Source organism: Lissotriton vulgaris, chromosome 8 (assembly GCF_964263255.1).
Source record: "Lissotriton vulgaris chromosome 8, aLisVul1.2, whole genome shotgun sequence".
Classification (NCBI taxonomy): Eukaryota; Metazoa; Chordata; class Amphibia; order Caudata; family Salamandridae; genus Lissotriton; species Lissotriton vulgaris.
The window spans coordinates 1,526,501,764-1,526,573,852 of record NC_141696.1 but is presented as its reverse complement, the minus strand read 5'-3'; positions in this window follow the sequence as shown (position 1 = coordinate 1,526,573,852).

The following is a 72,089-nucleotide window of genomic DNA, read 5'->3' as shown; positions in this document are numbered from 1 at the left end:
GAGTGAGTCAGTGAGTGAGAGTGAGTTAGTCAGTCAGTGAGTGAGTGAGTGAGTGAGACAGAAAGAGAGTGAGTCAGTGAGTGAGTGAGAGTGAGTGAGTCAGTCAGTGAGTGAGTCAGTCAGTGACTGAGAGAGAGTGGGAGAGTCAGTCAGTGAGTGAGAGACAGTGGGAGAGTCTGTCAGTGAGAGTCTATCAGCGAGAGTCTGTTAGTGAGAGTGAATAAGTCAGTCAGTCGGTGAGAGAGAGAGTGGGAGAGTCAGTCAGTGAGAGTGAGTCAGTGAGAGTGAGTCAGTGAGTCAGTGAGAGAGAGTGGGAGAGTCAGTTAGTCAGTGAGGGTGAGTCTGTCAGTGAGAGGCTGTCAGTGAGAGTCTGTCAGTGAGAGTGAGTGAGTCAGACTAGTGAAATAGAGACGAGGAACCAGCAGGACAGAGCCTTTCTAGGGTGTCACTCAGGCCTGGGAAGAAGACAGATAAGTCTGATCCTAAGCGAGGGAAGGGTAGGTGAAAATATGAGAATGGTAGTTGAGAACCATGAGGCAGGTAAACCGTGGAGTGATTGGTCTTTTAATGATAGCTGGTCAGGCGCCCGATATGGGCACAATTCCGTTGATGACGGTCTCAGTGATGTCGATTAGGGAGGAGAGGTGTCGCATAGCATGAATGTGTTATCTTGGAATGTAAATGGGCTAGGAGGGGAGGCAAAAGTAGAAAGTATAAAAACCCTAGCCCGAGGTGCCGAAATAGTAGGTTTGCAGGAAACCTGGCTATGCACAATGCCCCCTTATTTAAAGGTTTTGTACAACTACATAAGCCAGCAAGAAGGAAAAGGTTTGGTCATCCAGCTGGGGGCATTATGACTCTTGTCTCGACCAAGATAGCAAAAAGGGTTATGATTGTAAATACGACTTGTAAATGGTTACTGGTCAGTGATGTATCCCTGCTGGGCTCGGGAGGGGCATATGATCACATGATAATTATAAATGTTTACATTCAATGGGGATCAAACGAAGAATATGAGATAGAAATGAGACGTTTTGAAAATGACCTAGATACATTGTGTGAAAAGTTTGAACATTATATGACAATTGTAATGGGTGATTTTAACCATAAATTGAACCCCTCGAGATATGACCGTTGGTTTAAAGACCAGTTGAGCTCAAATAATATACCCCCTGCTGTGTTTCCAATTTGTACTACCTCTAAACTAGACGCAAAGTTGGTCAAATCTTTGGGGCTAAAAGGATTGTTTTACTTAAATGGCAGATGGGAAACAGACTGCCCTGTAGAGCAGACCTTTAAGATAGGTTCCCAACTTTGCCCGATTGATTATGTATTCATCCATGCGTGGAACTATGATCTTATCAATGGGTTTCAGATAACTGCTTGCGATGGTAGTGATCACAACATTTTGCAATTTGCATTAGCAAGGGGACTTCAAAGCTCTAGAGAATTGGTTCTCCCTCAACAAGTAGAGTACCCTAAACGGCCGACAACAAGATTAACTGAGCAATAGATTGAAAAGCTAGCTGGATTTCAACAGAAAGTGGGTGTGGAAGATGCTAGGGCTAAGAAAGTGCCTTGGTTCGTGGAAAAGATAAAAGGAATGGTGCAGTGCCTTAAAGTAGATATAAAAAGTAAGGACCCATGCATAACTGCTAAACAATCAATGCAAGGCAAACAGCCGAGCTGGTTTAACGGGGAGTGTCTAAGCAGGAAAAGAGAAATAAGAAGAGAAGAAAGAATCCTGATGAAAATATATGATCCAATAAGGCAGAAAAATTTAAGTAATATGAGGTAGGAGTATAAAATGGTAGTTAGAAATCTGAAGAGGGAATTTAAAGAGAAACTCTGGGTTAACTTGCTGGAAATTATTGAATATAAAAACTTGCGAAAGTTTTGGAATTTGATTAAGGAAGCAGCAGGTCAGGCTAACGGGGCTATGCCCTGTGTAGTAGAGGAAGCAGCATGGGAAGAATATTTAGGTGAGTTATACGGAACATATGCTGAAGAAGCAGGTGGGGAGATCTGTCCCTGGATGGAGGCGGTGGTAGATCTAAAACCCTTATTTACAACAGAAAAGGTAAATAAAATCATAAGAAGTTTAAACCTAACCCGTGCTGCAGGTCCAGATAACCTACCAGCAATTATCATAAAATCCCAGCAAGATTCATGGGCGGAATTTATTTCCTGTATGTTTTTGGCAATATTGGAGTCAGGCAAGATCCCCAAAAAGTGGAGAGGAGCAGTAATCAGACCCATCCACAAGAAGGGTGACAGAAAAGAACCAGAAAACTATAGACTTATTAACTTGCTGGATATTGGGGAAAAGGTATTTTCCAAAATAATCCTGGGCAGTCTGAAAGACTGGGTGGAACAGTGGATGATCGTGCCAGTAGAACAAGGAGGGTTTAAGAAGGGGCATTCCACGATCGATCACTGCTTCGCACTGTGGGTAGTGGCGCGGAAGTCTGTGGAAAAGCAGGGGAAGTTATGCTGCTGCTTCGTAGACTTCCTCCCGGCATTCGACCTAGTAGATAGGAGAGGCCTGTGGGAGGCCTTAAGAAATTCAATGTCCCAGAGGGGCTCCTGAAAATTATCCAGGAGCTACACAAACAAAATTGGGCGCAAGTTATTAAAGACACAGACGGAGCCCTGACACCTAAAATATTGATTAAGAATGGTTTAAGGCAGGGATGTGTATTAGCCCCCTTACTGTTTGCAATATATCTAGCTGATCTCCCAGCCACATTAGAAGTGAATAGAAGCGCCAGCCCTAAAATAAATGGGAAACAATTGTCCTGTTTGCTGTACGCTGACGATTTGGTAATCTTTGACCAAACGGAGATTGGATTGCAAAGGAAGTTATCTGTCTTCAATGAATACTGCTTGGCCAAACACCTGACTGTAAATATGGAGAAAACTAAAATCCTATGTTTTGGGAAGGAAAATCAGAATTTTAACTGGTATCTGGGTTCCAGCAAATTAGAAATCGTGAATGAATACAGATACCTTGGGATCTGGTTAGAAAAGTCTTTAAAATGGGACATCCATTTGGTAGCCCGGAATGCTAAAGCCCATACATCAGGATGTGGGCTAAGGAGATTTAGCCAAATCTATGGGGATATGTCACATAGACCTTTACTGAACGCCTATAAGGCAATGATACCCCCACAAGTGCAGTATGGGGCCGAAGTCTTGTATTTGAGTGGGAAGAACAATTGGGACATTGAGGAAGGGAAATGTCTCAAACCATTGATGTCACTGCCTGGCTCCTCTATGATCCAGGCAATCCGATTGCAGCTAGGAGTGACAGCATGGAACATACAGGAACAAGTGGCTCTTTTAAGATTTTGGAAAAGATTGGGATCGGAAAATGTTACAAAAGTGTCACAATGGTGTAAAGAGGAGATTTTGCACAGCGACTTAAATTGGGCCAAGATGATTAGAATGAAATTGTGCGCAATGTGTAAAAGCCTAAAAGTAAAAATTGACCGGGGGACACTGTCCGTTGAAGCCTCAAATGGGGAGCTTAGAACAGCAGGAAGCAAAGTATGCAGGCAAAATGACATGATATACCTGAGAAAGAAAGTATCAGTCAATTATATGATGAATAGCTGGGAGAATGATATGTGGTACCCCTATTTGGATACACTACCTAATGCTGGATTTGGATACACTATCTAATGCTGGATTAAGAGCTGAAGTGCTCAGATGGAGAATAGGGGTTAACCATTGGGCATCTCATGGAAATAGAAAAACAGAATTGGTACAACCTGTCGGTAAATGTCGCTGTGGATTAGGTACCAAGTGTGACAATTTACACATTTTACTACACTGCCAAAAATTTGTGTCACAGCGGAAATTGTTTTTACGACCATAGGGCCCGATTCACAGAATGAACTTAAGACTCAATCCTAAACTTACTACTATTTTGGTATTCACAAAATGCGCTTACTCCTTTTGGTATTCACAGAAGTTAGGATTTTGTCTTAAGTTTGTCTTAAGACAAACTTAAGACAAACTTAAGACAGACTTAAGACAAACTTAAGACAAAATCCTAACTTTTGTGAATACCAAAAGTTGTAAGTTCATTCTGTGAATGCCAAAAGTAGTAAGTGCATTCTGTGAATACCAAAATAGTAGTAAGTTTAGGATTGAGTCTTAAGTTCATTCTGTGAATCGGGCCCAATGTTTTTAAAATATAGTATATTTGAGTGCCCGCTAGCAATTAATCTACTTACTGACATGCCAAACCTTGACATCTCATTCACCATGGCAAAATATATGAAGGTGATGAAAAGGACTCTGTTGGAACCAAATATGATTGGATAGAAATTGGCATGGAAATATAGTGGGACACGCTCAAAGTAAATTGTGTTTACGTGGAAATACTATCCTTATGTTAGCGTGACTGTTGCTAATTGCAATTTTAGGAGTATTGTTATATGACATTTTTAAGCGGTGGGAGGGAGGTAGGAATTGTCCGTGAAGGTACCACCTTTTTAAAGTATCAGCAAAATTGTTTGGTATATGTTTTATACTATTTATTGTAATATGTAGCATACTGTTTAGAGACCAATGGTCTAATAAACAGACTTTACTGACTTTTACTGACTGAGTGAGTCAGTCAGTGAGAGAGAGTGGGAGAGTCAGTTAGTCAGTGAGGGTGAGTCTGTCAGTGAGAGTGAGTCATTGAGAGTCTATCAGTGCGAGTGAGTCAGTCAGTCAGTCAGTGAGAGAGAGTGGGAGAGTCAGTTAGTGAAAGAGTGGGAGATTCTGTCTGTGAGAGTGAGTGAGTCAGTCTGTCCGTGAGAGTCTGTCAGTGAGAGTCTGTCAGTGAGTCTGTCAGTGAAAGAGAGTGAAAGAGTGGGAGAGTCAGTCAGTGAGAGAGTGAGAGTGGGAGAGTCTGTCAGTGAGAGTGAGAGAGTCTGTGTGAGTGAGAGAGTCAGTGAGTCAGTGAGAGTGAGAGAGCCAGTGTGAGTGAAAGAGTCAGTGTGAATAAGAGTGTGAGTGAGAGTGTGAGTGAGAGTGTCAGTGAGAGTGTGAGAGAGTGAGAGCCTGTGAGAGTGTGAGAGTGAGAGTTTCCGAGAGTGTCAGTGAGAGTGTGATAGTCAGTGACACTGAGTCAGCTATTAATGCAAGGCATTTGCAGTTAGTGTGAGTATTCTAAAGCTCAACGTTCATTGTGACAATGGTTCAAATATAAAACCTGTACATGTTTGCAGAGTTTAACAATTTGTGGCTATTTGTAATGCTCTGAGGATACTACATTATTATATGCAAATAAGTACATGCAGAACAAATAAAATAAACAATTATGGTGAACACTTGAATCCACATGTTCTGAAAACCTGTAATTTCCAATCTTTCAAAAGTGCACAAGTGGTGGGGAAGGAGCGTCGAAGCAAGGTAAAGGCACTCAGATCGGCCATAAAGTGCGTGCAAAGTAAAACGAGGCGCGCGGCCACGAGAGCAGTCTTCACTTTTTCAGGCACTGCACTCATGCTTGTGGCGCGCCGCTGCACGCTCCCGCAAGGTGTACGCTGTCACAAGCATGAGTGCAGTGCTTGAAAAAGTGAAGAGCGACGGCTAAAAGCGCTGCGTAGGCGAGACCTAAAAGCTGGGAATCACAGGAGGCGCCAGGCTTTCCAGAAGCAAAAGCTAATACCGGCCTGATACTCCCATTACGTTTATCTTTAATGGGCTGCACCCTGCACTCCACTCACCCTGCACTCACATGGGCAGAGTCTATTACTTCTGATGTATTTGGAATAGGAGCGAGAACCAAGAAAGAGTCTGCGTCCTCTGGTGTAATGGAACATTGCACAACCAAGAAAGCGTGGGAAGAGGAACATAGAATTTGAGAGGGCAGGGAGGGATGCAGCAGAGACCTAAGATATTCAGGGCAAGTGCCAGAAATGCCTTGTGCACCATGCAAAGTTCCATATAAAAATCCATGTATTCACTGGTAACCTGAGAGAAAGCCCAACTGGGATTTAACTGAAGGAAGCGGAGGTAACTTAAATAACACATGCGGACGCTGCATTTTTCACATTCTGAATGCAGCAGATACAATATTTTGCTAAATCAAGTAAGACTGCAATCCTGTAATCCAGACAGGATGTGCTAGGTGCCTGGATCACCAGGCTCCTCCTTTCAACTCAGAGGCAAGGAAGAAATTTCCGTAAGCTCTTCAAAATGGCGCAGCATGGACCATCAACCTTGTTGACATGCGAACTGAAGATAAAATCAGTGTTGAGAGTTACACAAACATTTTTGGCCATAGTAGCAGCGGTTCGGAGTTGGCCAAGAGCGAGTGACTATCAGACACAGGTTCAGGTCTAAAGATAACTGAACTGAAATCTCTGTCTAATCAACATTATTGGTCATTAACATTTCAACTAAAGGAAGACACTCCTGAGGTTTAAGGAAAAGTCAGAGTTACTACCAATCTATTGAATCAGGAATACAATGTCAACAGCATAGCTAAAAACAAAAGTGAAGTGAAAACAACAAATTAAATAAAGTACAGAATTCCACAAAATGCACAATAATTCTTAATTAGTCAATGTCCAATATTTTAAGTTTTAGATTTAAAAAGTACTTTAATTTACAAACAAATAAATGTGTTATCGCTTTCTATTGTTGTTCAAATATTGTTGGACAGTAATATATATATATTTTATTTTTTTTATTTTTTTATTATCCTCATTTTGCGCATGTATGTGTAAGGAATATGACGGGAGACTGTGACTTCCAAGATTGTGCCTTCACTCCCCCATCTTAGCCGTCCCGGCAGCGGGGAGTTTCCCTTTCTTGGTTGTTTCAGTCTAGGAACTACGGCATCCTTTACCATAATCAATAATTCTTTGTAAAAAGGGGGGGGGGGAGCTGGCCTTCCTGCCCACTCGGCGAGAATGATTCCCGTCTGAATTATTGTCACCGCCTAAATCATTGGATTTGTTTATAGGAGTCTCCGAATTACCTTACGTAGTAGGTACATGGTAATTTTCCCAGATTTCCCAGAAATTTGATTTTTTAATGGGCTTCCCATTCCTGTCCATTTTATGTGTTTTTATTATAGAGTTCAGCCAGTCCCCATGTACTGGTGGTACTGGTTTTACCCAGTTCAAGCATATCTCCCTTCTTGCAAGCAGTATCAATGCAAACAGCAGATTTTCCTGTTTTTTTGTTAACTTACCCTTACTTATATCAATACTGATGTCAATCCCGAAAATAATAAGAGTTGTACTACTTCTAGGTGTTTTCCCAGTACCCGGCTTATCGTCTTACCAACATCCTGCCAAAAGGAGTCAAGGAGGGGGCAGCCTTGGAACATGTGTAGATTGTTCGCCTTTTCCAGCCCGCATTTGGGGCAAGATTTTTTTGACAGCCTTTTGGGGGTCCAGTAGGCCCTGTGTATGGTGAATAAGTGGTTTCTTTTCAAGGAGGCCGGTTTGATGGTCGACCAGCATTTTTCTAATGACCTCTGCCATAAGTTCTGAAGGTCCAGCTCTAGTAAGTCTTTCCTCCAGACTGATTCTGGGATCAGGAAGGCTTCTTCTCCTGCAGCGATTAGAGCCCAATACCATCTTGATATCTCCTTTTTTATGGGGGTGGTCTTCATCATTACATTCTCTAGGTCCTCTCTTCCCTTATTTTTTTCCCTGAGTGTGCTGGCCCAGCTAGTAAGTTGGTAATATTTAAATTTAGACACCGATGAGTTAGTAATTTCTACTAGATGATCCCATGGGAGTATGGAGCTTTCTGTCATGACTGGCCCCATTCGTTTATTCCTACTTTTTTTAGTGGCAATGCCAGGGAGTCTTTTAGGCAATCTGGTGTGCCCGGGGAGTCCCATATGGGGGCCATAGAACTGTAATATGGAATGTTCAGTGTACTTCTGATTTGATACCACAATTTTGCTGCATTAGTTAGGATCTTTAGTTTTATTTTTTTTTAATTTGGGGTGTCCGAATTTAAATAAAAAATTGTCCGTTCTGTTTGTCAGTGTTTGAAGGTATTCGGGGTAAAGTTCGTATTTTTTTAACAGAGGTCTCCCGTTTTTAAACTAGAAAGCCCTATAGTATTAGACGAAATCTGGGCTGGCTATTCCCCCTTTTTCTTTTTTCCTCCTTAGTTTGTTCCAGGCGATTCTTGTGCCTTTAGATGCCCATAGGAAACTCAAGATTTCTCCCTGGATCTTCTTCAAAGTGTCTCTCTTGAATTCCAGGGGAATGACGTTAAAGAGGTAAGTAAATTTGGGTAGTATGGACATTTATATCATGTTGGATCTTCCCAGGAAGCTTAATGGTAGCCCATCCCATACTTTAAGGGGTTTCTTAGTTTCAAGAGCAATCCTATTGAGGTTTATTTGGGGCACTTTCTCTAGGTCCTTGACCAAGGTTATCCCCAAGTATTTTCTTTTATCTTTAGAGTATGGGGTATTCTGCTGTGCATTCCAGCTCATGGCCTCAGTTTTTGCTTGATTTGTCGAGTATCCAGACACCTTGCTAAAGTTGGAGATTGTGTTATCTATTGCTGCAGAGGAGTTTTGGAAGTTATCTGTAAAGATCATTAGGTCATCCGCGTATAAAGCCACCTTTTTGGTCCTTTTGCGGTGTTTAAAAGGGGTTATTGATCCGTGGTTCCTGAGAGAACATGCAAGTGGCTCGATGTAAAGATTGAATAATAACGGTGACAAGGGGCACCCTTGCCTCGTTCCTCTTTGTATATCAATATTATTTGTGAGGCCCCGTTAACTAGCATCTTTGCTCTTGGTTTTTAAGTCTCGGCTACCATATGCCTAAAGCATTGCCCTAGGTTGTACTTGTTAATAACTTTATTTAGGAAAGAGCAGTTGACTCTGTCAAATGCTTTAGCCGCATCGAAAGTAATTATGGTTAGCGGGATCTTTTCGTAGGTCGCTAAATCTATTGCGGCAAAGAGCTCATGGGTTATTTCGTGTATTTGTCTTCCCTTTATAAAACCCTTCTGGTCCGGATGAATCAGCTTTGACATTACACAGGACAGTCTCCTTGCTATGATCTGCATAAAGATTTTATAGTCGCAGTTTAGCAGTGAGATGGGTCTGTAGGATTCACAGATTGCTGGGTTTTTCCCTGGCTTTAGAAGGATGCGTCATTCCACGAGTCTGGGATTTTACCTTGTTCTTTATAAATTGTGTTCAGTAACTTTGTTATCGGTGGAGCCATAGTCTCTCTCAAGGCGGAATATAGCTCATTTGGTAAGGTATCAGGACCGGCAGCTTTTCCTCTTTTCAGACCCTTTAGTATCGTTTTTACTTCTTCAATCGTTATTTCAGCATTCAGATCCTCTTTTTCCTCATCCGGTAGCTTTGGGAGTGATAGGGAATCTAAATAGTCTCTCCTCTGTTGCGTTTGAATCTTCCTTGTATAGGCCAGTGAAGAAATTTTCAATTTCTTGCATGATTACAGAATCCTCAAAGGTTAATCCATTTTGATTTTTCTGCTGTATGATGGCTATTTTATTTCTAGTTTGGTCAGTCTTCGCTTTCCACGCCAGCAGTTTGCCGCAACCCTCACCATACTCATGATTTGATAGATTGCTGGCTTCCCACTTTTTCTTTACTCTGTTCTCAAGGAAGTCCGCCAGTTTTTCTTTTAGTTCCCGTCTTTCCTTTTCCAATATGTCTTTAATGTCTGGGTCGTTCTCCGAAATTATCTGTGAATCGATTAAGTTTATGTTTTTTTCCATGCCACCAATTTCTTGCTTAGCGAGTTTGGATCTATGGGCTCCCATGCTAATTAGTTTCCCCCTGATGACGGCTTTGTATGTGTCCCAAGTGATTTGGACTGACGTGCCTATTCGATTAGCCTCAAAGAAATTGGCTGTGGCAGTCCCTAGTTCTTCCAATAGCTTAGGCTCTAATAGTATAGTGCGATCAACTGTCCACCTAGGTTGTATTTTGTTTATTGTAGTTTGTAGGGTTAGTTGTACTGCTGAATGGTCAGACAAGTGCGCTGTTAGATGATCTATGACTTTAACGTTGCTATGTAAACTTTTGTTTATCAATAAGTAGTCAATTCTAGATCTGTGCCCTAGCTTTTTGTTTTGGAGAGTGAAGGGATTCCTTTTGTTGCCTTTCTCCTTCCACATATCTATCAAGCCTAAGTCTTTTTTGTAGTTACGTAGCCATTCTTTCATTTTGGGTAAATTAGCTTGTCTTCCTGGTGGGGATCTGTCCAATTTAGGATCCAAGATAATGTTATAATCACCCCCCAGTATTATCGGTGCAGTTGTTGATATTAGTTCTGTTTAGAGCCTTTGAAGGGGGTTTGGGTCGCCAGTGTTTGGGCCATAGTAACCTGCTGTGGTAAAAATATTGTCATGTATTCTTACTTTGGCCATAGCCCATCTGCCTTTGCTGTCTACTACCTTGTGTTCAACTTTTGCTTTAAGTGATTTTTTGAAAAGTATTGCAATGCCTTTGATATTGCAATCTTGATTGGTACAGACATAAGCATCAACCCAGGTAAGATTTTTCACTATTTGTTCCCATTCTGTCTTCAGGAGGTGTGTTTCTTGTAGTATAATTACTTCATTATCCACTTCATTTAGGTATTCAAGTATCCTTCTCCTTCTGCCGGCTGTTCTAAGTCCGTTGACGTTCCAAGAGAGAACTTTGAATTCTTTAGAGGTTGTCATCATGCTTTATTATTATTTTTTTTTGTTGGGGCTACTTAAGCTTATTTCGTATTTACCCTCCCCGTGTACTCCTTTTCATTTAAATGCTAAGGACATTTTTCTATTTTTTTCCATATTTTGCTCCCCACCCGTGATGTCTTTTTGGTTAGTATTTGTATTTTTTTTGTGACTTTCATTGTTACCCACTCCGAGGAAGCCTCATTTCTTCTTTTTGGGCGGAATTGTTCGCCCTTTTTGAGCTCCATGTTCGCCTTGTATACATGATTCACCTTTCTTACTTTATTGTGGCAGTCAGCAGCTGCTCCTTAATTTGTTCTAAGAAAGTTTCTACCTCACTGGGCTCCCTAATGTTGTACATTTTGCTTCTACACATAATTCTCAGTACAGCGGGGAATTTCATCTGGACTGTGGCCCCAAAGGACTTCAACTCTTGCATGAATTGCCCTAGTTCACACTGTCTGTCCTGTGTGGCTTTATACATGTCTGAGCGAATCCTGAAGGACCAGTTGTCTTTATTAAGGGAGCCATGTTTTAGACCCTCACTTAAGAGTCTTTCTTTCAGCGTGTATTTTTTGAAGTTTATTAAGATCTTTCTTGGTGTCCTTTTCTCTTTGCTTTTCCCAAGGGGTCACGGTGTACCCTCTGTTTGCCATCATCAGCCAAGTTTGCATCTTTGGCCCACAGGAAGTATTCTTCAAGGATTGAGATAGTGAATTTTTTAATGCCGGACCCTTCTAGGTTCTCTGGTACGTTGAAAACCCTCAAGTTGTTTTTTTCTTGTTTAATTTTCTAGCATTTCAAGTTTTTCCTTCATACTTCTGTCGGAGTCTCTTAGCTTCCTTATCTCCCTCTGGTTGGTGTCCACCTTCTTGCTAAGCATCTCAACCACCGACTCAACTGCTGACACTCTGTCTCCCAGTGCAGCACCCTCTGTACTCTCTCCTCCTTCCCTCCCTTGGTGAGAGTCTGTCAGTGAGAGTGAGTCAGTCAGTGAGAGAGTCAGTCAGTGAGTCTGTGAGAGTGAGTGAGTGAGTCAGTCAGTGTGTGAGTCAGTCAGTGAGTGACAGAGAATGGGAGAGTCTGTCAAAGATAGTCTGTCAGTGAGAGTGAGTGAGTCAGTCAGTCAGTGAGAGAGTGTGGGTCATTCAGTCAGTGAGAGAGAGTGGGAGAGTCAGTGAGAGTCTGTTAGTGAGAGTGAGTCAGTGAGAGAGTCAGTCCGTGAGTGAGAGAGATTCTGTCAGTCAGTGAGAGAGAGTCTGTCAGTTAGTGAGAGTGAGTGAGCTAGTCAGTCAGTGAGAGAGAGTGGGAGAGTCTGTCAGTGAGAGTCTGTCAATGAGAGTGTGTCATTCATTGAGAGTCTGTCAGTGAGAGAGTGGGAGAGTCAGTCAGTGAGAGTCTGTCAGTGAGGGTGAGTCAGTCAGTGAGAGTGAGGCAGTCAGTGAGAGAGTCAGTCAGTGAGAGAGAGAGTGTCAGTGAGAGAGTGTCAGTGAGAATGAGTCAGTGGGAGTGAGTCAGTGAGAGTGAGTCAGTTAGAGACTGTCAGTGAGAGTCTGTCAGTGAGTTAGACTGAGTGAGTCAGTCAGTGAGTGAGAGTGAGTGGGAGAGTCAGTCAGTGAGGGAGAGTGAGTGTGAGAGTCAGTCAGTGAGTGAGAGTGAGTGGGAGAGTCCATCAGTGAGAGTCTGTCAGTGAGAGTGAGTGAGTGAGTCAGTCAGTGAGAGAGAGTGGGAGAGTGAGTCAGAGAGAGAGGGGGGAGTCAGTCAGTGAGAGAGGGGGAGAGTCAGTGAGAGTCTGTCTGTGAGAGTGAGTCAGTCAGCCAGTGAGAGTGAGTGAGTCAGTCAGTGAGTGAGAGTGAGTTAGTCAGTCAGTCAGTGAGAGAGTCAGTCAGTGAGAGAGTCAGTCAGTGAGAGAGTGTCAGTGAGAGAGTGTCAGTGAGAGTGAGTCAGTGAGAGTGAATCTGTGAGAGTGAGTCAGTGAGAGTGAGTCAGTGAAAGTCTGTCAGTGAGTTAGACTGAGTGAGTCAGTCAATGAGTGAGAGTGAGTGGGAGAGTCAGTCAGTGAGGGAGAGTGAGTGTGAGAGTCAGTCAGTGAGTGAGAGTGAGTGGGAGAGTCAGTCAGAGAGAGTGGGAGAGTCAGTCAGAGAGAGAGGGGGAGAATGAGTCAGTGAGAGAGGGGGAGAGTCAGTGAGAGTCTGTCAGTGAGAGTGAGTGAGTCAGTCAGTGAGAGTGAGTGAGTCAGTGAGTGAGAGTGAGTTAGTCAGTGAGTGAGTGAGTGAGTGAGAGAGAGAGAGAGAGAGTGAGTCAGTCAGTGAGTGAGTCAGTGAGTGAGTGAGAGAGAGTGAGTCAGTCAGTGAGTGAGAGAGAGTGGGAGAGTCAGTCAGTGAGTGAGAGACAGTGGGAGAGTCAGTTAGTCAGTGAGGGTGAGTCTGTCAGTGAGAGTCTGTCAGTGAGAGTGAGTGAGTCAGACTAGTGAAATAGAGACGAGGAACCAGCAGGACAGAGCCTTTCTAGCTTGTCACTCAGGCCTGGGAAGAAGACAGATAAGTCTGATCCTAACCGAGGGAAGGGTAGGTGAAAATATGAGAATGGTAGTTGAGAACCGTGAGGCAGGTAAACCTTGGGGTGATTGGTCTTTTAATGATAGCTGGTCAGGCGCCCGATATGGGCACAATTCCTTTCATGACCGTCTCAGTGATGTTGATTAGGGAGGAGGGGTGTCGCATAGCATGAACGTGTTATCTTGGAATGTAAATGGGCTAGGAGGGGAGGCAAAAGTAGAAAGTATAAAAATCCTAGCCCGAGGTGCCGAAATAGTAGGTTTGCAGGAAACCTGGCTATGCGACAATACCCCCGTATTTAAAGGTTTTGTACAACTACATAAGCCAGCAAGAAGGAAAAGGTTTGGTCGTCCAGCTGGGGGCATTATGACTCTTGTCTCGACCAAGATAGCAAAAAGGGTTATGATTGTAAATACTCTTGTAAATGGTTACTGGTCAGTGATGTATCCCTGCTGGGCTCAGAAGGGGCGTATGATCACATGATAATTATAAATGTTTACATTCAATGGGGATCAAATGAAGAATATGAGATAGAAATGAGACGTTTTGAAAATGACCTAGATACATTGTGTGAAAAGTTTGAAAATTATATGACAATTGTAATGGGTGATTTTAACCATAAATTGAATCCCTCGAGACATGACCGTTGGTTTAAAGACCTCTTGAGCTCAAATAATATACCCCCTGCTGTGTTTCCAATTTGTACTATCTCTAAACTAGACGCAAAGTTGGTAAAATATTTGGGGCTAAAAGGATTGTTTTACTTAAATGGCAGATGGGAAACAGACTGCCCTGTAAAGCAGACCTTTAAGATAGGTTCCCAACTTTGCCAGATTGATTATGTATTCATCCATGGGTGGAACTATGATCTTATCAATGGGTTTGGGATAACTGCTTGCGATGGGTGTGATCACAACATTTTGCAATTTGCATTAGCAAGGGGACTTCAACGCTCTAGAGAATTGGTTCTCCCTCAACAAGTAGAGTACCCTAAACGGCTGACAACAAGATTAACTGAGCAATATATTGAAAAGCTAGCCGGATTTCAACAGAAAGTGGGTGTGGAAGATGCTAAGGCTAAGAACATGCCTTGGTTCGAGGAAAAGATAAAAGAAATGGTGCAGTGCCTTAAAGTAGATATAAAAAGTAAGGACCCATGCATAACTGCTAAACAATCATTGCAAGGCAAACAGCCGAGCTGGTTTAACGGGGAGTGTCTAACCAGGAAAAGAGAAATAAGAAGAGAAGAAAGAAGCCTGAGGAAAAAATATGATCCAATAAGGCAGAAAAATTTAAGTAATATGAGGAAGGAGTAGAAATCTGAAGAGGGAATTTAAAGAGAAATGCTGGGTTAACTTTCAGGAAATTATTGAATCTAAAAACTTGCGAAAGTTTTGGAATTTGTTAAAGGAAGCAGCAGGTCAGGCTAACGGGGCTATGCCCTGTGTAGTATAGGAAGCTGCTTGGGAAGAATATCTAGGTGAGTTATATGGAACATATGCTGCAGAAGCAGGTGGGGAGATCTGTCCCTGGATGGAGGCGGTGGTAGATCTAAAACCCTTATTTACAACAGAAAAGGTCAATAAAATCATAAGAAGTTTAAACCTAACCCGTGCTGCAGGTCCAGATAACCTACCAGCGATTATCATAAAATCCTAGCAAGATTGGTGGGGGGAATTTTTTTCCTGTATGTTTTTGGCAATATTGGAGTCAGGCAAGATCCCCAAAAAGTGGAGAGGAGCAGTTATCAGACCCATCCACAAGAAGGGTAACAGAAAAGAACCAGAAAACTATAGACTTATTAACTTGCTGGATATTGGGGAAAAGGTATTTTCCAAAATAATCCTGGGCAGTCTGAAAGACTGGGTGGAACAGTGGATGATCGTGCCAGTAGAACAAGGAGGGTTTAAGAAGGGGCATTCCACGATCGATCACTGCTTCGCACTGTGGGTAGTGGCGCGGAAGTCTGTGGAAAAGCAGGGGAAGTTATGCTGCTGCTTCGTAGACTTCCTCCCGGCATTCGACCTAGTAGATAGGAGAGGCCTGTGGGAGGCCTTAAGAAATTCAATGTCCCAGAGGGGCTCCTGAAAATTATCCAGGAGCTACACAAACAAAATTGGGCGCAAGTTATTAAAGACACAGACGGAGCCCTGACACCTAAAATATTGATTAAGAATGGTTTAAGGCAGGGATGTGTATTAGCCCCCTTACTGTTTGCAATATATCTAGCTGATCTCCCAGCCACATTAGAAGTGAATAGAAGCGCCAGCCCTAAAATAAATGGGAAACAATTGTCCTGTTTGCTGTACGCTGACGATTTGGTAATCTTTGACCAAACGGAGATTGGATTGCAAAGGAAGTTATCTGTCTTCAATGAATACTGCTTGGCCAAACACCTGACTGTAAATATGGAGAAAACTAAAATCCTATGTTTTGGGAAGGAAAATCAGAATTTTAACTGGTATCTGGGTTCCAGCAAATTAGAAATCGTGAATGAATACAGATACCTTGGGATCTGGTTAGAAAAGTCTTTAAAATGGGACATCCATTTGGTAGCCCGGAATGCTAAAGCCCATACATCAGGATGTGGGCTAAGGAGATTTAGCCAAATCTATGGGGATATGTCACATAGACCTTTACTGAACGCCTATAAGGCAATGATACCCCCACAAGTGCAGTATGGGGCCGAAGTCTTGTATTTGAGTGGGAAGAACAATTGGGACATTGAGGAAGGGAAATGTCTCAAACCATTGATGTCACTGCCTGGCTCCTCTATGATCCAGGCAATCCGATTGCAGCTAGTAGTGACAGCATGGAACATACAGGAACAAGTGGCTCTTTTAAGATTTTGGAAAAGATTGGGATCGGAAAATGTTACAAAAGTGTCACAATGGTGTAAAGAGGAGATTTTGCACAGCGACTTAAATTGGGCCAAGATGATTAGAATGAAATTGTGCGCAATGTGTAAAAGCCTAAAAGTAAAAATTGACCGGGGGACACTGTCCGTTGAAGCCTCAAATGGGGAGCTTAGAACAGCAGGAAGCGAAGTATGCAGGCAAAATGACATGATATACCTGAGAAAGAAAGTATCAGTCAATTATATGATGAATAGCTGGGAGAATGATATGTGGTACCCCTATTTGGATACACTACCTAATGCTGGATTTGGATACACTATCTAATGCTGGATTAAGAGCTGAAGTGCTCAGATGGAGAATAGGGGTTAACCATTGGGCATCTCATGGAAATAGAAAAACAGAATTGGTACAACCTGTCGGTAAATGTCGCTGTGGATTAGGTACCAAGTGTGACAATTTACACATTTTACTACACTGCCAAAAATTTGTGTCACAGCGGAAATTGTTTTTACGACCATAGGGCCCGATTCACAGAATGAACTTAAGACTCAATCCTAAACTTACTACTATTTTGGTATTCACAAAATGCGCTTACTCCTTTTGGTATTCACAGAAGTTAGGATTTTGTCTTAAGTTTGTCTTAAGACAAACTTAAGACAAACTTAAGACAGACTTAAGACAAACTTAAGACAAAATCCTAACTTTTGTGAATACCAAAAGTTGTAAGTTCATTCTGTGAATGCCAAAAGTAGTAAGTGCATTCTGTGAATACCAAAATAGTAGTAAGTTTAGGATTGAGTCTTAAGTTCATTCTGTGAATCGGGCCCAATGTTTTTAAAATATAGTATATTTGAGTGCCCGCTAGCAATTAATCTACTTACTGACATGCCAAACCTTGACATCTCATTCACCATGGCAAAATATATGAAGGTGATGAAAAGGACTCTGTTGGAACCAAATATGATTGGATAGAAATTGGCATGGAAATATAGTGGGACACGCTCAAAGTAAATTGTGTTTACGTGGAAATACTATCCTTATGTTAGCGTGACTGTTGCTAATTGCAATTTTAGGAGTATTGTTATATGACATTTTTAAGCGGTGGGAGGGAGGTAGGAATTGTCCGTGAAGGTACCACCTTTTTAAAGTATCAGCGAAATTGTTTGGTATATGTTTTATACTATTTATTGTAATATGTAGCATACTGTTTAGAGACCAATGGTCTAATAAACAGACTTTACTGACTTTTACTGACTGAGTGAGTCAGTCAGTGAGAGAGAGTGGGAGAGTCAGTTAGTCAGTGAGGGTGAGTCTGTCAGTGAGAGTGAGTCATTGAGAGTCTATCAGTGCGAGTGAGTCAGTCAGTCAGTCAGTGAGAGAGAGTGGGAGAGTCAGTTAGTGAAAGAGTGGGAGATTCTGTCTGTGAGAGTGAGTGAGTCAGTCTGTCAGTGAGAGTCTGTCAGTGAGAGTCTGTCAGTGAGTCTGTCAGTGAAAGAGAGTGAAAGAGTGGGAGAGTCAGTCAGTGAGAGAGTGAGAGTGGGAGAGTCTGTCAGTGAGAGTGAGAGAGTCTGTGTGAGTGAGAGAGTCAGTGAGTCAGTGAGAGTGAGAGAGTCAGTGTGAGTGAAAGAGTCAGTGTGAATAAGAGTGTGAGTGAGAGTGTGAGTGAGAGTGTCAGTGAGAGTGTGAGAGAGTGAGAGTCTGTGAGAGTGTGAGAGTGAGAGTTTCCGAGAGTGTCAGTGAGAGTGTGATAGTCAGTGACACTGAGTCAGCTATTAATGCAAGGCATTTGCAGTTAGTGTGAGTATTCTAAAGCTCAACGTTCATTGTGACAATGGTTCAAATATAAAACCTGTACATGTTTGCAGAGTTTAACAATTTGTGGCTATTTGTAATGCTCTGAGGATACTACATTATTATATGCAAATAAGTACATGCAGAACAAATAAAATAAACAATTATGGTGAACACTTGAATCCACATGTTCTGAAAACCTGTAATTTCCAATCTTTCAAAAGTGCACAAGTGGTGGGGAAGGAGCGTTGAAGCAAGGTAAAGGCACTCAGATCGGCCATAAAGTGCGTGCAAAGTAAAACGAGGCGCGCGGCCACGAGAGCAGTCTTCACTTTTTCAGGCACTGCACTCATGCTTGTGGCGCGCCGCTGCACGCTCCCGCAAGGTGTACGCTGTCACAAGCATGAGTGCAGTGCTTGAAAAAGTGAAGAGCGACGGCTAAAAGCGCTGCGTAGGCGAGACCTAAAAGCTGGGAATCACAGGAGGCGCCAGGCTTTCCAGAAGCAAAAGCTAATACCGGCCTGATACTCCCATTACGTTTATCTTTAATGGGCTGCACCCTGCACTCCACTCACCCTGCACTCACATGGGCAGAGTCTATTACTTCTGATGTATTTGGAATAGGAGCGAGAACCAAGAAAGAGTCTGCGTCCTCTGGTGTAATGGAACATTGCACAACCAAGAAAGCGTGGGAAGAGGAACATAGAATTTGAGAGGGCAGGGAGGGATGCAGCAGAGACCTAAGATATTCAGGGCAAGTGCCAGAAATGCCTTGTGCACCATGCAAAGTTCCATATAAAAATCCATGTATTCACTGGTAACCTGAGAGGAAGCCCAACTGGGATTTAACTGAAGGAAGCGGAGGTAACTTAAATAACACATGCGGACGCTGCATTTTTCACATTCTGAATGCAGCAGATACAATATTTTGCTAAATCAAGTAAGACTGCAATCCTGTAAGCCAGACAGGGTAAGCTAGGTGCCTGGATCACCAGGCTCCTCCTTTCAACTCAGAGGCAAGGAAGAAATTTCCGTAAGCTCTTCAAAATGGCGCAGCATGGACCATCAAGCTTGTTGACATGCGAACTGAAGGTAAAATCAGTGTTGAGAGTTACACAAACATTTTTGGCCATAGTAGCAGCGGTTCGGAGTTGGCCAAGAGCCAGTGACTATCAGACACAGGTTCAGGTCTAAAGATAACTGAACTGAAATCTCTGTCTAATCAACATTATTGGTCATTAACATTTCAACTAAAGGAAGACACTCCTGAGGTTTAAGGAAAAGTCAGAGTTACTACCAATCTATTGAATCAGGAATACAATGTCAACAGCATAGCTAAAAACAAAAGTGAAGTGAAAACAACAAATTAAATAAAGTACAGAATTCCACAAAATGCACAATAATTCTTAATTAGTCAATGTCCAATATTTTAAGTTTTAGATTTAAAAAGTACTTTAATTTACAAACAAATAAATGTGTTATCGCTTTCTATTGTTGTTCAAATATTGTTGGACAGTAATATATATATATTTTATTTTTTTTATTTTTTTATTATCCTCATTTTGCGCATGTATGTGTAAGGAATATGACGGGAGACTGTGACTTCCAAGATTGTGCCTTCACTCCCCCATCTTAGCCGTCCCGGCAGCGGGGAGTTTCCCTTTCTTGGTTGTTTCAGTCTAGGAACTACGGCATCCTTTACCATAATCAATAATTCTTTGTAAAAAGGGGGGGGGGAGCTGGCCTTCCTGCCCACTCGGCGAGAATGATTCCCGTCTGAATTATTGTCACCGCCTAAATCATTGGATTTGTTTATAGGAGTCTCCGAATTACCTTACGTAGTAGGTGCATGGTAATTTTCCCAGATTTCCCAGAAATTTGATTTTTTAATGGGCTTCCCATTCCTGTCCATTTTATGTGTTTTTATTATAGAGTTCAGCCAGTCCCCATGTACTGGTGGTACTGGTTTTACCCAGTTCAAGCATATCTCCCTTCTTGCAAGCAGTATCAATGCAAACAGCAGATTTTCCTGTTTTTTTGTTAACTTACCCTTACTTATATCAATACTGATGTCAATCCCGAAAATAATAAGAGTTGTACTACTTCTAGGTGTTTTCCCAGTACCCGGCTTATCGTCTTACCAACATCCTGCCAAAAGGAGTCAAGGAGGGGGCAGCCTTGGAACATGTGTAGATAGTTCGCCTTTTCCAGCCCGCATTTGGGGCAAGATTTTTTTGACAGCCTTTTGGGGGTCCAGTAGGCCCTGTGTATGGTGAATAAGTGGTTTCTTTTCAAGGAGGCCGGTTTGATGGTCGACCAGCATTTTTCTAATGACCTCTGCCATAAGTTCTGAAGGTCCAGCTCTAGTAAGTCTTTCCTCCAGACTGATTCTGGGATCAGGAAGGCTTCTTCTCCTGCAGCGATTAGAGCCCAATACCATCTTGATATCTCCTTTTTTATGGGGGTGGTCTTCATCATTACATTCTCTAGGTCCTCTCTTCCCTTATTTTTTTCCCTGAGTGTGCTGGCCCAGCTAGTAAGTTGGTAATATTTAAATTTAGACACCGATGAGTTAGTCATTTCTACTAGATGATCCCATGGGAGTATGGAGCTTTCTGTCATGACTGGCCCCATTCGTTTATTCCTACTTTTTTTAGTGGCAATGCCAGGGAGTCTTTTAGGCAATCTGGTGTGCCCGGGGAGTCCCATATGGGGGCCATAGAACTGTAATATGGAATGTTCAGTGTACTTCTGATTTGATACCACAATTTTGCTGCATTAGTTAGGATCTTTAGTTTTATTTTTTTTTAATTTGGGGTGTCCGAATTTAAATAAAAAATTGTCCGTTCTGTTTGTCAGTGTTTGAAGGTATTCGGGGTAAAGTTCGTATTTTTTTAACAGAGGTCTCCCGTTTTTAAACTAGAAAGCCCTATAGTATTAGACGAAATCTGGGCTGGCTATTCCCCCTTTTTCTTTTTTCCTCCTTAGTTTGTTCCAGGCGATTCTTGTGCCTTTAGATGCCCATATGAAACTCAAGATTTCTCCCTGGATCTTCTTCAAAGTGTCTCTCTTGAATTCCAGGGGAATGACGTTAAAGAGGTAAGTAAATTTGGGTAGTATGGACATTTATATCATGTTGGATCTTCCCAGGAAGCTTAATGGTAGCCCATCCCATACTTTAAGGGGTTTCTTAGTTTCAAGAGCAATCCTATTGAGGTTTATTTGGGGCACTTTCTCTAGGTCCTTGACCAAGGTTATCCCCAAGTATTTTCTTTTATCTTTAGAGTATGGGGTATTCTGCTGTGCATTCCAGCTCATGGCCTCAGTTTTTGCTTGATTTGTCGAGTATCCAGACACCTTGCTAAAGTTGGAGATTGTGTTATCTATTGCTGCAGAGGAGTTTTGGAAGTTATCTGTAAAGATCATTAGGTCATCCGCGTATAAAGCCACCTTTTTGGTCCTTTTGCGGTGTTTAAAAGGGGTTATTGATCCGTGGTTCCTGAGAGAACATGCAAGTGGCTCGATGTAAAGATTGAATAATAACGGTGACAAGGGGCACCCTTGCCTCGTTCCTCTTTGTATATCAATATTATTTGTGAGGCCCCGTTAACTAGCATCTTTGCTCTTGGTTTTTAAGTCTCGGCTACCATATGCCTAAAGCATTGCCCTAGGTTGTACTTGTTAATAACTTTATTTAGGAAAGAGCAGTTGACTCTGTCAAATGCTTTAGCCGCATCGAAAGTAATTATGGTTAGCGGGATCTTTTCGTAGGTCGCTAAATCTATTGCGGCAAAGAGCTCATGGGTTATTTCGTGTATTTGTCTTCCCTTTATAAAACCCTTCTGGTCCGGATGAATCAGCTTTGACATTACACAGGACAGTCTCCTTGCTATGATCTGCATAAAGATTTTATAGTCGCAGTTTAGCAGTGAGATGGGTCTGTAGGATTCACAGATTGCTGGGTTTTTCCCTGGCTTTAGAAGGATGCGTCATTCCACGAGTCTGGGATTTTACCTTGTTCTTTATAAATTGTGTTCAGTAACTTTGTTATCGGTGGAGCCATAGTCTCTCTCAAGGCGGAATATAGCTCATTTGGTAAGGTATCAGGACCGGCAGCTTTTCCTCTTTTCAGACCCTTTAGTATCGTTTTTACTTCTTCAATCGTTATTTCAGCATTCAGATCCTCTTTTTCCTCATCCGGTAGCTTTGGGAGTGATAGGGAATCTAAATAGTCTCTCCTCTGTTGCGTTTGAATCTTCCTTGTATAGGCCAGTGAAGAAATTTTCAATTTCTTGCATGATTACAGAATCCTCAAAGGTTAATCCATTTTGATTTTTCTGCTGTATGATGGCTATTTTATTTCTAGTTTGGTCAGTCTTCGCTTTCCACGCCAGCAGTTTGCCGCAACCCTCACCATACTCATGATTTGATAGATTGCTGGCTTCCCACTTTTTCTTTACTCTGTTCTCAAGGAAGTCCGCCAGTTTTTCTTTTAGTTCCCGTCTTTCCTTTTCCAATATGTCTTTAATGTCTGGGTCGTTCTGAAATGAAATGAAATGAAATGAAAAATTCCACTTGTATAGCGCATAACCACCCGGAGGCCTCGCAGCGCTTTAGACTGAATTGGTGTGTCGGGCTACTGGGTGAAAATTAGTACGCCTTTGAAAACAAGTAGGTTTTTAGATCTCTCCTAAATGACATTCGGTTGCTATTTTGTCTGAGAGTTAGGGGCAGGGAGTTCCATAATTTCGCCGCTGTATGAGTGAAGGAGCGTCCACCCCAACGGGCTTTCTTGACTTTTGCCATGGCTGCCAAATGCAATGAGGCCGAGCGCAAGGCTCTGGATGGTGAGTAAGGCCGCACTAGAGGGCGCAGGACTGCCGGGCCAGTTTGATGGAAAGATTTGTGCAAAATGCACATGGCCTTAAACTGTGTCCTGGCAGCCACTGGAAGCCAGTGGAGTTCCTTTAAAGCATTCCTCGCTGATTGCCAGCGGGGGATGTTGAACAATAGTCGGGCGGCACAGTTTTGGGTGACTTGAAGTTTTTTCGTCACTGCTACCGGGGCTCCTAGATATAAAACGTTTCCATAATCCAGGCGAGAGAGTATCAGGGCCTGGACCATGACCCTTCTTGCCTGGAGTGGAAGTAGGGGGAGCACTTTACGGAGCATTTTCATTAGCCCCATACAAGTAGAGGCAGTTTTGGTGGCTTGAACTGAAAAATCCAGCGCTCTATCAAGCCAGATTCCCAGGCTCTTTATCTGGTCCTTAGGAGGAGGGGGGACACCGAGGCATAAAGGCCAGCTAGAAGCTAAGGAAGTAGGGGAGGGATTACCTAGCATCATGATCTCGGTCTTCGAAATTATCTGTGAATCGATTAAGTTTATGTTTTTTTCCATGCCACCAATTTCTTGCTTAGCGAGTTTGGATCTATGGGCTCCCATGCTAATTAGTTTCCCCCTGATGACGGCTTTGTATGTGTCCCAAGTGATTTGGACTGACGTGCCTATTCGATTAGCCTCAAAGAAATTGGCTGTGGCAGTCCCTAGTTCTTCCAATAGCTTAGGCTCTAATAGTATAGTGCGATCAACTGTCCACCTAGGTTGTATTTTGTTTATTGTAGTTTGTAGGGTTAGTTGTACTGCTGAATGGTCAGACAAGTGCGCTGTTAGATGATCTATGACTTTAACGTTGCTATGTAAACTTTTGTTTATCAATAAGTAGTCAATTCTAGATCTGTGCCCTAGCTTTTTGTTTTGGAGAGTGAAGGGATTCCTTTTGTTGCCTTTCTCCTTCCACATATCTATCAAGCCTAAGTCTTTTTTGTAGTTACGTAGCCATTCTTTCATTTTGGGTAAATTAGCTTGTCTTCCTGGTGGGGATCTGTCCAATTTAGGATCCAAGATAATGTTATAATCACCCCCCAGTATTATCGGTGCAGTTGTTGATATTAGTTCTGTTTAGAGCCTTTGAAGGGGGTTTGGGTCGCCAGTGTTTGGGCCATAGTAACCTGCTGTGGTAAAAATATTGTCATGTATTCTTACTTTGGCCATAGCCCATCTGCCTTTGCTGTCTACTACCTTGTGTTCAACTTTTGCTTTAAGTGATTTTTTGAAAAGTATTGCAATGCCTTTGATATTGCAATCTTGATTGGTACAGACATAAGCATCAACCCAGGTAAGATTTTTCACTATTTGTTCCCATTCTGTCTTCAGGAGGTGTGTTTCTTGTAGTATAATTACTTCATTATCCACTTCATTTAGGTATTCAAGTATCCTTCTCCTTCTGCCGGCTGTTCTAAGTCCGTTGACGTTCCAAGAGAGAACTTTGAATTCTTTAGAGGTTGTCATCATGCTTTATTATTATTTTTTTTTGTTGGGGCTACTTAAGCTTATTTCGTATTTACCCTCCCCGTGTACTCCTTTTCATTTAAATGCTAAGGACATTTTTCTATTTTTTTCCATATTTTGCTCCCCACCCGTGATGTCTTTTTGGTTAGTATTTGTATTTTTTTTGTGACTTTCATTGTTACCCACTCCGAGGAAGCCTCATTTCTTCTTTTTGGGCGGAATTGTTCGCCCTTTTTGAGCTCCATGTTCGCCTTGTATACATGATTCACCTTTCTTACTTTATTGTGGCAGTCAGCAGCTGCTCCTTAATTTGTTCTAAGAAAGTTTCTACCTCACTGGGCTCCCTAATGTTGTACATTTTGCTTCTACACATAATTCTCAGTACAGCGGGGAATTTCATCTGGACTGTGGCCCCAAAGGACTTCAACTCTTGCATGAATTGCCCTAGTTCACACTGTCTGTCCTGTGTGGCTTTATACATGTCTGAGCGAATCCTGAAGGACCAGTTGTCTTTATTAAGGGAGCCATGTTTTAGACCCTCACTTAAGAGTCTTTCTTTCAGCGTGTATTTTTTGAAGTTTATTAAGATCTTTCTTGGTGTCCTTTTCTCTTTGCTTTTCCCAAGGGGTCACGGTGTACCCTCTGTTTGCCATCATCAGCCAAGTTTGCATCTTTGGCCCACAGGAAGTATTCTTCAAGGATTGAGATAGTGAATTTTTTAATGCCGGACCCTTCTAGGTTCTCTGGTACGTTGAAAACCCTCAAGTTGTTTTTTTCTTGTTTAATTTTCTAGCATTTCAAGTTTTTCCTTCATACTTCTGTCGGAGTCTCTTAGCTTCCTTATCTCCCTCTGGTTGGTGTCCACCTTCTTGCTAAGCATCTCAACCACCGACTCAACTGCTGACACTCTGTCTCCCAGTGCAGCACCCTCTGTACCCTCTCCTCCTTCCCTCCCTTGGTTACTCTCCCTGCACCCCGCAATCAGGTTAAGTGTGCCGGCTCCCTGTTCTCCCTTCTCCCCTTGTACCTTGCTCATGGACTTGTGGGCTGTCCTCCGGTCGTCCGGTCATTGTAACTGCAGCTGGCTCCTGGAGTTCGTGTGGCTCACACCAGTTTCAAGGATCACCCCCTTCTTTAGTTCCCTTCTGCCTCTACCTCTGTTTCCCTGAGAAGGCCCTTCACGGGTTTAGTGGATTTGGCTGCCCAAACTGACCTTGCTGTACTGTCAGGCGTATTGACAGGGTGTTTGGTCGCTCTCCCTGCAACCTCGTCTCTCCGGCTGATGTTGGCTCCGGCTCCGTCAGCGCTGCCTTTCCCGCCCCGGAATCGATCACGCACGTGCTGCTCTGCCTAGTCGGCGCCTCCGCTGTTGATGCTGCCTTTGCCCCGGAAGAGGAAGGAAACTCTCCCGAGGGCTCTCCGGCATCCGAAGCCCACTCCCTGTGGGCTCCGGATGCCGATGACCAGAACCCAGAGGATAGAGTGGGTATGCCGCTGCTGGTTACCTGTGGGTAGATATCCCGCATCACCGGAGGTCTCCACTTAAAAGTCACAAAGCTTTTCGACCCTCGCGGGCCCTTCGTAAAGCCCACGTCAAAATTAGGCTTTCTTTTTCCGTGATTGCCGTTACTTCATAGCGGCCAAGAGCCAGTGACTATCAGACACAGGTTCAGGTCTAAAGATAATTGAACTGAAATCTCTGTTTAATCAACATTAAAAACTTTATTGTTCATTAAACATTCAACTAAAAGAAGACACTCCTGAAGTTTAAGGGAAACTCAGAGTTACTAACCATGTATTGAATCAGGAATACAATGTCAACAGCATAGCTAAAAACAAAAGTGAAGTGAAAACAACAAATTAAATAAAAGTACAGAATTCCACAAAATGCACATTAATTCTTAATTAGTCAATGTCCAATATTTTAAGTTTTAGATTTAAAAAGTACTTTAATTTACAAACAAATAAATGTGTTATCGCTTTCTATTGCTGTTAAAATATTGTTGGACTGTAATATTGTTAAAAAACTATAGTGATGACAAGAATATCTTTGGACATAATATCCCAGCTAAGAATATCCTTTTTTTACTTTGTTAAAAATATCAAAGTATCGAATATCATGGTATATAATTTCTTTTTCTGTATTTTGGTAACGTTTCATTAGTTTGTGTGTTAGAAGTGTTTAAGATTTTTTTGTTATATTTTTGTAATTAACTTTTAGTAGAGTTTATGTTTTTTGGTTTGGTAATATATTTACGGAATTTATTTGACTTAATTGTAAGGTTTTAATTTATTGGTGGGTTGTATTTCTGGGGAGTAGGGTGGGAAGTGTTTTAGATATATATTTTATAATATATATTTTTAATTGTTATTTAATTCATTATTTTAAAGATATTTATTAAATTAATAATTATATAAATTACTTCATTTTTTATAAGTAAATGTTGGTCTATTTTTAATATATTATCTTTTAGTTTTTTACTTAATTTTATCTCCACAAAACTGACTTTCTTAGAACACATTTTAATTTTTTTTCTGTGTCTCGACTCCAAAGCATCTCTGAGACATCTTTGGGTTCAACTGTTCAACTGCTAAACTTTAAACATAGCTAGGTTTGTTGTTTTTCAAAAACGACTTTAGTGATTCTTTGGGAAAACGATGGAAATGCCATTCAACTTAATGGAATTATTCCATGTACAGACATGGAGAACGATGCACCTTTCAACAGGAATTGTGCTGCTTTCTGTCTCCATAAGCTGTGGTCAGTTGATGTGCTACACCAGGCACTGCTCTCCCCTTTTAAAGCTTCTTACATCCAAGTTCTTTTTGGGCAACCTCTATGGTTGAAACAGATCATGCCACATGCTGAAGTTCCTTATATATAAGCTGTTGTGTAATTCTGAATTTTCACTACTTTTCAGCAATGTATAGCTTTTGTGGTTGACATATTGTTTCACATGTCTTTTCTCCACCAACTGCAAGTAGATAGTAACCATGAGTGCAGTGCGCCACACAGCCACAGTATCAACAACATAGAAGAGTGCGGTGCAGCTGCTTTATGTTGTAGGGGTGCTTCAATTTCCTGCAAATTTCTGTTCTACATTGTTGAAAATATGACCAAGTGAGGCAATGCAGCTATTGCGTTGAAACCCAATTAGAAAATTGCAAGATTGTGGAAAACTGGCAAAAATGTAACCGATCTTGCATTGCATATTCTGTATGTCTCTAGTATTCAGCTTATACAAAAGAGGTAAAACAATCCTCCAGGAACCAAACACAAATGAGCTTCACAGGAACCACACCACACCAATACACAAACCTCCACGCAACCAGACACTGCCTGCCAACCACAACCCTGCCACAAAGATTGGGCCAACCAAAAGCCCATCCCACCCCTGCCATAGACAATGCCAGCATGCATGCTGCTCACACACGCCAAGAAACCATCCGGCTATACACACAGTCAACAACCCCGAAGAACCAGAGACTGCCTGACCAATCCACTGCCCTTCTACTACGAAAGCTGGCCCCTAGATCCTGACAGACACTATGTATATAAAAGACAGTAGACAGCACCAGGACAACCTCGGGTAACAGTGCGCTCTAGAAATAAAATTAACATAACATAACAAATGTGGAGTGGGTCCCTGAGGTGCTGAGAGTTCCTTCTCTCCCCCAGTACCAGGCTATACAGCGGGCTCTTGAGACGCCGAAGTTCATCGATTAGCGAGATGAGAGGTCGGGCTCCTAGGAACACATTAGAAAGTTAAATATAGGAAAATAAAATGATTTTAAGCAAAAGAAGACAGTGTCAGGGTTTTCTGCAAATTACGCATGCAACTGTTGCAATTTTGTGATATTGGTCCATCTATCCCCTTAGACCCACAAGTGTATTTTATTGATTTTACACTGCATTTTTATTAAGGGGTGTTAGAAGTGGCTATTTCTGGTTGGCTAAGGCTGATGCCAAAGCCAGGCAGAAACCACCATTCTAGTCAGGGCAAGGGAGTCACACGTCAAGATAACCCCTGCTCACCCCCTGGTAGCTTGGCACGAGCAGTAAGGCTAAACTTGGAGGCAATGTGTAAAGCATTTGCGCCAACACACAACAGCAACAACATCCTAGGCACACCACAAAAGGAACTCCACACAAGGTTATATAAAAATAACTTCTGTATTGTAAAAACACATCAGATAGAAGTCACACATGTACATTGTGCCAACTGGCACGGGCAATATTCACAAGGGATTATTTACAGGACAGGGCCACATGGGCCACTGTCAGAATCAACACTTTTAGAAATAGCACTTCTAGGACTTCGAATAAGTATAGCACAAAATAACAGTTATAGATCACATCCAGTAACTACTGGGAACAGGTAAGTAGCACCTACGCAACCCTAAACACCTTAGGAGAATGTCACGCAGGGAACCAGGACCTCACTAGGACCACCTGTATTAGAAAGAACAATCACCTAAGAATAAAATACATTTAGGGGCATAGGTAAGAACACATTACACATGATGCAAAACCAACATTCAGAGGTGTAGGGAAGGAAAAACACATGATGCATAAAACATACATTCAGCAGTGTCATAACAAGGCACATGATGCATTAAAACCACATTCAGAGGTGCAGGGAAGGAAAAACACATGATGCATAAAAACATTCAGAGGTGTAAAATCAAGGAAGACACATGATGCATAAAAACATTCAGAGGTGCCAGAACATAACTCAATAGCGCAAAAACACCTTAGCAATTACTATTAAAAACATAGAAATCACATTGCGCAGAAATCACAAACCAGCCCCCATCTAATAAAGAGACTAAAGAGCCCTGTGTCCAGAATGTCAGGGAGCGCTGCCAAGCAGCGCCAGTCAGGGGTGCGCCACTGGCGCAAAAATTAAACGTAGCAGGTGCCCACTACTTGCTGGGCACCTGAGGACATCCCAAGATCTAAACGGTGCAGCTGCCCACTAATTGCTGGGCAGCTGGGAATCAAAAACTTCAACAGGGTCCTCACTGACCCTTAGGCGCAAACTGCGCCCACACGTTGGAGCCACACAGGCTCTTAAACTATATATGCACAATGGAGCCCTCAGGCTCTGAAAACCATGGCACCTCGAGCCTCGCTGGGCTCGTGAATCAAAATAGGGGCGGGAGCCTCTCGGGGCTCCAAAGAACAAAGCATGCCCCCAGAGCCTCTCTCAGGCTCTCAATAAATAAAAATGCCCATGAGCCTCTCTCAGGCTCTAAATACACAAACTGGCACTCAAGCCTCTCTGGGCTCGACAACGAAGAGGCTGGGGCCGAGTCTCGCAGGCCCGGAAGGAAAAAGGTAGGCGGAGTCCCTCTCAGGGGACTCGATATCCCTGGGGGCCCCACGGGCCTAGGAGCACAATGAGCAATCCACTGGAGGGGAGGGGCGAGCACCGGCAATGTGCCCCGACGCCCCCTCCCCTTCTCTGCACTCACCGGGTCGGTGCGCCGGTCTTCTCTCTCTCCCCGGGGCTCTCCCTTCACTCAGGAGCCCCGGGACAGACACGGCAGGCGGCTTCCTTCCGGTGGCAGTGCGGGGCTCTCCCAGACTCACGGGAGCCCCGCGCCATCTCCCGTTGTACTTCTTCTCTCTTTCAGCCTCAGGGCCCGGGCTGGCAGTATCTCGGGTCTCCCTCTGCACACGGGAGACCGGAAGGGCAGATCTGGCCAATCAGAGCGCGGCTCTCCAAACGAGCCCCTCGTACCGCGGCAACTTCTTCCCGGGGCCCGCCAATCACAGCGCGGCTCTCCGGGACCAGCCCCCAACAGCGGCCCAATCAGTGTGCGGCCCCTTCGGATTTCAGCAACAAGCGCTCTCAAACGCTATGGGACAAAATAAAGTGCTCTCAAGGCGCTAGGGGGCCTAGGAATCATAAGAGGCCCCAGAAATGACCCCCATAGCAAGGAGGGTCCCAGCAAAATGTCCTTCAGTATCCAGGGCAAAGCAAAGTCCCCCAATCAGCCCGGGCAAGGCAGAGGGGTCCCCCAGAAGTCCTCCAGGCATCCAGGGGCTGGGCAGGGCCCAGGGATTCCCCTGGGCCCAAGCAGCAGCACGCCCCTGGCAGATTCAAGTCAAAAACAAGAACATTTTTAGAGTGTCACAGCACCCTTTTTATACAGTAAAATCCATTGTCTAAAGAGCGCAGGCAGTGTGAGAACCAGCTAGAACTGGTTATAGGGAATTCCTTTCACTGTGAGGGGCAGAGGCGACAGTCGCCCAGCAGGAGGTGGAGCCAGCATTGTGGCAGGCAGGCACAGCCCTCTTCACTCCCAGGTGCTATCTCCTCCCACTTCCCTGGCAGCAGATGTAGCCTTTCATCCACGGGCTGACTCAAATAACCTCCTGGGGCTCCCCAGCCCCTGTCACCGTCAAACCAGACAGTCAATCCACAAGCAGGCCCAGGCACTCCTGGACCAGGCTCACCAGCCAATCACACGCCAGACACAAATTACACAAATATGCCAACTTCTAAAAGTGGCACTTCTACACTAGACACAGTCATGCCGCATATATCATTACGCAGCATTCAATCACACGAGTTCGCACATATCAAACTCGACCCTGCACTCCCCACACATCAGGAACTACCATGGGCATACATATTCCCCATTCATTCCTATAGGAGGGCAGGTTACTCACCACACATACACAGAGAGCTCAAGCACTTTACACTGTACCACAGTGAAAAAGTGCGCAGAGGCCTAAAATCACCAACACCAGGTCACAGAAACAGGAAAAAGCAAAAAGTCTTGGGGTGAACCTGCCAAAAGGGCCGGGTCCAACACAACCCCCTTCCAGCCAAAAAGCAGTGTAGACCAATCACTCCACTGATGGGTTTCCTTGATTTGGGCGACAAAACACAGACACAGACCCGCACTGCAGGGACACTTTCCGGTTTTTCGCCACTCTGAATCCACATGGTTTCCTCCAAACAATAACTCTCTGACACAACTAGGATACCCCACTGGTACTCCCTAGTCATCCATAGCCAAGACCATGCCCTAGGCCATCCAAATATCACAGGTCCTAACCAATCCACAGAGCGGGGGGCAGTAACCCCTGGCACGCAATAGCCATTCTCCACTCTCTCTCTCTCAGTGTAGCTACAACTACCACTGATCCTTCAACCTAGGGACCACACCCTCAGGCTGACCAGAGGTCACGGGCAAGAATACCCCACCCTACCTCTACTTCTGGGTTTCCGCACCCTCACAGGGAAGCACTCACCAGAACACAATTCTCCTACCAGATCAGGACCCCACTCCATCACTGGTCTACCACCTGGAAACTATTTCACTTCTGAGGTACAAAGCACACAGCACAGTTCCTCTTCAAGCATGTGGGGGACACAGCACACAGCAAAGTCCCCTTTCCTCTACCTTAGTGGAAACAACAAACTGCAGGTGAGCCCCAGATCACACAGCAAGGGCAGCCCCCTCAGTCTCTTCAGCTGATCCACTTTGTTAGAGATTCCTCTTGACCCGGAAGCTTCCTAATCTCCCAACCTAGGATCTAAACCCTCAAGTTGCACCGGGGCCAGAAGTACACCGTCCCTCTGCACCCTCTTCCAGAGTTCTGCACCCTCCCTTTAGGAGCGGTACTCCTCAACACCAGGACCGCCGGAGTTCTGGTTACAGAAACTCCCCGTCCTCTAGACACAGGAAGATCCTCCTCAAATGACCTGTATGTACAGCCTAGGCCCCTGACCTGGCGCTCCCTTAGGGAACCCTCCAGGCCCTGAGATAGGGTTTCGGGCCAACGTGGGACACACCGTCCCACACTCACTCCGCCTCCACTGAGACAGGACGTGAGCCCCTACACCCCTACCATCCTACTGGGACCTAGCTGGGCTACACATGAACCTCTTCCCCTACACAGGATCATCAGATACACAAGCCACTACTTTTAGAATCACTTCCTAATGCCTCTGCAAGACATCTAGCACACCGCCTGGAGTTCTGGACTTTTTGGTTCCGTCCAGAGGTGTCAGGGATAACACCCGAAGACCCCGGAGTTCTACCTGTCTCGGTGCACAAATAAACAGAAACACGGGCTTCTCGATGGTGGCGTCAAAGACCAAAGGTTTATTACTGCAGGGACACAGAAGTCACAGAAACTACACATGGGCAGTATCTAGGAGCCTGTTCGATTTGTACAAGAAAGGTTGCTCCTTATATACAAAATATTGGCCTTCAGGCGAATTCTTCACATGTTGGTACATTCCCACACCTTTGTGTCCTAAACAATAAATATTTGGCGTTGCACACAAGAATCGTCGATAATAACTGATGTCAAACATTACGAAGAGGGGTTCCCACTGTTCCATCACAATCCCATGTCAACATTTCATTCAAGAGCCGGACCGCCTCATCGTAAATTTCGTTACCTCCCCCTAATAAAGATTCAGAAAGAAAGGAACGGAGCCAGGTGCGGAAGATAGAAAAGCAGGATAAGAGATGTTTGTGGGTCGTAAATGGGCAAGGCTACCAACTTCGGCCGCCTAATCATGATCAGGCCAACGAACACGAGAACCAGTATAGCAGGACTGGCCTCGGGCAGAGGAGGCAGCCTTTGTCGAGTCATGCAGCCACAGCGTGTTCTGTTCTAAGGTGCACGTGTCACTAGAGAGGTGAATCTCCGGCTAAGTCTACGTGTCCTTTATCGAAATGAAGTAATCAGAGGTCATTGCGTATGTGAGGGCAAGAAACACAAAATGGCTGCCATGATCTAAGATGGATGCCATGGGTAGATCGGAAATGTGTTTGTAACAGGAGTACTCTTGCTCGTAGCACAGCGAAAACACCAGGATATGCTAAATGGATCATTTGCGGTTCACTGATACCAAAATTATGTATTTACGACAATGTTGAAAACACGGGTTCAAATCGTCATGGAACCTCAGACCCTCCTTTTGCCCTTACATAGGCAATTACTCAGTCTATGTCAGAATCTAGTTCTATGCTCATCAGGTCAATGACATGCTGTTGTATCATCATCCTTTCTCGCGCCTTTTCACCAAACGCATGTGGTTTTCTAAAGCAGGTTGCAGCACAAAGACTACACAGAGCGGGACCACACTGGATAATCAGGCAACACAAGAACAGGAATACTAGGATGACACCAATGACCATCAAAACCTTCCATCCCCACGCTGATATCAGAGTCCAAAACCACTCCATGAAAGACCAGTTTCCCTTGTCTACATGAATAGAGTCGGAAATCTTGTGTAGCTTAGAGATCGCCTCATAGACTGTTGGAGCGTTATTGGGAATAAAGACACAGCAGCTCGATTGGATCATTCTGCATACCCCACCTCGATCTGCAAGTATTACGTTTAGAACCATACGGTTCTGCAACGTCATGAGTCTATCCGCCTGAAGCTCAGCTGTCAGGTTGCTAAGGGCACCAGCAGTTTCGGTAATAGTAGATTCAACTACCCGTGTTAGTTGACGTATGTTTCTACTATTGGCCATAGGCCCCCAGAACGGAAGGAAACCTTTGAAGAAGTCTCCAGCTTCCTGACCAGCGGTATCTTCCTTACTGAAAACACCTCTTGCTACTCTGGTCTTGTGATAATCAGACGAAGCAGTGTATGTCGGAGGCAACAATCGAGCAATATAACATGAACCTGAAAAGTCAGCAGGCAACCATGTATACGCTCTGTCTTGACAGATGAAGTAGGTACCCCTAGCAGTAAGAAAAGCAGGGGAAGAGTTAGACGGAAACACGTAAGTCTCAACGCACTCACCCCTCCCTAGCTGAGCTCTCGGATTTCTCCCATTTCCTTGCAAACAGACCTGACCTTGGTGAGGCACGACCCAGATTGGAGTTGAGCTTTTACGCTTGCTTTCTCCCAAACTAAGGCGATACTCTGAAGAGTTCCAACTCAAATATACTCGTAATTCATCTCTAGGGTAAGATGGAGTATTATTGACATCCTTGATCATGTCAATAATTCCCTGGACTAAAGCTTTGTTGACAGAGTTATATTTAGTGGAACGTGGTGGACGTGGAGGATAGGTTTCAAGGGCATAAGCAAAAATGGTCTGAAGGGCCTGAAATGATCCATAATAGCTAAAAGGCAACACCAGATAGGGAATGCCTTTATCCATAGTGTGGGGTATCAAGCCACACACCCAGCAGTCTGTAGTGTTAACTACCAGTTGGTGTTGGTGCAAGAGCTGTACAAAAGTGTTATTAATGAATTATGAGCGTCGAGCTTGCTCATGTTCAGGAAACGAGTGAAAAGAGTGCATAGAAGAAACAGTAGAAGTAGCAGGATCAAGGGGAAGCACTGTAGTTACTGGCATAAAAATCAAATTCACACCAAAGACGATTCCACCCACCAACGTTATCAAAACAATTAAAAATGTAATAGCACATTGCATCAGAAAACATTTGCTGTGGAGAATTCTGTAAAGTCTGTTTCTGTGAACATAAATCACATTTTCTCGTTGCAGCGCAGGAAGCTCCATCTTCTACAATCCGCTCGCGACCACTGATGATGTGTACGTAGATGAAAATGCCTCTATCAGCCCTGGGAGTTCCCAGAACTAACAGAAAGATCGACCTTGTGTCTGACCCCCGCAGATTCGACTAGGCACACAGCCACGACCCTACGGCTACCCAGACGGCAAGGCAATTTTAAAAACAATAGAAACAATAGCAAACTTCCTGGCTGAGGGCAAAAGTGTCAAAATTCAAATATCACAATAGGCAGTTTCCTGCTTTATTTGTCCATATTGCGAGACCGTAAATTGTATCTCAGTTTTGCAGGAGCTGTTTGATCTGGAAACAGCGTATTTTCAGCAGACGTTGCAATGTTCAAGTTCGCAGACGGCAGAGTTTCTTCTGATGCAGAGGACAAATGTTCAGAATTCAAAGGAGTAGTTTCAGGATGAGAGTCAGAGTTCGATGTGTCAGTTATCAGCTCGGCATCGCTGAAAGGGATAAACTTGGGTGTTCGCTCGAACTCAGAGGCACCAATTCCCTTCTTAACCCAGTTGTCATAAGGAAGTGGCAGGGGCACACGTTTGACGTGTGTCGTGTGTATCCAGTGTTTGCGGCCGGCCACACGAATAGCAGTTCTCGTCGCTAGCAGCACTTGATAGGGGCCGACAAATCTGGGCTGAAGGTTCTTCGTCCTGGCAAAGTTCCGTACCACGACGTGGTCGCCAGGTTTCAGCTGATGACCTGGACTCTCCGGTGGCTTTGGCAATGCATCGAAAACCTGTTGGTGAATAAGACTCAATTTAGCAGTCAAGTCGTAAAGGTAATCAATCAACATTGGATATTCCAGAGAACAAAATTCTTTTGGCCTAGGCACTCCCCAAACGTTAGCGGGACGACTGAAAACTATCTCGTAGGGACTAAGCCCAACTCTAGAATGTACAGTCGCTCTCGTTGATAACAAAGCCAAGGGTAGTGCATCTGGCCAGGATAAACCCGTGGATGCCTGTATTTTAGCGAGTTTTAGTTTGAGGGTGCCATTGTAACCCTCAACTAAACCAGCAGACTGGGGATGATTTGCACTGTGGAATTTTTGCTTAATTCCTAAACCGGCACACACACTCTGCATAACTTTCCCTACAAACTCACTTCCGTTATCTGACCATACAATCCGTGGCATTCCGTACCTAGGGAAGTATTCCTTAAGAAGGATTTTGGCAGTTGATAGGGCAGTGTTGTCCTTTAGTGGATATGCTTCGATCCATCTGGAGAAAGCACAGACTACCACCAGGACGTATTTTAGGTTATTGCAACGATCCATGTGAATGAAATCTAACTGAATCACTTCAAAGGGACAAGAGGGAGGAGCGAAGTGACCAGCAGGTGTTGGGACTCCCTTGCCAGGATTATGCATCAGGCATACCATACAATTTTTCACCACTCTCTCTGCACACTTACTAATCCCATCATTCTTCCAGACTGGAGCTAACATCTTGCAAATTCCTTTAGAACTAATGTGTGCTACTCCATGTGCCATTGTTACCACTGCAAGCACGTACGCATCAGGCAACATCCAACGCTGTTGCTCCGACAAATCAATCCAACATCCACTCGAGTCTAGTTTACCCGTACTCTCTTTCCATGCACGCTTTTCCTCCTCAGTCGCTTCTTTCTGAATTTCTTTCACACTTTCCACTGTGTCCTCACACATTCCAGACTCGGAAATCCATCTTGCAGATGTTGCAACATACATCCTACTCATCATATTTCTAGCTGTCTGTTTAGCGGTCTCATCAGCAAAAGCATTCCCACGACCAACATCATCCGTGATTGCTTTATGAGCACTGCATTTTACAATCGCAACTTCAGTCGGCAAGGTTAGAGATTCCAACAAGTCGTTAACTAGCTGACCATGTTGAATCTTAGTCCCATGGGACGTAATGAAACCTCTTTCCTTTCACAAACGGCCAAAACTATGGGCCACGCCGAACGCGTACTGACTATCTGTGAACACATTCACTCTCTTTCCCTTTGCTAAAACACACGCTCTAGTTAGAGCGATTAATTCTGCAGCTTGGGCAGAATTCTGACTCACTCTTGCAGTCTCCACAATCGTACTCAAAGTCGTTACTGCGTAAGCAGCAGTCACATCACCATTCTCCAATTTAAAACATGACCCATCGACATACAACGTGCCATCTGGTTCTGACAACGGAGTGTCTTTTAAATCAATTCGTCCTTTAGTCTCTTCCTCGGTTCTGAAACAACAATCATGGGGTTCAGAATCACTCGACTCTTGATTAGTCGGCAACAATGTTGCTGGATTCAATACATTGCATCTTTTGATTTGAATATGGCTAGCTAGCAATGTCAGCTCATAACCTGATAATCTAGCGCTGGTAAGGTGTTGCGTCTTGGTTCGATTCATGAGTGTATCCACAGCATGAGGAACCATGACCACTAGCATGTTGTTCATCACCAAACCAGCAGATTGTCGAATGGAAGCCGCAGCTGCCGCTGTAGCTCTCAAACAACTAGGTAATGCTCTAGCTACCGGGTCTAACGTTGATGAAAAATACGCGCAGGGGCGTTGTTTATCACCAAATCTCTGTGTCAGAACACTCAACGCGCAACCTTCTCTCTCATGAACATAGAGCGTAAATGGTTTACTGTAATCGGGTGTACCCAATACAGGAGCTGAACATAATGCATTTCGTAACTCAGAAAAACTCTCCTGACATTCAGCAGACCATGGCACCGGACTCGGAACACCTTTCCCAGTCAAAGCTAGCAATGGTTTTGCTAAAAGAGAAAAATTTGGGATCCACTGCCTACAGTACGAGGTAATACCTAAAAAGGCACGTACTTCTCTCTGTGTGCGGGGAACACTCATCTGCGTAATTGCTTTTATTCTTTCTGGGGTCAACTTCCTTCCCTCCTTTGACAAGAGATGACCTAGGTAGGTCACTTCTTGGCAGCAGTATTGCATTTTTGAAGGTGACACATTATGATTCAAATTAGACAAATGATGCAATAACGAAATTGTAGCTGCTTTGCAGGTTTCCTTGTCATCAGCAGCCACCAGAAGATCGTCTACATACTGCACTAGTGCAGAACCAGGAGGAAGTACAAAGGAATCTAACTGACTTTTTAATGCCTGGCTGTAAATGGACGGACTCTCACAAAAGCCTTGTGGAGCACGTTTAAACCTGAAGCTTCGACCTCCTAGAGAGAAGCCGAAAATATCTCTGCTTTCTTCGGCTATCGGAATGCTGAAAAAGGCATTCTTCAAGTCGATAACTGAAAACCATGTGGCTGTAGCAGGAATCAACGTTAACAGTGCAGTAATGTCTGGAACCACAGGAAACTGCGGAACCACAATCTTATTAACCTCTCTGAGATCTATAACAAACCTATACACTGGAGGCTTCGAGGGATCAGTACGTTTCAAAATCGGTAATACAGGACTGTTACAGACATTTACTCTAGTTTCTTCAACCACACCTTTCTTAATCAAGTCTTGCACAATCAACAAAAGTGCACGTTCACCTTCACTAGAAATCTTGTATTGAGGAATTAGTGGAAATTTAACATTAGCTTTCAAAGTGACTACATATGGTGGTATTTCCAAAAGGCCTACATCGTTAGGACCAGTCGCCCAAAGAGTATCAGGGAGTGAACGCAGCTCTGGCGGGAGTGCATCCATTGACAAGTACATCGGAGAGGTGATTCTTTTAGCCAATGTAAGCTGTACTCCTGACAGAGAACAGTACAATGTCGCATATAGGCGTTTTAACAAGTCTAAACCAAGCAGATTTTCATTACAACCTGTCGTCAAAATCAAGGGTGCTTTCAATTGACACGGTCCAACAGAAATAGACAAAGGACCAGATACGGGATTGTAAACAGGGGCGCCTGAAAAACCTACAGAAACATTTGTTAAGCCGGACAAAGGTGCGCCAGGGAGTTTCGCATGAATGATAGAACTTTTTGCGGCACCAGTATCCAACAGAAATGGTTCGACTACACCTGATGTTGCTACTGCGACATAAGGCCCACTCTGATCCACTGGAACTGATACTACTCCCTCTCTCTGTCCATGGCTGTCCTAGTACTCAGTTTGCTGAAATCCCCCATCTACTTCACAATAGTCCTCAACATGATACTGTTGGGATCTATTTTGTTGGGCAGACTGTCCATTTCGTTGATCAAAGTGATTAGAAGGGCGATCATTCGTTTGTGGAGGCATAGCACCTCTTCCTCGACCTCTAGAATTTTGCATAGAACCACCACGACCTCTTTGAGCTGCTGCAGCATTATTTTGCGCTAAGATCGGACAGTCATTTTTGTAGTGACCCTCTTTCTTACAGTACGCACACTGGTTCCACTGATATTGGGGCCTCGGTGAACTATAATCTGTTCTCTGATATGACCCTTGCTGCGTATTAGTCTGATTCATGCGAGGCGGATATGCCTGTTGCAAAAGAACTTTAGTTTTTAAATCTTTCGTTTTCTTATCTGATTTCTCCTTCTCCTCTTTATCCCTATTTTCATAATACTGTGCAGTTGCAAGTATTTGCGCAGTTGTAGAGACAGCCCACGCACTCTCGGAATCTTTCAATTTATTGCAGAGCTCTGGTAGCAGATTGTGTACAAATTTATTGACAAATAATCTCTGTCCTCCTTCCGTGCTCATATCCTGACCACTGTGATCCACAAAAGTCTCTTCGAACCTCGTGAAGAAGTCGGAGACACTTTCGTCTTTCTTCTGCCTGCATGCGGACAACTTGTCCCAATTAACACGCAATGCTGGCATCAGAGTCTTCATTAAGTCAATTATCCTACCTGGAAGATTAGCAATTAGAGGTTCGGGTTTGGAACCACCTATTTGCTGACCATCCGCCGCTATGATAGCTGCCCAATCACCACCTAGGGCAACTGGATGATTTTCTTTACGAATTTTAGCCCAAATTGGTTGCGGAACTACATTCCCAAATAACATGTCAATGTCCGCTAAATTCATTACACAAGCCTCAACTGTCTGTGCTAATTCTTTATAGTATCCAGCAGGATTCTTACGCGGATCTGGCAAGGCCTGTTTCACTGCTAACACTTCAGCTCGCTTCCACGGAATGTGTATCCACACTCTCTGGAATTGCGCCGGAGCGGCTGCAATACCATTCACTGCATCAGCTTGCACAGCTTCACGCCAAATTGGAGGAACCTCCCTCATTGGATATTGGCGATTCAGCTTCGTACTATGTTTTTCCAAATCTCTCGGTGAACGAAGAGATGGATCATTCCTATAGCTTAAAATCAGTTCCATCGCTTCTTTTATATTTTGACCTACTATCATACCTGCAGCAAACTCTTTCTGAACATTAATTAATTCTTCTAAGTTCGATTCAGAATCATCTTCTTCTAACTCATCACGTAACAGGGAGCACATCTCGTCGAAAACATATCGTTGCGTTGGTTCATTCCACTGCATAAAAGTATCTAGTACATCTCTCGTACTATATCTCTTACTCTTCGAAATCCATCTGAGAGCCATGGAATCTAAGATTCCCCGTTCCTCAGTACTTGGAAGCTGACTACGTCTCTGTACAGACTCAGAGGCAGGGGTTTTAATTAAAGTTTTATAGAAGGGAGATAGAATATTAGAGACAGAATCAGTGATTCTTCGACGAACAGAAAGCGGAGTCATAATACTAGCAGATGTAGAGAACACAGTAGCAGTAGGAACAGATAGACCAGGAACAATAGGAGTATCAGATAAGGTAGCTTGTGAAGCAGTAGGTGTAAGCGATACAGGTATAGGCAAAGATGCCGGCAACCCAGGAAGAGGGGGTGCCGAAGGAACATTCACATTAACCACAGGTGGTACAGGAGCTTGATTCTGAGGGGCAGGAGCAGGAATACCAGGTTGTCCAGCAACCGGCAATTGAACATTCGGTAAAGGCGGAGCCGTAGCACCCTGTGCATACGGTGGGGGTGACCGTAACAAGTAAGACAACAGAGGATCGCTCTCGGGGTCCTCTACTATCTTAGTTGTACTCGATGGCAAGGCAGGATAGCACTTGTCGATCGCTAAATTACGCTCTCTAATAGCCACCTCTATTGCCTTCTCAGACTCGTTGACTTGCAGCTGCTTAGCAGCCTGTTCTAAAGTCAACTCTTGTTCTTTCTGTTCTTTCTTTAACCTTTTAATTTCTCTCTGTTTAGATTCTTTTCGCCAGTAACGGAAAGAATCAAACATTGCCGGCCGGGCTTTCTTCTTAAACAATTTCGCTTCTAAATTGTCAAGGATTTCGGGTTCAAAACTACCATGCAGTGGCCAACTAAGGACACCGTCTTTTTCTGTATAGCGGACCCACACCTCATTATAAGATATAGGACCCACACCAAACCTACAATACAGATCATAAAGAGGAGTTCCGATCGGAGGAACCAGACATGAGTCCTCCAGCCGGGAATCACTGTTGCAACCAAAACACGACAACATACAATTTTTCCGACTTACCATTTTGCAATCCGGAACACAGAACGAACAAAAACACAAACAGGAATGTGCACTCGAACCAAGAACTTAGTCCTACCAAAAGCGAACAAATGTATCGATACCCAAACTAAACCAATAGATTATCGTAACCAGAACAACCAGTGATAATCTTACGAAACCAAACCAAACCAAGAACCAAAAAGGATTTTAACAACCCTTACGAAGTAACCAACTAGCAACCACTAAATACTTAACTGAGGCACTGAAGACGTCACCAAGGAGAAACCCGTCTCGTCTCGCCGTACTAAGGACTGCACCTCGGGTCCAAGACAGGGCGACGGTCAAAGCAACGGACCACTGCAGCCGTCCTGAACGGGAACCCTCGTGGAAGAGAACGTCGGGCCACTTTTGCGATATGCCGGGATCGATGAAGTGGGGCGCCTCCCTCAGGAATCTTCACACGAAGCTTCTCCAACTCTTCAGGCTTTTGGACCGGTACCGAATGACGTCGCCCCACTTGGGCGCCAATTGGAGTTCTGGACTTTTTGGTTCCGTCCAGAGGTGTCAGGGATAACACCCGAAGACCCCGGAGTTCTACCTGTCTCGGTGCACAAATAAACAGAAACACAGGCTTCTCGATGGTGGCGTCAAAGACCAAAGGTTTATTACTGCAGGGACACAGAAGTCACAGAAACTACACATGGGCAGTATCTAGGAGCCTGTTCGATTTGTACAAGAAAGGTTGCTCCTTATATACAAAATATTGGCCTTCAGGCGAATTCTTCACATGTTGGTACATTCCCACACCTTTGTGTCCTAAACAATAAATATTTGGCGTTGCACACAAGAATCGTCGATAATATCTGATGTCAAACATTACGAAGAGGGGTTCCCACTGTTCCATCACAATCCCATGTCAACATTTCATTCAAGAGCCGGACCGCCTCATCGTAAATTTCGTTACCTCCCCCTAATAAAGATTCAGAACGAAAGAAACGGAGCCAGGTGCGGAAGATAGAAAAGCAGGATAAGAGATGTTTGTGGGTCGTAAATGGGCAAGGCTACCAACTTCGGCCGCCTAATCATGATCAGGCCAACGAACACGAGAACCAGTATAGCAGGACTGGCCTCGGGCAGAGGAGGCAGCCTTTGTCGAGTCATGCAGCCACAGCATGTTCTGTTCTAAGGTGCACGTGTCACTAGAGAGGTGAATCTCCGGCTAAGTCTACGTGTCCTTAATCGAAATGAAGTAATCAGAGGTCATTGCGTATGTGAGGGCAAGAAACACAAAATGGCTGCCATGATCTAAGATGGATGCCATGGGTAGATCGGAAATGTGTTTGTAACAGGAGTACTCTTGCTCGTAGCACAGCGAAAACACCAGGATATGCTAAATGGATCATTTGCGGTTCACTGATACCAAAATTATGTATTTAATACAATGTTGAAAACACGGGTTCAAATCGTCACGGAACCTCACGCCAGACGTCCACCTTCTTGTCCAATGGCTCTGCAGGACCTCCTGCACACCACCAGAGGTAAACCTCCTGTGCAGGCTCCTTAAAAAAACTCACATCAACTCCTCCAGTTCAACACACCACTCATCCACACACTCCCCCTCCAGACTGGTGAGACAGTTTCTCACTGCCTCTGACTCTCAACCTGTACCCCTCTTACTGAGCACCAGGCACCATACTCTGGGAACTGGGAATGGGACTTCACGCACTGGACACATTTAAGCTGCCACCACTGGATCCTATCATACTGGGGAATCCAGACACACACACTACACTCAGGGGATAACTACCCTCCCGAGCAAGCCATTCCTCCACACATCACTCTCTTCCATCTACCCACACAGGGACAGGAACAGGGATTGGGCACTGGGCCCAACCAGGGATTCCTGATCTATGGGAACCTCCCCCTCTACTGGCGTCCTGCCCTGTCATTCTCTCTCATCTGCCACTAAACATAAAGCGCAGGAACACCATTTGAAAATGACACTCTTGAGGAAAAACAAAATCACAAACAATAATCCCAAGCATGTGACTATCTAAAAAATGCAGAGTTTTGTAATGTAGCCAGCTGTCGCTGTGGCCCTGCGCAAACACAAGTCCTAATCCACACCGCTGACCAACAATGTTAGAACTGGCTATTTCTGGTTGTCTAAGGCTGACGCCAAAGCCAGGCAGAAACCACCATTCTAGTCAGGGTAAGGGAGTCACACGCCAAGATAACCCCTGCTCACCCCCTGGTAGCTTGGCACGAGCAGTAAGGCTATATTCGGAGGCAATGTGTAAAGCATTTGCGCCAGCACACAACAGCAACAACATCCTAGGCACACCACAAAAGGAACTCCACACAAGGTTATATAAAAATAACTTCTGTATTGTAAAAACACATCAGATAGAAGTCACACATGTACATTGTGCCAACTGGCACGGGCAATATTCACAAGGGATTATTTACAGGACAGGCCACATGGGCCACTGTCAGAATCAACACTTTTAGAAATAGCACTTCTAGGACTTAGAATAAGTATAGCACAAAATAACAGTTATAGATCACATCCAGTAACTACTGGGAATAGGTAAGTACCACCTACGCAACCCTAAACACCTTAGGAGAATGTCACGCAGGGAACCAGGACCTCACTAGGACCACCTGTATTAGAAAGAACAACCACCTAAGAATAAAATACATTTAGGGGTATAGGTAAGAACACATTACACATGATGCAAAACCAACATTCAGAGGTGTAGGGAATGAAAAACACATGATGCATAAAACATACATTCAGCGGTGTCATAACAAGGCACATGATGCATTAAAAACACATTCAGAGGTGCAGGGAAGGAAAAACACATGATGCATAAAAACAGTCAGAGGTGTAAAATCAAGGAAGACACACGATGCATAAAAACATTCAGAGGTGCCAGAACATAACTCAATAGCGCAAAAACACCTTAGCAATTACTAATAAAAACATAGAAATCACATTGCACAGAAATCACATACCAGCCTCCATCTAATAAAGGGACTAAAGAGCCCTGTGTCCTGAATGTCAGGGCGCGCTGCCAAACAGCGCCAGTCAGGGTTGCACCACTGGCGCAAAACCTAAACGTAGCAGGTGCCCACTACTTGCTGGGCACCTGAGGACATCCCAAGACCTAAATGGTGCAGCTGCCCACTAATTGCTGGGCTTCTGGGAATCAAAAACTTCAACAGGGTCCTCACTGACCCTTAGACACAAACTGCGCCCACTGCTGGAGCCACACAGGCTCTTAAACTATATATGCACCATGGAGCCCTCAGGCTCTGAAAACCATGGCACCTCGAGCCTCGCTGGGCTCGTGAATCAAAATAGGCTCCAAAGAACAAAGCATTCCCCCAGAGCCTCTTTCAGGCTCTCAGTAAATAAAAATGCCCATGAGCCCCTCTCAGGCTCTAAATACACAAACTGGCACTCGAGCCTCTCTGGGCTCGACAACGAAGAGGCTGTGGCCGAGCCTCGCAGGCCCGGAAGGAAAAAGGTAGGTGGAGTCCCTCTCGGGGGACTCGATATCCCTGGGGGCCCCACAGGCCTAGGAGCACAATGAGCAATCCACTGGAGGGGAGGGGCGGGCACCGGCAATGTGCCCCGACGCCCTCTCCCCTTCTCTGCACTCACCGGGTCGGTGCGCCGGTCTTCTCTCTCTCTCCCTGGGGCTCTCCCTTCACTCAGGAGCCCCGGGACAGACACGGCAGGCGGCTTCCTTCCGGTGGCAGTGCGGGGCTCTCCCAGACTCACGGGAGCCCCGCGCCATCTCCCGTTGTACTTCTTCTCTCTTTCCGCCTCAGGGCCCGGGCCGGCAGTATCTCCGGTCTCCCTCTGCACACGGGAGACCGAAAGGGCAGATCTGGCCAATCAGAGCGCGGGTCTCCAAACGAGCCCCTCGTACCGCGGCAACTTCTTCCCAGGGCCCGCCAATCACAGCGCGGCTCTCGGGGACCAGCCCCCAACAGCGGCCCAATCAGTGTGCGGCCCCTTTGGTATTCCGCCCGCGCCCCCGGGCTGAGGACGGCAATCTTTACGGGCCACATCCAGGGGTAGGCTCCCTTTAAATCCACAACAAAGCGAGGTAGGCACTCACTAGATAATTCAATAAACGGGCAAAGTCGCAGGGTAGGCACCTGCCAAACCTCACGCAAAATGCGTGACGGCGACACGCTCGGAATTCAGCAACAAGCGATCTCAAGCGCTATGGGACAAAATAAAGTGCTCTCAATGCGCTAGGGGGCCTAGGAATCATAAGAGGCCCCAGAAATGACCCCCATAGCAAGGAGGGTCCCAGCAAAAAGTCCTTCAGTATCCAAGGCAAAGCAAAGTCCCCCAATCAGCCCAGGCAAGGCAGAGGGGTCCCCCAGAAGTCCTCCAGGCATCCAGGGGCTGGGCAGGGCCCAGGCATTCCCCTGGGCCCAAGCAGCAGCACGCCCCTGGCAGATTCTAGTCAGAAACAAGAACATTTTTAGAGTGTCACAGCACCCTTTTTATACAGTAAAATCCTTTGTCTAAAGGGTGCAGGCAGTGTGAGAACCAGCTAGAACTGGTTATAGGGAATTCCTTTCACTGTGAGGGGCAGAGGCGACAGTCGCCCAGCAGGAGGTGGAGCCAGCATTGTGGCAGGCAGGCACAGCCCTCTTCACTCCCAGGTGCTATCTCCTCCCACTTCCCTGGCAGCAGATATAGCCATTCATCCATGGGCTGACTCAGACAACCTCCTGGGGTTCCCCAGCCCCTGTCATCGTCAAACCAGACAGTCAATCCACAAGCAGGCCCAGGCACTCCTGGACCGGGCTCACCAGCCAATCACACCCCAGACACAAATTACACAAATATGCCAACTTCTAAAAGTGGCACTTTTACACTAGACACAGTCATGCCGCATATATCATTATGCAGCATTCAAGCTCACGAGTTCACACATATCAAACACGACCCTGCACTCCCCACACATCAGGAACTACCATGGGCATACATATTCCCCATTGATTCCTATGGGAGGGCAGGTTACTCACCACACATACACAGAGAGATCAAGCACTTTACACTGTACAAGAGTGAAAAAGTGCGCAGAGGCCTAAAATCACCAACACCAGGTCACAGAAACAAGCTAGGAAAAAGCAAAAAGTCTCGGGGTGAACCTGCCAAAAGGGCCGGATCCAACAAGGGGTGCCTCCAAATTCACCACAAAGGGTATTCACTCTATTCACTCTTTGTCATTACGGGCCCGATTCACAGAACTAACTTAAGACAAAATCCTAAACTTACTACTTTTGGTATTCACAGAAGTTAGGATTTTGTCTTAAGTTTGTCTTAAGACAGACTTAAGACAGACTTAAGTTAGGATTTTGTCTTAAGTCTGTCTTAAGACAAACTTAAGACAAAATCCTAACTTCTGTGAATACCAAAAGTAGTAAGTTTAGGATTTTGTCTTAAGTTAGTTCTGTGAATCAGGCCCTACGTGTTCACAAAAACAGAGGCACACTATAAATTAGTCACTTTTTCAATCAACAATTTCCGAACCAGGTTGAACAGTGTTGTAATTTTTACAAACATTTCAAAAAGTTATAATTTTGAATATCATGCTTATTTTTATGTATTCTATAGTTATGTATTATATATATGTAAATAAATAGTGATGCATCTTACCCAGTGGCACGCCACTGTAAAGCAGTACATGGTAACAACTTAAATTGCCTGAAATATTACAAAATAGATGCTATTCCAGTTTCACGGCGTGAAGGTAATAGAGAGCGCAGATTTTGACAGTTGGAAACTTGAATGAATATGGAGTTTGACAGTAAGGCCCCAAAAGGACTTAACACCACAGAGGATCAGTATAATTTCCTATACACATGATAGATCACTAGTCTTGGGGTGAACCTGCCAAAAGGGCCGGGTCCAACACAACCCCCTTCCAGCCAAAAAGCAGGGTAGACCAATCACTCCACTGATGGGTTTCCTTGATTTGGGCGACAAAACACAGACACGGACCCGCACTGCAGGGACACCCTCCGGTTTTTCGCCACTCTGAACCCACATGGTTTCCTCCAAACAATAACTCTCTGACACAACTAGGATACCCCACTGGTACTCCCTAGTCATCCACAGCCAAGACCAGGCCCTAGGCCATCCAAATATCACAGGTCCTAACCAATCCACAGAGCGGGGGGCAGTAACCCCTGGCACGCAATAGCCATTCTCCACTCTCTCTCTCTCAGTGTAGCTACAACTACCACTGATCCTTCAACCTAGGGACCACACCCTCAGGCTGACCAGAGGTCACGGGCAAGAATACCCCACCCTACCTCTACTTCTGGGTTTCCGCACCCTCACAGGGAAGCACTCACCAGAACACAATTCTCCTACCAGATCAGGACCCCACTCCATCACTGGTCTACCACCTGGAAACTATTTCACTTCTGAGGTACAAAGCACACAGCACAGTTCCTCTTCAAGCAGGTGGGGGGCACAGCACACAGCAAAGTCCCCTTTCCTCTACCTTAGTGGAAACAACAAACTGCAGGTGAGCCCCAGATCACACAGCAAGGGCAGCCCCCTCAGTCTCTTCAGCTGATCCACTTTGTTAGAGATTCCTCTTGATCCGGAAGCTTCCTAATCTCCCAACCTAGGATCTAAACCCTCAAGTTGCACCGGGGCCAGAAGTACACCGTCCCTCTGCACCCCCTTCCAGAGTTCTGCACCCTCCCTTTAGGAGCGGTACTCCTCAACACCAGGACCGCCGGAGTTCTGGTTACAGAAACTCCCCGTCCTCTAGACACAGGAAGATCCTCCTCAAATGACCTGTATGTACAGCCTAGGCCCCTGACCTGGCGCTCCCTTAGGGAACCCTCCAGGCCCTGAGATAGGGTTTCGGGCCAACGTGGGACACATCGTCCCACACTCACTCCGCCTCCACTGAGACAGGACGTGAGCCCCTACACCCCTACCATCCTACTGGGACCTAGCTGGGCTACACATGAACCTCTTCCCCTACACAGGATCATCAGATACACAAGCCACTACTTTTAGAATCACTTCCTAATGCCTCTGCAAGACATCTAGCACACCGCCAGACGTCCACCTTCTTGTCCAATGCCTCTGCAGGACCTCCTGCACACCACCAGAGGTACACCTCCTGTGCAAGCTCCTTAAAAAAACTCACATCAACTCCTCCAGTTCAACACACCACTCATCCACACACTCCCCCTCCAGACTGGTGAGACAGTTTCTCACTGCCTCTGACTCTCAACCTGTACCCCTCTTACTGAGCACCAGGCACCATACTCTGGGAACTGGGAATGGGACTTCACGCACTGGACACATTTAAGCTGCCACCACTGGATCCGATCATACTGGGGAATCTAGACACACACACTACACTCAGGGGATAACTACCCTCCCGAGCAAGCCATTCCTCCACACATCACTCTCTTCCATCTACCCACACAGGGACAGGAACAGGGATTGGGCACTGGGCCCAGCAAGGGATTCCTGATCTATGGGAACCTCCCCCTCTACTGGCGTCCCGCCCTGTCATTCTCTCTCATCTGCCACTAAACATAAAGCGCAGGAACACCATTTGAAAATGACACTCTTGAGGAAAAACAAAATCACAAACAATAATCCCAAGCATGTGACTATCTAAAAAATGCAGAGTTTTGTAATGTAGCCAGCTGTCGCTGTGGCACTGCGCAAACACAAGTCCTAATCCACACCGCTGACCAACAATGTTAGAACTGGCTATTTCTGGTTGTCTAAGGCTGACGCCAAAGCCAAGCAGAAACCACCATTCTAGTCAGGGTAAGGGAGTCACACGCCAAGATAACCCCTGCTCACCCCCTGGTAGCTTGGCACGAGCAGTACTACTGGAGTTCCTGATGTGTGGGGAGTGCAGGGTCGAGTTTGATATGTGTGAACTCGTGAGATTGAATGCTGCGTAATGATATATGCGGCATGACTGTGTCTAGTGTAAAAGTGCCACTTTTAGAAGTTGGCATATTTGTGTAATTTGTGTCTGGGGTGTGATTGGCTGGTGAGCCTGGTCCAGGAGTGCCTGGGCCTGCTTGTGGATTGACTGTCTGGTTTGACGGTGACAGGGGCTGGGGAGCCCCAGGAGGTTGTCTGAGTCAGCCCATGGATGAAAGGCTACATCTGCTGCCAGGGAAGTGGGAGGAGATAGTGATAGAGCGCGCGGGTCACCCGGCTCACTAGATTACCAAATTTTCCACGCACTGGGCCCTGGCATGCATATGATGACAGTGTTTTGCAATGAACCGGGTGAAACCTCTGCCACGCTCTATGAGTAATCGAGTGGGTGACTCTTACACCACTTACTATTCATGTACCTGACTTACCACAGGCATATTTACTCCTGACAGACCAGGAGCTAGCAGTGGATAGGTGATAAGGGTTTTCCTAAAAGGGAGAAAATTCTACTTTACACATTTAATACCTTTAATCTCACTTTAATGTATAATGACCACAGACACCTTGATGGTTTTAAGGGTTTTATATAGTATAAGTTTAGAACGAAAATGCCATTACAAGGAGGCAAATGCAAAGTAATACATCAATGATAAGTATCAGAACAAGGATATAGCTATGGATGAGAGTGAGTATCATAGAGTAAAAGGGGACACTATAGGGCGTGAATCACAATAAACAATTTAACTTAATATGGTTTAAACTAGGGCAAGGACGTGAGGAGGACCTAATGTGTGACCTAATACCTTTATACTGATTCCTAAACCTTATGCTATCTTTACTAACTTCACGGCAACCATACTAAGGGAAAGGGGAATAAGTGGAACAAACTAGATAAACAGTCGGGTTCAACAATGTCCTAAAGGAAGGGTAAGAAGTGGAACATTTACTAATAATCAATTGCATGAAATTACATTCAAAAGAGACATGGAGAATATCGCAGGCAAGATTGCTTTAATCAGAGGAGGAAAAGTTGAGGGTTATAGTATAGACAGACACCTATACCAATATTTACCTAGGTGAGAATGAGGACTAACCCTGGCCACGGGTCAGTTGGGAAAGAACGGGACAAGGACCCTCAAGGATTCAGGAATACCAGAAGGTGAGCAGGTACAGCTCATGGACAGTCAGGACAGGATACCCCTCAGGTCTGGGTCAGGACTGGGTTCACCAAGGCACGACCAACCCCTCACAGCTTCGGATGTAACGCCAGCGTTACCCCCTCTTCTGCACGGAATCCGCCAATAACCCCGATTGGGTTTTCGAATCTCCCAGCAAAGTGCTTTGTTTAGCACTTAGGACTCATTTCCACCCCTTGGAGTTTGTGGAAAGTTTCAGGCAGAATGCTCCGCAGCACTCTGTATCAGGCACCTATAGAGTTCGTAGGGTCAGTGACAGGTCTGCTACTCGGACAAGTCGGACAATTTCTCTAAGCTAACCTAGGCTATTTATACAATTTTAGGTCCCCAAGACCACCCATAAATGTTGCAAAATGACAAAGCCCCATCTTCTGATTGGTCAAGGGAGGTGGTTAGATCATAGGTACCACCTATACTTCACGTGACATTACCCTCCCCCTAACACCTGGGTTCCCAGGCCTACGTGTGGGAAAGTACAATAGTGAAGAAAAGGTTTGCAACATTGTTGCACATTCAGAATAAAAATAGCAGGTCTTCAAGGGCGAAGGTGCGTCAGGAAAGGACAGTCCCCTTTTCAATGGCCAACTGGCCAGGTTCCATTGCTGCACGTCCCAGATCTTAGGTCACGTGATGAGGGATACGTCAGCTTCAATATGGTCCTGGTCACTAAGTCCAGGCTCTCATTTACGTGGTACATGAAAAGTAAGCGAAAACAAATTAATAACACAGAATAAAATGAATACACTGTACACCATGACCAACTACTCTTAATCCCTTATTTTATAATACTTATTGCATTAAGAGTTAGTGCAGAAAAGATGCATATACAAAAGCGGCTTAAGATAGCATGAAGCATGATTAGTGACAAGCGGCCATTTTAACACCACTGCGCATGAGCGAACTTTTCCCTCCAGATTGCGAGTGCGTCACATCACATGGGTATGACCGACGCATGCGCAGACTGGATTTCTGCAAAGCGGCCATTTTATTAATGTGCAAGCTTGATTATGATGAAAGAACACATAGGCAAGCCTCCTAGGGACACCCGTGTGTTGGGGAAATACAAATAAAATGACAAACAATCGGAGTTAGTACAGTTATGATTCAGGCGAGGTTCATGAAGAGAGCAAGTCGCGTTACGTGCGAATCCTTGCTCCATCAATCCCCTCTTTGATGATATTTACTATCATCACTACACATGAAAACAGATGCCAACTTCATTCATCCAATTCATCCATCTCAATCTCGACGAACTTATTGTTGAGCTTTCTCTCCGCCTCTCTGTGTGTATGATTGTTCTTTATTTTCTTATATATCTGGTTTCTCAATTCTTCTAATTCTAATTCTTCAGCCTTTCGTTTTCCTCTTTTATTCACTATATATTTTCTGCACTTCTGGCATTTGCAACAGATGAATATGATCAGAACAATCAAACCTATTCCAGCTATTGGCATCAGTATTTTCCATATAAGACTTTTACCTAAGTTAGAGAACCAACTACCTACAGAGGAGAGACCATCAGTCAGTCTCTTCCAGGCACTGTCAACCTCTAATGGTTTGAGTTCTTTTTCCAAATTAGTAATGTTTCTTATATATTTCTTAATTTCGACACTTTTATCAGGAATGTAAGTGCAACAATGTTGTGCCCTCAGCATCCTGCAGACTCCGCCCTCTTTTGCCAATAAGGTATCAAGAGCAAGGCGATTCTGTAAAACCATTGATCTGATCGCAACCATTTCGGTATTGATCATCAGAAATCCAGCAGCAGTGTCAGTTGATAACCGATCCACTACTGTAGATAATTTGCAGATTCTATGAGTATTCAGAACTACCCCCATTCCAGGTATCAGTGCACTAAAAATATCACCTACAATTTCTCCTACACTTTCACGTTTTCTACGCACTAAGCCATTAGTAATTTCATTGCTTCCAGCTGCATTGTTCACATGGTATATTTTCGGAAAGACAATGCCAAAGTAGCAGCTTCCATACCAGTGATCCGGCAATTTGAAATACGCCTTGTTTCCACATATATAATAAATTCCTGGAAACACAGGTTCTGACCCATTTTTGAAACCCCAACCTCCAATTACCTTGTAATTGTGTTCACACTCGCTGGAACCAATGAATACATTGTTATAATAACTAGTCTTTTCTCTATGAAGACAGAGTTTCCCTTTCCGTTCAAAATCCAGCAACAGAGCAGGAGTAACTTCGCTTTGTGAGGTGTTATCCATGTTTTCTGCCCATCTAGGTGTTCTGTTCTTTTCGTCATTTGCCTTTTTCTGAAACTTTTCCCTTCTCTTCTCTGCCATCTTCAAGAACATTTTCTCTTGTGCATGTAAGGAACACGTCAAGTTGTCTCTACGAGCTTCATTCAGATCTATGTCACCTATCGTCAGGAAGTATTCCCCCATGTAGCGAGTCACTCCACCAAGGGTATGTACAAGGTTCAGATTCCCTCTAATAGGAAGTTCTGAAAAGATAACGTCAGTGTTTGAGTAATAGTACTGTAAAGTGCTTCTATAGAACAAACTAGCTAGAATACTACAGGAGATTCCATAGGTCAGGGGTAAATGGTGGTATGTCACGCCTTCAGCTACTGAAGTAGGTAGCATCATGCAGACATAGCAATCTTCTATTTCCATAGCTTCTACATAGTGTACTAAAAGATTAGCGAAAACATTTAAGTGTGTCCTGTTCTTCATTTGGTGATAATGTAGTTCTCCCTCATCTGATGTTTCTAAGTCAGGTCGTGTATGTCTCAGACTCATTGCATTGTCACGTCTTTCTACTCTTCATGGTGTTTCTTCGGTATGTACAACTTCTGCGTCTTGTGTCGTCAAGTCTGTAGGATATATATTAGGGTCTTTGCTTATCATAAAAGGTATAAACACTGTTAATCCTATCCATATCACTATCATTAGTACTATATTACAGATGCATATTTTACAGCATGTTTTGCAACAGCTAAATCTGGACCTTCCAGAGACATTTGAATCAGACATTTTATCTTACAGGTGGCTTTTTCAACCCCTCTTTGTCTCTTCTCAGCAGAGGTTTTATTTCGCTTCACCTCAAGGAGGGTCTTCGTCAGAACTCCGATCAGCAATGGACCCTTCGTCGCTTTTGCCACAGGCTTCGGGCTCATCAATTTCTTCCAACACCAGATAAGTCCATTCAGGGCTCCGATACAGTTTGTTCTGTTTCTTTACTCTGCCGCCCTTTCGGATGGACTTTCCTCGGGCTTTTTTTCTTTCACTTTCAGCCCTTTTTCGGTCTTTCAGTTTTTCTTTGACTGTTTTTATTCTTATTCTTAGTCTTTTTACATATCGGGGTTCATCCTTCTTTTCGATCCTATTTGTAGTCGAGGAAACTTGCTCTTCCTCGTGAACTCTTTTGCTTTTTCTTCTTTGTCGCACTATTGCTTCAGCAGTGTCTTTTTCCCTTCCTGTCTGACTAGTTCCAGGTCTTTCATCTATTCCTTCTGCCTGGTCCTTACTCTGACCTAGTTCAGGTTTAGACTGTATGTGATCTTCGTTTGTGAGTGATTCACTAGGCTCTTCTTCCTGAACACGTTCATCTATTTCTAACTGGCCTAGTTCATGCTCTTCGATCTCTTGATTTTCTTCCGCATGAACTTCCGCTTTGACTACTATCTGTCCCTTTCCAGCCTCCTCTGTCTGAGAAGGAGTGTCGATGACTTGATCTGTCCCTACTTGGCCTATTCCCTGATCAGATTTGATGATGGCTTTGATGATCTGACCTTCTCCTTCTTGTTCTGACTCACCTGCACTGTCCCACTCACTACCTAGGTAAGAGTATTTTCTGGTTCTTATAGGATCAAGAACCTGGTCATCAGCAGGAAACCATTCAACTTCTTGACTTGTGCCTGGTAGTTCGATGTCAGCGGGATCCGGACCCTCTTCTGGAGTCTCCTCAGCTGGACTACCTTCGGCTTCAGTCGCGTTTTCTCCAGTCACCTTCTTCGTGTGACTTGCATGGATCCACTTTGGTACACCAGCACACTTCACAGCAGTTGTGGTGACAAGGATCACTTGTCGAGGCTTGCCCCACTTCGGTCCAAGGCAACTCTTCCGGGTATGTTTCTTTAACACTACCCAATCACCTGGTCTCAGATTGTGTGCTGGAGTTGTAGGCCATTCGACAGCAGTCTCTCCAATCTGGTGAGAGATAGAACGCACTTGGTCACCCAACTGCCTGCAGTATTCTAGCACCATATCATCAGAAATACTTAGCAGTTTGTGTCCAGGTACCCATGCCTGTCGCATCATTCTTCCCATCAGTACTTCATGGGGGCTTAGGCCTGTCTTTCTGTTTGGAATACTTCTCAAGCTCATCAGCACCATGGGCAAAGCTTCTATCCAATTCATTTTTGTGGAGTCACACAGTTTTGCCAGCCTGGACTTGAGAGTGCCATTTATTTGCTCGACTATCCCAGAAGCCTCTGGATGATAGGCACAGTGCAGCCTTTGCTCCATTTTGAATGCTTTGCAGAGTTCTTTTAGGACTTCGTTTGAAAAATGTCCACCTTGGTCTGTTTCAATTGTCTCAGGAATTCCAAAGCGGGGTATCAGTTCCCTAAGTAATAATTTAGCTACAGTCAGGGCATCATTCTTCTTTGCTGGGTAAGCCTCCACCCACCGGGAAAACAAGCAAACTATGACTAGGACATATTGATATCCCTTGCACAGGGGCAGTTTTATGAAGTCTGCCTGCATCCTAATGAAGGGACCTTCTGCTCTCCCAATGGTACTTTGTTCCACTACTGTCTTCTTTCCTGCATTGAACTGTTGACACACTAAACACCTCTGGCAAAGTTTGTCTGCTGTGCTCCTGAATTTTGGACTGTAGAACACCTTTTCAAACATTCGGCACATGGCATCCCTCCCAATATGTGTTGGTTCATGTATTATCCGTGCCATTGCGGTAACCAGTCGTTCGGGGAGTACAGGCCTACCAGTTACATGGACCACTACACCATCCCCTTTCCTGGGTTGACATTCATCCTGCCTCCACATGTCCCTTTCTTTCTTGTCTGTTGTCTGTTGTAGTTCTCTCAATTCATCCCATGTTCCCAATCGTTCAAACAACATCAGTTGGCAGCTGCTTTCACCTCCCCATAGTTTGATTAGGAGAGACATTTTATGTCGGGCGCAGTACTGGGCAATTTGGTCAGCATATCTGTTTCCGGCTGTCACCTCGTCATTTCCAGATCGGTGAGCCGCACACTTGACCACAGCCAATTCTTTGGGCAATTGGATGGCTTCCAGTAAGTTTTGTACTGGTTTCCCATTCCGGATAGGAGAACCTGAGGAAGTCATGAATTCTCTTTGCAACCAGAGCTGGCCGAAGTCATGAACAACCCCGTAACAGTACTGACTGTCAGTATAAACAGTTATTCATTTGTTTTTCCCAATTTTACAAGCTCTTGTTAGAGCAATGAGCTCCGCTACTTGAGCAGATTTAACTTCGAAAAGATAAGAAGCTTCCAGGGTTCTTTCCAAAGTGACTACAGCATAGGCAGCACTCAAACCTCCATTCTCATGTCTCAAGCATGAACCATCCACAAACATTTTGAGGTCTTCATCAACCAAAGCCACTTCTTTGATATCAGGACGGGGTTTTGTGCTAAATTCAGTCAAGTCTATGCAGTTATGCTCAATTTCATCTCCTGCTTCTACATCAATGGGAAGGGGCAATAGAGTGGCAGGGTTTAGAATGTTGCATCGGGAAATTATTAAATTTTCTGCACCAATGAGAATCCTCTCATACTTAGTCAGCCGACTAGGGGTGAGATACTGTGTCTTAGTTCGGGTGAGGAAGATCACAACTGAATGTGGAACAAATACAATGACAGGATGTCCCATCACAATGTTCTCACTCTGCTCTAGACTTGTACAGGTAGCAGCTACTGCTTTCAGGCATCCCGGTAATCCAGCAGCCACTGGATCTAGTGTGGCCGAAAAGTAGGCCACAGGACGTCTAATCAGACCATGTTCCTGGGTTAAGACCGAGAGCGCACAATTGTCTCTCGTGTCACAGAACAGTTCAAAGTTCTTAGTGTAGTCAGGCATTCCTAAAGCTGGAGCTGTGCACAGACAATTTCGCAATTATACCCAAGCAGTCATGCATTCATCATTCCAACAAACTGGGTCTTCTGCTCCTTTCTTTGTCATGTTAATCAAGGGTTTAGCTATAGCCGCGAAACCCACTATCCACTGTCTGCAGTACCCAACAACTCCTAGGAACATTCTTATTTCTTTCTGGGTTACTGGTAGTGACATTTCTCGAATTATTTTAATTCTTTCGGTAGTGACTTTCCGGATCCCTTTCTCTATCTGGTGCCCCAGATATTTTACTGAGGTTTTGCAGAACTGTAGCTTGTCTGGCGAAACCTTATGTCCTCCCTTTCCTAGGTGATTCAGCAAGGCAATGGTATCAGTGACACAGTCGTCTTGACTTCTAGACGCTACCAGCAGGTCATCTATGTACTGCACCAGGACAGACTCTTTAGGCAGTACCAAAGATTCAAGGCACTTCTTTAGAATCTGGTTGAAAATCGATGGACTTTCGGTGTACCCCTGGGGGACACAATTCCAGACATAGACCTGGCTGTTGAATTCAAAACTGAAAAGGAATTTGCTTTCTGGATGCAATGGGATGGAAAAGAAGGCATGGCACAGGTCAATGACAGTGAACCATTCCGCATCCCAAGGAATTTGATACAGTATTACTGCAGGGTTTGGTACTATGGGACAGCAAGGTACTACAATTTGGTTTACCTTGCGCAGGTCCTGCACTACCCTGTACTTTCCGCTAGGCTTCTTAATTCCAAGTATGGGCGAATTACAGGGACTGCTCATCACTTCCTGAATGATGTTTGCTTTGAGCAATCTGTTTAATTCCTTTGCAACTCCTTCTTTCACTTCTGCACTCATTTTATACTGTTTGGTATTTGGGTATACAGCATTTGCTTTTATAGCTATTTTTACTGGGTCTACATTTGCCATTAAGCCCACATCTTTTCCAGTAAAATCCCAAACTTCAGGTATTACGCTCGATTGCAGTTCTTCAGGTAGACTTTCAATGGACATGGGCTTAATATCTGTGTCGGGCCTCAGTAACATCAATTTATACAGGCCATCTTCATCTGGGGTCTGAATTTCAACACCATTTGGTGAGCAAACGATGGTGCAACGCATTTTGCACAACAAATCTCGTCCTAATAGGTTCACGGGACTAGAATCACAGACCACAAATCTGTGCATTTCCTTGAAATTCCCTATGGAAATTTCCATAGGCTCAGTTACCGGAGTACTGATTATCTGATTTGAAACTCCCACTACTTGGATAGCATCTCCCGAGAGGGGTAGGTTAGGAACGTCCACTGTTCTCACAGTGGAACGGGTAGCACCAGTGTCCAACAGAAAGGTGACATCTGTCCCTTCAACCTTTCCTTCAATGTATGGTCCAGTCTGGTCTACCGGTAAGGAAGCGCCAAGCACGCACTCCTTGTCCTCCCCTCTCAGGCCCCGTCAGTATTGATCATCACAGAGAAAAGTATCATTTAGCAGGTATTGTGGTATGGGTGCATTTCTTTCATTCTCTCTTTCCCACACTTCGACCCTTTCATTCTGTTGACCCTGATTCCTATAATTTTGTCTAGGAGCACGAGGCAACGGAGGCTGATTTACCTGCTGTGGGTTCTTTCGGATCCCCTCTTTCTGCACCTGTGGATTTAAACCATTTACGGGGGCATTATCAGCCTGCAAGTGCGGACATTTATCTCTCCAATGCCCCATCTGACCACATCCGTGACAGGGGAATTTTTCCATAGCCTCTTCCCTACTCATTTTTACCCGGGGCCTGCCTCCACCCCCAGTATTCGGATTTGGAGCATTATTACTATTAGTCATTTTACTTAACTGTTTTTCTTGTTGTTCAGCTAATTTCACCTGAGCCCATATCACCTTCTCCTTTAGGGCTTTCTTTTTGTTCTCGATCTCATCTTCGCAGTATTTGGCATATTTGAGAACATCATCAATGGGTTTCCCTTGCCAACTGATTTTGTTATCTCTAATCCACTGGGATATTTCAGGTCTCAATCCTAACACGAATCGATAACTGAAATGGGTCATATCCTTCATGTCTACATTATCGATATTTGCAAAAACAACAGGTGATGGACCGAATGTGGATCAATGTCACACATTCAACCCAGTCAAAAGATCTGGGTCCTAATCCATCGTTTTTTTGCACTCCACACCACCCCAGGTTAGACAATGGCTATATGCAAATCAGCTCTGACCCTGTGCCCCATGGGAACAGTCCAGTCCGAACTACAAAAGCCATGTCCTTCCCAGAACAGAATCAAGCATCCGAGGACCGGACCGGTTTCGAGGTAACACCTCTCATCAGCCCGGCTAGCTTGACTCCAGTGGTGTGGAGTGCCTGGGACCCACGTCTGGGCATCCCCAGTACACTTATAGCGGTATTTGCAAAAACAACAGGTGATGGACCGAATGTGGATCAATGTCACACATTCAACCCAGTCAAAAGATCTGGGTCCTAATCCATCGTTTTTTTGCACTCGATTCCACTGTAAGTTTTGAACACCTGTAGTAGCCTTTCATAAAAGGAGTGGACTGATTCATCACGCTCTTGGGTAGTTCTATCTATACGGGTCCAATCAGTTTCTTTTGCAGGTACCTTTTTCTTTAGGTATTGTATGACTTGGTTATATTTTCTCATTACTTCAGTTGAAGGAGCTCCAGTTACAGAGTCTCTCTCGTACTCCTCATTGGGCCAATCGATTTCGATTTTGCATTCGGTCCACAAATCTACAGGTACTACAATGTCGAAAAACCCATCCAGGTCTTTCAGGAGACATTTCTGAACCTTTATGAAGCGTTCAACCTGTCGGTACCATTCAACCGGCTTCTCCCTCAATTTAGGGAAGTCATTGGTAAATGATACTATATCTTGTCTGGACCAAGGGACATGGACATATTTTCCCCCTGGGACTTCTCTCATGGGACATAATTTTTCTGGTTTGTCAACTTCTTGTAGGACGTACTCAGCAGTCCGTGGTCTCTCCTTGCTATCCTCCTTTTTCTTTGCCCACCTGGCTTTCCACTTGTCTAGATCTCCCCATTTCTGTGCTAAGTTTATCAGTTCCTTAATCTGCGTTTTCTTCCCTGCGGTATTCAGGTTTTCTAGATCTTTGTCTGAAAATTCTACCCTGTAGGATTTCTGTAGGACCTTGGATCTGCTGGTATCTATTCCCATACATATTGCCGTTTCCATTAATTTGTCATAGTATGATTTTGCGTTCCGAGTAAGGTGTTTGCACATGAACAACAACTCATCTTCCTCTCGGACATTTAATCGGTCTAAACTCACATTCCCTGCGCTCAGTTCCTCTAGCTCTATTCTTAGCTTATAAATATCTAGAGGTCTCGGATGAGGGGTTCCCTTTTCTAATTCTCGGGTCCACCTTTCTATTTCCTCGGGAGTTACCACTGTCGCACTTTGAGTTCCTGATGAAGACTCTATTAGTACGTCTTTGTTCCTAGTCTGAGGTACAGTTCGAGACATACTAGGTCCCTGTTCCTTATTAGGCAGATCCATCAAGGAAACCATGGACTCACATTCACTTGCTTGGTCATCAATAATGAGTGGTTCTTTTCTAGGCTGGGGCATCATCGGGGTTATGACTGGAGTTTTCGGAGTATTCATTCTGTCCCCATATAGAGGAAAAACTGGACCAATGGTTACTGGAATCGTCAGGGCTTCAGGATTTGGATTAATCTGAGCTATAGCATGTATGAGATCATTCCGCTGTCCTCTCAGGGCATCCCTTTCCTGCTCGTGTAATACTCGATTCATGGGGGGATCCTGTATCATTTGGGGTACTAGAGAAGGATATATATTCGGAGCGGAGGGAGTCGATAAAACTAGTCCCTCACCAAAGGGGTTGTAATTCGGGACCACGGGGTCGGGTCTACCAAATCCCTCTCCTCCCGCTCTTCTCTGTTCTATCCCTGTGGAATCGGCTTCACTAGTACTTCTTCTTCCTGAAGGTCTCACTGGAGTAGTTAAGCTTTGAGATCTGGTTTCTTCATTATAAGGCGGGGGATTTTTCATGAATAAGTCTTCTAAAAACTCATCTTCCGATTCACCTAGGGGCATCATGTGTCGGGTTTTCTCAGTACATTTCTTCCCTCCCACCATTTCATTAGCTCCGAACATAGGAAATAACCCTTCTACCATCATATTTTGTCTCCACTGTTTCAATTTCTGCTCCTTGGTTTCTTTTACCAATTTTGGATACCATCGGGTCACTCCCTTGTCCATTCGGGGTCTGTCTCGTTCTAGAGCCTCAATCTCCCATTCCTCTAAAGCTTCATACTGAGTTAATCTAGGTCTGGGATGTAATTCATTCATTCGGGTCCTCAGGTTAAATAGGATTCTCCTGTTAAAAGTACCATCAATGGGAAAGGCTAAAACTCCATCCTCCGCAGTGTACTTTACCCAGTTCTCTAACCATACACAGGTATGATACCCTTTTTCTAACATCATGAAAGAGGCTGGAGTATTTGGCGGAGGAATGATCACGCCTTCCCTAGTTCGTACGGGTTTGTCAGTTTTGAAGAAATTCTTTATTTTGCTGACAAATGACATTTTTCTCTTTCCTCCGTACATGTTGTGAGGTCTGCCTTTACTCATCAACTCCTTATGACACCCAAGATTCCTTGGATCAGGCAGAAAATCAGGGTACCACATACACCGCTCGTAACAATCTATAAGCTCGGTGCGGAAAATGTTTACTTCGTTTGTGCTTCCAATGCTAGCGCGACTAGAATTTCTCAACAACCAATCAGTGCAGAGGTTGCAAAATTTCTTGACCAATGGGTGTGCGGCCTTTTCGTGAGACGCGTTCTCACGCTCAGGCACTCACCCCTCCCTTACAATTTCGGCTTCACTACACACCCGCTGGTTTAACCAATCCCAGCGCGGCACGGAGTGACGTCAGAGCAGCCCTTCGACTGACTCCCTCCTTTACAAGGTAACGGAAACTTTGTATTTTCTCTAAGATGCTAATATTAATTTTAGTCAACAACGTGTAACATTCGCCATTGTGTAGGAGTGTTCTAAAGAGATAGAAAGTTCTTCTTTTACTGCAAGTAAACCACTTCTGTCTACTTTTCATACACTTCGGATAGACTTCTCTTGCCTACCCTCACGCAAGCATTAGAAAACCTGCTATTACCCAGTCTCATCCACTTCTTTCCGGGATATATACTAAGCCTGGGGTTCGTCAGCGCTTCCCTTTGCTATCATACAAGCTCCGATGACTCTATTACTCCCTTAGTGTGACCCTTACTAGGTGATATCAGACCAAGGTTTCTATCAGCAGTCCCGTTACTTTCATTCATACAGTTTTCCGAAAAAGACCTAATTAGCGCTTCCAGTTCCACTCGAACCATGCACTAACCTTTCCTCCCTACAAATGACCTCAGAACGCGATGGATTCTACTCACCATCCGTTATACAATTCCCCGGGGATTTCAGACAACACTCAACAATCACACACAATTGGTTAATAAAACATATAATATTTAGCAGCAATACATATATATAAAATTTAAAACAATTTTGAAATCGATTTCTTTTGCAATAAAATATTAAGTAACACAATCAATAAAAAAAAACAATTTTAACAGCACATTTAATTTTCACGGTTTTATTTCCTAACTATCTTATCTACCTATCTTGCTAGTCCTAACCATCCCTCTGCTTACCAGAAATTACTGATAGAGCGCGCGGGTCACCCGGCTCACTAGATTACCAAATTTTCCACGCACTGGGCCCTGGCGTGCATATGATGACAGTGTTTTGCAATGAACCGGGTGAAACCTCTGCCACGCTCTATGAGTAATCGAGTGGGTGACTCTTACACCACTTACTATTCATGTACCTGACTTACCACAGGCATATTTACTCCTGACAGACCAGGAGCTAGCAGTGGATAGGTGATAAGGGTTTTCCTAAAAGGGAGAAAATTCTACTTTACACATTTAATACCTTTAATCTCACTTTAATGTATAATGACCACAGACACCTTGATGGTTTTAAGGGTTTTATATAGTATAAGTTTAGAACGAAAATGCCATTACAAGGAGGCAAATGCAAAGTAATACATCAATGATAAGTATCAGAACAAGGATATAGCTATGGATGAGAGTGAGTATCATAGAGTAAAAGGGGACACTATAGGGCGTGAATCACAATAAACAATTTAACTTAATATGGTTTAAACTAGGGCAAGGACGTGAGGAGGACCTAATGTGTGACCTAATACCTTTATACTGATTCCTAAACCTTATGCTATCTTTACTAACTTCACGGCAACCATACTAAGGGAAAGGGGAATAAGTGGAACAAACTAGATAAACAGTCGGGTTCAACAATGTCCTAAAGGAAGGGTAAGAAGTGGAACATTTACTAATAATCAATTGCATGAAATTACATTCAAAAGAGACATGGAGAATATCGCAGGCAAGATTGCTTTAATCAGAGGAGGAAAAGTTGAGGGTTATAGTATAGACAGACACCTATACCAATATTTACCTAGGTGAGAATGAGGACTAACCCTGGCCACGGGTCAGTTGGGAAAGAACGGGACAAGGACCCTCAAGGATTCAGGAATACCAGAAGGTGAGCAGGTACAGCTCATGGACAGTCAGGACAGGATACCCCTCAGGTCTGGGTCAGGACTGGGTTCACCAAGGCACGACCAACCCCTCACAGCTTCGGATGTAACGCCAGTGTTACCCCCTCTTCTGCACGGAATCCGCCAATAACCCCGATTGGGTTTTCGAATCTCCCAGCAAAGTGCTTTGTTTAGCACTTAGGACTAATTTCCACCCCTTGGAGTTTGTGGAAAGTTTCAGGCAGAATGCTCCGCAGCACTCTGTATCAGGCACCTATAGAGTTCGTAGGGTCAGTGACAGGTCTGCTACTCGGACAAGTCGGACAATTTCTCTAAGCTAACCTAGGCTATTTATACAATTTTAGGTCCCCAAGACCACCCATAAATGTTGCAAAATGACAAAGCCCCATCTTCTGATTGGTCAAGGGAGGTGGTTAGATCATAGGTACCACCTATACTTCACGTGACATTACCCTCCCCCTAACACCTGGGTTCCCAGGCCTACGTGTGGGAAAGTACAATAGTGAAGAAAAGGTTTGCAACATTGTTGCACATTCAGAATAAAAATAGCAGGTCTTCAAGGGCGAAGGTGCGTCAGGAAAGGACAGTCCCCTTTTCAATGGCCAACTGGCCAGGTTCCATTGCTGCACGTCCCAGATCTTAGGTCACGTGATGAGGGATACGTCAGCTTCAATATGGTCCTGGTCACTAAGTCCAGGCCCTCATTTACGCGGTACATGAAAAGTAAGCGAAAACAAATTAATAACACAGAATAAAATGAATACACTGTACACCATGACCAACTACTCTTAATCCCTTATTTTATAATACTTATTGCATTAAGAGTTAGTGCAGAAAAGATGCATATACAAAAGCGGCTTAAGATAGCATGAAGCATGATTAGTGACAAGCGGCCATTTTAACACCACTGCGCATGAGCGAACTTTTCCCTCCAGATTGCGAGTGCGTCACATCACATGGGTATGACCGACGCATGCGCAGACTGGATTTCTGCAAAGCGGCCATTTTATTAATGTGCAAGCTTGATTATGATGAAAGAACACATAGGCAAGCCTCCTAGGGACACCCGTGTGTTGGGGAAATACAAATAAAATGACAAACAATCGGAGTTAGTACAGTTATGATTCAGGCGAGGTTCATGAAGAGAGCAAGTCGCGTTACGTGCGAATCCTTGCTCCATCAATAGCACCTGGGAGTGAAGAGGGCTGTGCCTGCCTGCCACAATGCTGGCTCCACCTCCTGCTGGGCGACTGTCGCCTCTGCCCCTCACAGTGAAAGGAATTCCCTATAACCAGTTCTAGCTGGTTCTCACACTGCCTGCACCCTTTAGACAAAGGATTTTACTGTATAAAAAGGGTGCTGTGACACTCTAAAAATGTTCTTGTTTCTGACTAGAATCTGCCAGGGGCGTGCTGCTGCTTGGGCCCAGGGGAATCCCTGGGTCCTGCCCAGCCCCTGGATGCCTGGAGGACTTCTGGGGGACCCCTCTGCCTTGCCTGGGCTGATTGGGGGACTTTGCTTTGCCTTGGATACTGAAGGACTTTTTGCTGGGACCCTCCTTGCTATGGGGGTCATTTCTGGGGCCTCTTATGATTCCTAGGCCCCCTAGCTCATTGAGAGCACTTTATTTTGTCCCATAGCGCTTGAGATCGCTTGTTGCTGAATTCCGAGCGTGTCGCCGTCACGCATTTTGCGTGAGGTTTGGCAGGTGCCTATCGTGCGACTTTGCCCGTTTATTGAATTATCTAGTGAGTGCCTACCTCGCTTTGTTGTGGATTTAAAGGGAGCCTACCCCTGGATGTGGCCCGTAAGGATTGCCGTCCTCAGCCCGGGGGCGCGGGCGGAATACCAAAGGGGCCGCACACTGATTGGGCCGCTGTTGGGGGCTGGTCCCGGAGAGCCGCGCTGTGATTGGCGGGCCCCGGGAAGAAGTTGCCGCGGTACGAGGGGCTCGTTTGGAGACCCGCGCTCTGATTGGCCAGATCTGCCCTTTCGGTCTCCCGTGTGCAGAGGGAGACCGGAGATACTGCCGGCCCGGGCCCTGAGGCGGAAAGAGAGAAGAAGTACAACGGGAGATGGCGCGGGGGTCCCGTGAGTCTGGGAGAGCCCCGCACTGCCACCGGAAGGAAGCCGCCTGCCGTGTCTGTCCCGGGGCTCCTGAGTGAAGGGAGAGCCCCGGGGAGAGAGAGAGAAGACCGGCGCGCCGACCCGGTGAGTGCAGAGAAGGGGAGAGGGCGTCGGGGCACATTGCCGGTGCCCGCCCCTCCCCTCCAGTGGATTGCTCATTGTGCTCCTAGGCCCGTGGGGCCCCCAGGGATATCGAGTCCCCCGAGAGGGACTCCACCTACCTTTTTCCTTCCGGGCCTGCGAGGTTCGGCCCCAGCCTCTTCGTTGTCGAGCCCAGAGAGGCTCGAGTGCCAGTTTGTGTATTTAGAGCCTGAGAGGGGCTCATGGGCATTTTTATTTACTGAGAGCCTGAAAGAGGCTCTGGGGGAATGCTTTGTTCTTTGGAGCCCCGAGAGGCTCCCGCCCCTATTTTGATTCACGAGCCCAGCGAGGCTCGAGGTGCCATGGTTTTCAGAGCCTGAGGGCTCCATGGTGCATATATAGTTTAAGAGCCTGTGTGGCTCCAGCAGTGGGCGCAGTTTGTGCCTAAGGGTCAGTGAGGACCCTGTTGAAGTTTTTGATTCCCAGATGCCCAGCAATTAGTGGGCAGCTGCACCATTTAGGTCTCGGGATGTCCTCAGGTGCCCAGCAAGTAGTGGGCACCTGCTACGTTTAGATTTTGCGCCAGTGGCGCAACCCTTACTGGCGCTGTTTGGCAGCGCGCCCTGACATTCTGGACACAGGGCTCTTTAGTCCCTTTATTAGATGGAGGCTGGTATGTGATTTCTGTGCAATGTGATTTCTATGTTTTTATTAGTAATTGCTAAGGTGTTTTTGCGCCATTGAGTTATGTTCTGGCACCTCTGAATGTTTTTATGCATCGTGTGTCTTCCTTGATTTTACACCTCTGACTGTTTTTATGCATCATGTGTTTTTCCTTCCCTGCACCTCTGAATGTGTTTTTAATGCATCATGTGCCTTGTTATGACACCGCTGAATGTATGTTTTATGCATCATGTGTTTTTCATTCCCTACACCTCTGAATGTTGGTTTTGCATCATGTGTAATGTGTTCTTACCTATACCCCTAAATGTATTTTATTCTTAGGTGGTTGTTCTTTCTAATACAGGTGGTCCTAGTGAGGTCCTGGTTCCCTGCGTGACATTCTCCTAAGGTGTTTAGGGTTGCGTAGGTGGTACTTACCTATTCCCAGTAGTTACTGGATGTGATCTATAACTGTTATTTTGTGCTATACTTAGTCTAAGTCCTAGAAGTGCTATTTCTAAAAGTTTTGATTCTGACAGTGGCCCATGTGGCCTGTCCTGTAAATAATCCCTTGTGAATATTGCCCGTGCCAGTTGGCACAATGTACATGTGTGACTTCTATCTGATGTGTTTTTACAATACAGAAGTTATTTTTATATAACCTTGTGTGGAGTTCCTTTTGTGGTGTGCCTAGGATGTTGTTGCTGTTGTGTGCTGGCGCAAATGCTTTACACATTGCCTCCGAGTTTAGCCTTACTGCTCGTGCCAAGCTATCGGGGTGAACCTGCCAAAAGGGCCGGATCCAACAAGTGGTGCCTCCAAATTCACCACAAAGGGTATTCACTCTATTCACTCTTTGTCATTACGGGCCCGATTCACAGAACTAACTTAAGACAAAATCCTAAACTTACTACTTTTGGTATTCACAGAAGTTAGGATTTTGTCTTAAGTTTGTCTTAAGACAGACTTAAGACAGACTTAAGTTAGGATTTTGTCTTAAGTCTGTCTTAAGACAAACTTAAGACAAAATCCTAACTTCTGTGAATACCAAAAGTAGTAAGTTTAGGATTTTGTCTTAAGTTAGTTCTGTGAATCAGGCCCTACGTGTTCACAAAAACAGAGGCACACTATAAATTAGTCACTTTTTCAATCAACAATTTCCGAACCAGGTTGAACAGTGTTGTAATTTTTACAAACATTTCAAAAAGTTATAATTTTGAATATCATGCTTATTTGTATGTATTCTATAGTTATGTATTATATATATGTAAATAAATAGTGATGCATCTTACCCAGTGGCACGCCACTGTAAAGCAGTACATGGTAACAACTTAAATTGCCTGAAATATTACAAAATAGATGTTATTCCAGTTTCACGGCGTGAAGGTAATAGAGAGCGCAGATTTTGACAGTTGGAAACTTGAATGAATATGGAGTTTGACAGTAAGGCCCCAAAAGGACTTAACACCACAGAGGATCAGTATAATTTCCTATAAACATGATAGATCACTAGTCACACAATTTTCTTGTATAAACTTTTGATTGGAACATGCTAGGAATAGATGTTGTAAATTGTATGAATAGCCTCATGAGTACATATATGAAATACTTAAATTGTTTTCTTTTTTGTATATACAACATTTTTTTTTATAAAAAAACCCATAAAAAATATAGAGTTTAAAAATGTGCTTTTTAAAAATAATATTTTTTTTCTTGTTTTTATACACTTGGCAATTTTTTGCACTGTGTACATTATTGTGTAATTTTGCGCATAAAAAGCACTAAGGCACTTGCAGGAGTGGTACTATGAAGATAATGCTGCTATAATCAAATTCAATCAGGATGTACTGTTATATGTGGATTCCACATACGCCATGCTTACTTGCACATTTATATATTATGACTAAATACTGTGACTACATGGAGGATATGAATGGTTTTAAAATTTGCATTCATGCAGAGATATGAATCATATGATTTTCAATAAATTATTTTAGTATGAAACCAATTCATAATAATGGTTTTAAATGTATATATATTTATTTTATATATATTTATGAATGTGTCGGAGTGTCACAGAAGTTAATTGCACAATATATGCAATATGAATATGGTTTCGTTGGCTTGTTATAACTATGCCGTTTTCAGAATAAGGGTGTATATACGCAAATTCTGAATGCACATTTGTATGTAGGTTAAATGGAACAGCTCGGCCAAATTACAGTGAAGATTTGTTAAAAAATTACATACCTGGTTGGGTGATACAACTAAGTTTGACTTTCTAGCAATAGTCTTTCTTCTGTATTGTTTGGGGTCACATAATATGCAAATGTAAAGAAAAAAATGTTTAAATGTCTCACGAAAGCCATTTCTGCATGTGATCAAGGCCGTTTTACCATCCGAAATGGGTCATGACTACGATGAGGAGAGAATAAAAATCTTATTGCACATACAAGAGGAGTTTGAGCATTCTTTCTTGCCCCTTTGGAGGTTAAGGGATGCAACACTATTGTATTTGATATATATATATAAATATATATGTATGTACGTATGTGTATATATATATATATATATACACATATATATATATATATATATTCACTGAAAAAACCATAGGTTTCAGGGGCGTTATAGTGAGTTGGACATTTCACACATACAAAACTATAGAAATTCCCCTGTTATAGTTAGTTCAGCTAACTATAACTCGCGAACCCACAATGCACTGCTGATGACATCACATATTACATCACTCATGACATGGTCAGTGACATCACTCATGACATCACTGATGACATCTCAAATGACATTACACATGACATCACTGATGACATCATCAAGTAAATTGGTGTTTTTCTGAAAATTAAATATGTTTTATATATGTATATCTCAAGGTTGATGCAAGAATAAATGGGTATATAAGTGTCTAAATGGATGATTTGTTTTGTAAAATTGATTGTATAACTGACAGACTAAGTGTATCTTAGTGAATACATGGGTTAGTGAGTAGTGTTTAAATATGTCAATATTTGTATCAGTCTCTCACTTTGTGTATAAGTGGCTGCATGGGTTGGTGAGTAGCTACATGAGTGTCTATATGTGTTATTAGTTTGTTTTTTGAGTATCAGTATGAGTGTCTGTATGGTTCGGTGGGGGTATTACTGAGTGCATAGATGCATGAATGAGTGACTCACTGTTTGTATGTGTGTGAAGACAGCATGTGTGTAGGACTGTATGGGTGGATGAGTGTGTGAATGGGTGTGTTAGTGAGTGAATGACTGACTTAATAGTGTCTTTATGAGTAACTACATATGTTTTAAACTAGTATATGTGAGTATTGGTGTATATGAGTATATGTGAGAGTGAGAGATTGGAGGAGTTCCTGTATAAATAAGTATGTGTTTCTATAAGTGATTGTTTAAGAGAGTAAGTATGTGTAAGTTTCTGTAGAAGTAAATGTGGTGGTGTGTGTGTATAACTGTATATTCAAGTAAATGGATATTTGATACTTTGTTTGCATGTGTGACTATGTGTGTGAGTAACTCTATAGATGAGTGGCGGTGTGTAACAGAATGTATAGGTGTATGAGTACATTTGATGAGTGAGTACATGTGTGAGTGACTGTATACGACTGTTGGTGAATGAGTGGATGTGTGTGTAGATCTTGGAATTACTGAATAGGTGTGTTGTAACTGGTATTGGTATGTCCATTGTTTTGAAAATGTTAGTTTGTAATTTTGAGTGTGTGTATTAAAGGTTATATTAGGGTGAGAGGAGGTCTGCCACTCTATCACAAGTATGATGTCATCAGTGATGTCATCAGTGATTTCATTTGAGATGTCATCAGTGATGTCATGAGTGATGTCACAGACCATTTACTGAGTGATGTAATATGTCACTCATCAGAAGTGCATTGCAGGCTGAACTAACTATAACGGGGGAATTTCTATGGTTTTGTACGAGTGAAATGTCCAACTAACTATAACGCCCCTGGAACCTATGTTTTTTTCAGTGAATTTCTAAGGTTTTTTAAATCCTAATTTCTAACTATAACGTGCCTGAAACCTATGTTTTTTAAGTGAATTTCTAAGGTTTTTTAAATGCTAGTTTCTAACTATGCCTACAGAGGTAGGACATGTGAAGAAAGAAGAAAAAACGCACAGAAAGAAGCAAGAGAAATGCGGAAAGAAGCAACAGAGGTCCACAAAGACGAAGAAAAGTGCAGGTAGTAGCACGACATGTGCAGAAAGAACAAACAGAGGAGCAGAAAGAGGCCTTGTTGCAAAATCATCCTGTGCCCAATTTTCAGATGGGTACTGGTGGTAACTGACTCTGACTAACCAGGCCTAGAGCCAGTGCTATGCTAAAAGACATTTAGAATACCGTGAAAACACCTACATACACTAGGGAACAGTATGCGTTGAGGTACCCCTGTGATTAGCATGACCTCCTCTGTAAGGCCCTAATACATAATAGACTGTAGAACAGCGAAGGTTTTGGTCCAACGTCTGCCCAGCCCGGATCTCAACAATAAGGAAAACAGAACAAGGTGGCTGGACAGGGAAATTAACAAAAACAAATTTCTGTCACGTAGTCAATATATACCACGTGACCACGTGACCATCCGCGCCAGCAAGTAGTAAAATTTGTATATTTGTAGATAGCGTCATCACTGAACTCACTGTTGTAACAGTTGTTTTGTCTGTGCCCGTGCCTTTGAATTCTTAACAATTTGAGTTAAAAGAAAATAAATTTACTTTGGGATTCCTACCCGGTGGTCACGTGGTATGTATTGACTACGTGACAGAAATTTGTTTTTGTTAATTTCCCTGTCCAGCCACCTTGTTCTGTTTTCCTAATACATAATAGAGCAGGGGTGTGAAAACTACCAGTGATGTCATCAGTGATGTAATTTGAGATGTCATCATTGTGACTGACCATGTCATGAGTGATGTAATATGTGACGTCATCAGCAGTGCATTGTGGGCGCGCAAGTTATAATTAGCTGAACTAACCTTAACGGGGGAATTTCTATGGTTTTGTACGAGTGACATGTCCAACTACCTATAACGCCCCTAAAACCTATTTTTTTTTTCAGTGAATTTCTAAGGCTTTTCAAATCCTAATTTCCAACTATAACGTGCCTGAAATCTATGTTTTTTCAGTGAATTTCAAAGATTTTTTAAATGCTAATTTCTAACTATAACGTGCCTGAAACCTATGGTTTTTTTCAGTGAATTTCAAAGGTTTTTTAAATGCTAATTTCGAATTATGACGTGCCTGAAACCTATGTTTTTTAAGTGAATTTCTCAAGTTTTTTAAATGCTAGTTTTTAACTATGCCTACAGAGGTAGGACATGTGATGAAAGAAGAAAAAACGCACAGAAAGAAGCAAAAGAAATGCAGAAAAAAGCAACAGAAGTCCACAAAGAAGAAGAAAAGTGCAGGTAGAAGCAAGACATGTGTAGAAAGAACAAACAGAGGAGCAGAAAGAGCCAGTACTATGCTAAAAGACACTTAGAATACAGTGAAAACACCTACATACACTAGGAGCACTATGCGTTGGAGTACCCCTGTGATTAGCATGACCTCCTCTGTAAGGCCCTAGTACATAATAGGGCAGGGGGATGAAAACTACCTCTAAGTCAGAGGTGCAGAAATATGCTACTTTAACTGGTAGTCGCGTTTGCAGAGTGGTGGAGAAAGGGTGCTGGGCGTCCAACCAACGCTCGGGAATTCGGCTCTGTAGGACTTACAGGAGGTACCAGGAGGGATTCTTAGCCCCCAAACTCCCTCAGGACTAAATTGGACTTCATCCCCCATCCTGTAGTCTGCCACGAGGCACGTTTGCACAGTGATAGAGAAAGGGGGCCATGGCCTCCAAAGACGTCTTAGTAATCCCACTGTGTGGGACTTACTGGAGGTCACAAGATGGGTAGTTGGCCCCTGAGGACATCCTTGTGGGCCAACTTCCCAAACTATTACCTCCAGTCAGTCCCACACAGCAGCATTAGTATGTAGTAGTACCAGGCCATGCCCACTTTGCCCACCACTC